Source organism: Rana temporaria, chromosome 4 (assembly GCF_905171775.1).
Source record: "Rana temporaria chromosome 4, aRanTem1.1, whole genome shotgun sequence".
Classification (NCBI taxonomy): domain Eukaryota; kingdom Metazoa; phylum Chordata; class Amphibia; order Anura; family Ranidae; genus Rana; species Rana temporaria.
This window is the reverse complement of record NC_053492.1, coordinates 438,253,995-438,326,083: the sequence shown is the minus strand read 5'-3', so window position 1 is coordinate 438,326,083 and position 72,089 is coordinate 438,253,995. Positions and strand designations below refer to the sequence as shown.

General features: G+C 45.5%; 2 protein-coding genes across 5 annotated transcripts in view; both read left to right on the top strand.

The window, feature by feature from the left end:
• RCOR3 (REST corepressor 3) overlaps nucleotides 1–574 on the top strand; it is a 70,370-nt gene extending 69,796 nt beyond the window's left edge. For all 3 annotated transcript variants that reach the window (XM_040351492.1, XM_040351494.1, XM_040351493.1), the window contains one exon: nucleotides 1–574. This exon is cut by the window's left edge and continues 1,021 nt beyond it. The gene's annotated coding sequence lies outside the window, so the exon portion shown is untranslated.
• Nucleotides 575–12,384: 11,810 nt separating this feature from the next.
• Nucleotides 12,385–69,406, top strand: TRAF5 (TNF receptor associated factor 5). 2 transcript variants are annotated; one of them, XM_040351491.1, is made up of 11 exons: nucleotides 12,385–12,539; nucleotides 42,136–42,357; nucleotides 45,809–45,866; nucleotides 47,797–47,898; nucleotides 49,661–49,825; nucleotides 54,049–54,126; nucleotides 55,971–56,045; nucleotides 60,849–60,941; nucleotides 63,989–64,129; nucleotides 66,263–66,431; nucleotides 68,477–69,406. In XM_040351491.1, the coding sequence occupies exons 2-11, from the start codon at nucleotides 42,143–42,145 to the stop codon at nucleotides 69,055–69,057; spliced, it is 1,677 nt and encodes a 558-aa protein (XP_040207425.1). In that variant the 5' UTR covers nucleotides 12,385–12,539; nucleotides 42,136–42,142; the 3' UTR covers nucleotides 69,058–69,406. The 2 variants fall into 2 exon arrangements, with proteins under 2 accessions (XP_040207425.1, XP_040207424.1); XM_040351490.1 differs by having other exon boundaries at nucleotides 42,131–42,357.
• The last annotated feature ends 2,683 nt before the right edge of the window (nucleotides 69,407–72,089 follow it).

Genomic DNA, 72,089 nt, shown 5'->3' with positions numbered 1-72,089 from the left:
GTCACATTGGCTATTGGAGTCTGCACTGTACCTTGCAGTGGTGAAGACTGCATATAATCATGTAACATGGAGTTACAGTAGTGTGCAGAAACACATGTAAAAAGCATCTGGCTAGGATGAATTACTTAAATCTCAGATTAAAGGAAAACTGAGGACTTTTACAAGTTAAGAATTGTATAAGTAGAAATATATTATGGATTACATTAAAGTTGAACTATGGGCAAAACTTTTTTTCTCATTTTGGATAGAGCCAGGTAGGGTTATAACGCGTCCAGATTTTTAAAAAATTTTTTGCCATCCTGGTCCTATTAGGGAGATTTTCCTTCACTTTCTGTCCCATCGCCAAATAGGAAGTGAGAGGAAATCCCGACAAATGAATGAAATTACTAGGGGACCCCCAGGTCACCAAAACTAGTGTCTCTATTGAAAGATTTCCCCTTTATTACTTTTCTGGGGATTTTTGTTTTACTTTCACCTTCAATGATAATGGAAAACAGGACAAAAAGAGAGGATGAATCTCCCTAATGGAAGCACAGGCTGCAATAAAAACAGACAGGGGTTCTAATCCCTCTCCACTCTATCCCAAAAAAAAAAAAGTTAAAAGTTTTGCCTTTAGTTAAAGCTTAACAGTTCACTAATTATTTTACTTATTGTATTGGATTGCTTTTCAGCCAGTCTCCATGGAGCATGGTCTCTATTCACTAGGAGAGCCAAAGGCACAAGAAAAGTAATGTTGCTTGTTTTTAATAAATTAAAATGCTGAATATTGTGCCCCCCCCCCCCCAGCTTTGTCTATTATGCAAATGTAAAAATTACACTTCAAAAATCAGAAGACAACAAATGCTGCCCTTAAAAACGAATTTCTGTTATTAGAGTGAATTGAATTTACTTTAAAGTTGCTAAGCCACTGACAGAGATATGTTCTTATAGCGTGTAGTGCACAACCAAAGTTGGAACTTAACGTGGAGCTCCAGCCTAAAAAATTAAAACATCAACAGCTACAAATACTGTACTGTAGATGCTGACTTGTAATATAAGGGCACTTACGTGTCCAAGAATCCAGTGCTGTCCTCACTCGAGTCAATTATTCAATTAGCTTGGAGTCCAGCCATTGGCATCTTAACTAAGGGAGACCGGCAGTGAAGCCTTGCGGCCTTCCCACTCAGGCATGCACGTTGTCAATGGTCCTGCAGTCTTCTGGGACCTGTGATGTATCCCAGCAGGCTGTGGGGGAAGGAGGGGAGGTGAAGTTCCGCTCAAATCACCGCGGCGATCCAACCAGAAGTGTGTAGTGGGTACTTGTGAAAACCAGGTGCCCGCTTCCCCGCCCACCACACTCCAAAAGCTGCAGACTTTTAAAGAGGGGGGGATGCAAACAAATGGAACTTCCCCTTTTGGGTAAAGTTCTGCTTTAAGTTGTGATTGGACTTGCCTGCTTCCACCCCCTGCCCTCCATGCTACTAGTCCACACATGTCAAACGCAAGGCCCAAGAGCCGAATTTGGCCCACCAGGCCTTGTCATGTGGCTCTCACACTCTGTTCTGCAGCCAGAACATGGCAGAACTCCATTGTGGTGCCCATTATGCAAAGCGCACAAAACTAAACTCTGCACTCTGTACACAACACACCCCAAAACTCTGCACTCTGTACATAATGCACCCCTGAACTCTGTATGTAGAGCACCCCACATACAACCAGCCCTTTGAGGGTAACCATACTGCTGATACAGCTTGCGGTGAAATTGAATTTGACACCCCTGTACTAGTCATTAACTAAGATTGGCAGCCAATAGTGTGTGAGGTGGGGAGGAACTTAGTATGGGCACAGTGTCTGTTCCTAAAAATGTAATTTGCACATTAGAGCACACAGGCTGTGAACATCATGTTGGCACCTTCATGTGTCTGATCCATACGTCTGCCAGCAGTTTAGTCATTTTAAAGTGAACACGGTTTCATGTTTAGCTGTAGGTTTAGGTGCTATGGGCAACACATCTATTTTCCTTTCCTCTACTGTAATAGTACGCTCTCCTATTCATGCAGGACTTTATACCAGCCAATAGACAATCATCACTCTTAAAAGATGATTGGTTATTTCTAATTGGCTGCTATTAGTTGCTGTATGTTGTTGTTTTTTTGCTTTGCTTTATTATGAGGCTGAAGGCGCCCCACTTCATCCCATCAAATGGCCAATTTGCGCTCTCATAAACTGGTTGGTGTCTGTTGTTCATGGGTCCACTTAATTAAGTTTTGTTATTCTTTATTTGTTCTACTTAATATGTTATTTTTAACATAGCAGTGACGTGTAGTTATCTTATCATGTTTGTGTCCTTGTCAATTTGTGTCATCAGTATTTCACTCTTATCAATAGCTTAAAACTGAAAAAAATGTATATAATTAGTATTATATTTATTATTTCCCTTCCTTCACACATTGTTGAGATTATTCTGTGAGACAACTGTGGTTGCTTCTCGCAACAGCTGACAAATGAATGCCGTGATCGCAGAGTGGAAGGTTCCATCACTTTTTCTACACTGAAAATTCTGTTCTAGATTCGCCACTATGATTTTGATTTTTCATCTATCGCTTGGAAGCACTTCTGATTGCCATCTAGTTGGGATCATTGTATTTGTCCATGTGTTTTTCTATAATTCTTTTGTTTTTTGGCCTGTTTGTATTTTTCATTTACAGTTTTCTGCGTGATATCAGTGCTAGTGATGGTATGACCGTTCTGTCGGTATTGGGTATCTGCAGCAACGTGCAACCAATAACTGTTAAATGTAGGGTACAAAAATGTGTAGAATTGTATTTGATCTGACGGGATTATTGTGTTGTTTTTGGCAGCAGTGTAATTGCAGAAGAATGTCATACCTTATGATCTTAAATGTTCCCATCCCCCTGTGCCTAAGATTGACCTGTTTGGTCCAGTAGCGCGGCCCTTAGCAGTTATGCCACCACAGCTCCATGGTGCCTGCACCCAGAAAGGTCAGTGAGGACTTATTTTAAATCTTATTAATGGCTTGTGAAAGTGATGTGAATATTTGAATAGCAACAGTTCCACTTCAAGGCAACTTTTACTTTATCAAACATTCTGAAATATGCTGATCCTAAGTGAATACTTACCTCTCCACTGTCCAGGCTGCTGTTAAGAATTTTTTTTTTAAGTATCTTCTGAAACTGACACTTCCAGGAGTGTCAACCTGCTGTGTCCCCCGCAGCTCTCGGTGGTTCCCCCACCAACCTAGTGTCAATCTGCTGTGTCCTCCACAGGGCCCAACGGTTCCTCCAACTAATCTAGCGTGTTCTGTAGGGGTCACCTGGGGGGGGGGGTACACAGCGAATCGCAAGTTCGGAGGAGGATTTAACCCCCTTGGCGGTAAACCCGAACGTGACTCGGGGTTGGTTTTTCATGTTAAGATCGGTATCCCCGGTTCACGCTCGGGGTGGACGTGCAGAGTGTGCAGGGGCGCGGCTTACCTTCTCGCTGGATCCACAGGCAAGTTACTTACCTTGTCCATGGATCCAGCGATGCCACCCCGCTGTGTGAGCGAGTGGGACCTCCTCGCTCGATTCACAGTGCCGCCGATCTCCGTTCCCTGCGACGTTACGACGCACGGGAGCTTAGAACGGCGCCAAATTCAAAAAAGTAAACAAACACATTACATACAGTATACTGTAATCTTATAGGTTACAGTACTGTATGTAAAAAATACACACCCCCTTTGTCCCTAGTGGTCTGCCCAGTGCCCTACATGTACTTTTATATAATAAAAAATGTTCTTTCTGCCTAAAAACTGTAGATTGTCCAAAAGTGTCCCTTTATGTCAAAAATGGTTTTAGATCAGCTAGAAAACAGCGATAATTATAATCACTTGCAGAATTGAGCGATAGCGATTTGTGGGGAAATTCGTCATAAAAAATAAAAATAATGACAGCGACAATTCTGCAACTGAGCAAATTTCAGTGATTTTGAGTTGATTACATTATTGAATCATTTTTATTATAATTATATTATTATTTGTTATAATTATTTATTATATTATAATTTATAATTTTGTTTTAAAAAAAAAATCATACCCGGGATGCCTACTAGACTCTTGCTTGGTCAGATTTAAGTGAGTTATTTCTAAAAATTACAGGCCTACAGTATAAAACTCCAAATTTCCTTGCAAAATAATTGTACCGCTTTTGGTACGTAATTCCAGACAGAATCATACCGCCAGGGAGGTTAACCACAAGGGAGATAAATTCAGCAGCAGGAGACGTATACATATTAGTACGTTTGCTTATTCCAGAAGTTTTGGTAAAGTGACAATCGCTTACAATATTCAGTTTAAGGTTTTTTTTTTATATAATTTAATGGGGTTAGTTTATGGGATGTTAAATTAGTTAATGCCAAACCTTTTTTTTACTCAGAACAAACATTTCAATTTTATTTTGCCAAAAAAATGGGTGTGAAGCCTAAAAAAAACCTTTAAGTTAAATTGGCCTTACGGTTCACAGTGGAGTTGCGATAAATGGTGTTTTTGGTAAAGTGCACATCAACTGTCATTTGTAGGATATACCCATGGCCTAGGTAGAAGAAATGATCATGCTAGACTTGTCATGCTATTGTTTATTTATTTGCTGTATCTGTCTTGGTGTAATTATGATGAAAACTGTTTTGTGTCTTATGTACGTGACCGTCCAGTATAAACTGATAAAATTGTCAGCGGTGTTTCTGGTTTACTCAAAGCTATGTGTAAAATTGATGACTTCTGTCTCCCTTTCTGAAAAGGGATTCTGTTTTTTTAAAATAAATTATTTATTGTTTGTTAAATTCTCTGAATCACATTCTCCATAAACTTGTCTTTTTATTTATTTTTGTTAGTAAAGTGTCTGGGGGGTGTCAGTCCAGCTGCCCCGCCTCTCCTGGCCCTGGGACAGCGCTGCCAGCATAGTCTAAAGTTGATAAAAAAAAAAATCGCCTGGCAGCCCCTTCTACTACACTGCTCCTCCTGTGTCAGTGTCATAAAACAAAGCTTGCGGGGAGCTGCGGTGGCTCAACGCGATTGGCACTGCGCTGACAAGCCATTCACCTCTGCAGCTAGAGGTTCGGATCCCGGTCTCAGCTACATGTGAATTGAGTTTGGTCGTCTCAGCCCGGCTCCCGGTGGGTGTGCTATGCGAGGTAAGCTTGCGCTTAGTACGCCCACCCCCCTCCCGCAAAAAACACCACACTTACACGCACTCGAAATTGGGTTAACATGCACGCACTTTGACCACGCGGTCTCTAAAACGAGAGGCGAAGGACTAGCGGGGCTGGTTTAGAGGGCTAGATCCTCTCACTCCCTTATAGGGAGTCCCTCTGCCCCGTTGGGCTTCAAAGCGGAGCAGGTAGGGCGGGCTGTGTGGGAGGACCCCCTCACACACCCACCATTGCCACCCGGGGCATGGAGAAAGGTTGCAGATTGCATCTGGGGGAGGCCTGCCTACTCCCAAATCCTGCAGTCCGGCTCCTCTCTCGAGTACACGCACAAAATACACAAAAAAAAACAAACAAAGCTTGTAAATATGTCAATAGCACTGTTTTTTCTGGCTGCTCTCCTCCTCCTAGATTTAGATTGGAGGAGGAGAGTGGTCACATGACCATCTATGTAACGTCAGAGAGCAGTCATGTGACCAGGTCAGTGGAAAAAACTGAGCTATTGAGGTATATGGAAGCTTTATTTTACAATATGAGTGACACAGGAGGAGCAGTGTGGAAGGGGCTGGCAGTGATTTTTTTCTTAACTGTAGAGAATGCTGAAGCAGTGTGGAAGGGGCTGGCAGCACTGTCCCAGGAGACTGGGGGTCTCCTGGGAGTGCATGGGGAGGGGGCCTGTGTACTGGGGAGGGGGCTGTGAAAAAAAAGTTTCCTCTTAAAATTGGGGTGCGTGGTATACGCCTGTGCGTGTTATACACCGATATATATGGTAATTAAATAGATGTGAATATTTAGTGGATGGCATTTCGTTTTCAATAGGAAAAATATATTTCTTAACCTTTTCCATCCTTTATTAAAGGTGATCTCCTCTAGCTTCTTTGTAGCTGCATCCTGTCTATATACATGTGCTTCAATGGCAGCTGTATATCAGTTCTGATGGTGGGCTATGGTGAACATGCAAGCATAGTAAGTGCTGACAGAGCTACAGTATGTATAGTCTGCACTGGAAGCACATGTGATAGGGTGACAACAAAAGAAACACAGTTGGAAGACCAGGACAGAACATTGTCACCTATAACAAAAAGTACCTAAACATGGACAATCATGTCAGGATCACCAAGTATTACTTTAAAATGATACTAAACACACGGTTTAAAAGAGAAGTTTCAGTTTTTTTTTTATCAAAAGCACACTTGCCTAGGTGGATGCAGCATTGGTCCGATGCTGCATCTGATCCACGCCGGCTGTAATGCCCCGTACAGACGAGCGGACAGTCCGATGAAAACGGTCCGCCGGACCGTTTTCATCGGACATGTCCGTTCGGAGATTTCTGTCTGATGGTTGTACACACCATCAAACAGAAATCCGCGCAGACACGATACGCGGTGACGTGGCCACGACGATGACGCGCCGACGTGCGCGGCCCTGGAAGGTCAATGCTTCCACGCATGCGTCGAATCACTTTGACGCATGCGAGGGCTTTCGGCCGAGCGGACATGTCCAGTGAGTCTGTACAGACGACCGACCATGTCCGACGGACAGGCTTCCAGCGGACATGTTTCTTAGCATGCTAAGAAACATCTGTCCGCTGGAAACCTGTCCGATCCGCCGTAAAATTGTCCGGTCGGCCGTACACACGACCGAACATGTCTGCTGAAACTGGGACAGGTGGTGGTGGTGGGGGGACAGTGGGACAGGTAGTGGTGGTGGGGGGGCAGGTGGTGGTGGTGGGGGCCAGGTGGTTGTGGTGGTGGGGGGGCAGTGTGACAGGTGGTGGTGGGGAGGGCCAGTGTGACAGGTGGTGGGGAGGGCCAGTGTGACAGGTGGTGGGTAGAGAAACCAGCGGTCCTGGCTGTGCCCTAGCCTAGGCTGTGCAGTCTCCTTCTGGGTGGTGAGTCCCCTGGGTAACCCCCCCTGATCGGTGCAGCAAGGAGGGTGGACTTCTTGAGTGTTTTTCACTTAGTCCCTGAGGGCTGTCAGTGGGTGAATATGGAGTCAGTATCTAGCCTTTCTTCCCCTTAATTGCCAGAGGCAGCAAATGGTGCCCCTGCACCTGCGGTTCCCATGGATACGCTGTCGGCAGTCCTGGAATCATTTGTTGCCAGGGTGTAAGGGGGGTAAAAAGCGCACCCCTCCCCCGCCATCTTCTGGGGAATGCTCTGACTCGGATTCTGGCCTGGTTGCGGCTCAGAACCCTGGTTCTGGTTTGTCAGAGGATGCAGACCAGGACCTCCCTAGTGAGGAGGATCCCTAGTCCGGGTCAGTGCAAGACAGGGCACTTGTGGGTGCACTTATTGATGCTCTGAGGGACTCTCTCAAGCTGGAGGATGCAGCTGGGTCTTCCACAGAGGGGTCTGTTTCCTTTGGGTCACACAAATCTAACTGCTCTGTGAAAGTTTTTCCTTATGTTACTTTTTTTGATAAGTTCATAGATAAGGAATGGGAACAGCCACAGAAGTCCTTGGTAGTCCTTCAGCGCATGGCGGTCCGTTATCCTTGTGAGGAGAGCCTTTTGAAAAAATGGGCCTCTCCTCCGGTCGTGGACCCCCGGTCTCTCGGCTAAAAAAGTTAACCACTCTCCCGGTAGAGGGGACCCCTGCCTTTAAGGACCCTACTGATAGGAGGTCCAAAGCTGTGACTTGTTCCATGTTCACCATGCTATTTTGGCTGCTACTGTTTCAGACGCTTACTGAATGGGCAAAGATTTTGCGCTAGACAGTGGAGGAGCATCGGCTCCCCCCTGAGTGTGTGAGGCTGGCCGACCAGTTGGTACATGGCCTTGTGTATGTCTGTGATGCCACTCTGGATGCAGCTCCCTTAATCTCGAGCATCTGTATCGGCGGTGGTATTACGCCGCCTGATTTGGCTGAAATGCTGGTCCCCTGACCAAGCATCCAAAAAAGCTCTAACAGATTTGCCCTTCAAAGGTGGGAGGCTTTTTGGTACCTCGCTGGGCAACATTATTAAGGATGTCATTGGAGGCAAGAGCACTCTTCTCCCTCAGTCCTCTAAGGGGAAGGAGCGCGCTGTAAGACGGGGCCCTCCTATTCTGCGCAGAAGCGGTATTTTCGTCAGTCAGGGTCAGCCGGCAGATCCTCCCAGACTGACAAAGCTCTAGCTGGGGGACAGAAGCGTCCCTGGGTGCGCAAGCCGGCTAACAAGCCTGCTACCGCATTAAGTTTTGCCCCCACCAGACTCAACTGTGGAGGGGGCGGGTTTGAAGCTCGATGGACCGCCCTGCTCTCCGACCAGTGGGTCTGCGAGGTGGTCACTTCGGTACAAGATCGAGTTTCTTTCTTGTCCGCCAAACAGATTCTTTGCCTAAAATCTTCATCTTCTTCCGGCTCATCGGTCTGCTTTAATGGGAGCAGTACAGGACTTGCTCAAGTGTGGGGTAATTTTACCTGTGCCACTGGAGAAAAGGGGCTTCTATTCGAATCTGTTTGTAGTTCCAAAGAAGGACGGTGTACGTCCAATCTTGGACCTCAAGGCCCTCAAAGCCTTTGTGAGGGTGCCAAAGTTCAGGATGGAATCAATTCGTTCGGTGGTTGCTGCACTCCATCCTGGACATCAAGGACGCATACTTGCATGTCCCCATCTGCACCAGACACCAGAGGTTTCTGCGCTTTGCGATCGGCGAAGAACACTATCAATTTGTGGCTCTTCCCTTTGGCCTAGCGTCAGCAGCAAGAGTTTTCACCAAGGTGCTCGCCCCTATTCTGGCTTTGCTCAGACAGCGAGGCATTGCTGTAGTGGGCTACTTAGACGATCTTCTTCTGAGAGCTGCTTCTGGCTCAGAATTAGTGGGGGACGTGTCTATTAGCCAGTCAGACCATCCGAGAATTTGGTTGGGTGCTGAACATGCAGAAGTCTGTCTTGGTACCGATTCAGCGTCTGGAGTACCTAGGGTTGATCCTGGACTCCTTGGAGGCGAAGGTCTTCCTTCCAGTCGGCGGTGAAATTGGTAGCATCCTGCAAATGGTCGTCTCTTTTGCATGCGAGTTCTGGGCCTCATGGTAGCCTCCTTCGAGGCAGTACCGTATGCCCAATTCCACACTCGAGTCTTGCAGAAGGAGATCCTGTCCAAATGGAACAGATCTCCTTGTCTCTGAATCGTCAGGTCCAGGTAAGCCACTTGGTCGGGGCTTCCCTGAGTTAGTGGCTGAGATCCCCGGCTCTTCAGTCCGGGAAGTCATTCCTTCGTTTCCATTGGACTGTGATCACTGGTTAGGAGGGAGTCTGGGGGTTCCAACCGGCCCAGGGTCGCTGGACTCCAGACGAATCCCGCCTTCCGACCAATGACTAGAGCTTTGAGCGATCATGCTGTGCCTCTCCTCGTGGTCGTAGAGGCTCCAAGGACGTCCGATCAGGATCCAGTCAGACAATGCCACGGCGGTGGCTTATGTCAACCATCAGGGGGGAACAAGGAGCTTGGCTGCGGCGTTGGAGGTCGCTCACATCCTAAGGTGGGCTGAAAGAAGCATGCCGGCTCTGTCAGCCATTTACATTCCGGGTGTAGAAAACTGGCAGGCGACTACCTGAGTCGCCAGATGCTGGACCAAGGGGAATGGTCGTTACATCCGGAGGTGTTTCAACTTCTTTGCCGAAGGTGGGGCACACCGGACGTGGATCTCCTGGCCTCTCGACTCAATCGCAAGGTGTTGAGGTTCGTGTCCAGGTCCAAAGATCCCTGGGAAGATGAGTCGGACGCATCGGTGGCCCTGTGGGGTCGGTATCGGTTGATTTATGCCTTTCCCTCACTGAAGTTGCTTCCTCGTCTGCCAGATTCAGATACAATGGCGTATCTTTAGTTGGGCGTAGTGTATCCTATTTACGCTACCCTGCCGCAACTTAGACAGGCAAGTGCAGTATTCACAAAGCACTTGCTCCGTAAGTTGCGGCGGCGTAGCGTAAATGCGGCGGCGTAATTCAAAGTAGGCTGGTAGGGGGCGTGTTGCATGGAAATGAATCGTGACCCCACGTAAATGACGCGCCTAACGAACGGCGCATGCGCCCGCATGCTCAGTATCACGTCAAATTTTCTCCGTAAATTACGCCGGCTCAATGCTTAGTCGACGTGAACGTAACCTACGCCCATCCCCATTCACGTACGACTTACGTAAACGACGTAAAATATGACGCTGTTCCGACGTTTCCAACGTCCATACCTTAACGTGACTTACCCCTGTTTTATGAGGGGTAAAGTTACGCCGGTCGTACGCCTTACGTAAACAGCTTATTTTAATACGCCGGGCGCAAGTACGTTCGGCGTATCTAGCTCATTTGCATTTTCAATGCGGAAATATACGGAAGGGCCCCTAGCGGCCAGCGTAAATATGCACCTAAGATACGACGGCATAAGAGACTTACGTCAGTCGTATCTGAATCTTTGAATCAGGCGCCGAGATACGACGCCTCACATTCGGACTTATACGCCGTCGTAAATCCTTTGTGAATCTGGCCCCTTGTGTTCCTGCTGAGCAGGATCACAGATTTCTGTCTTCACCCAGTCAGACCATCCCCCCACAGTTAGCATGCAACCCCTAGGGATACACTTAACCCTTTAACTGTCCCTGATGTTAACTCCTTACCTGCCATTGTCATTAGTACAGTAATGCCACGTACACACAGTCAGAATTTCCGACAACAAATGTTCGATGTGAGCTTTTTGTCGGAAATGTGTAGGCTCCATCGGACATTTGCTGTCGGAATTTCCGACAACAAAAATTTGAGAACTGGTTCTCAAATTTTCCGACAACAAAATCCGTTCTTGTAAATTCCGATCGTGTGTGGACAATTCCAACGCACAAAATTCCACGCATACTATGAATTAAGTACGAGACGGGAGCGCTCGATCTGGTAAAACTAGCGTTCGGAATGGAGATAGCACATTCGTCACGCTGTAACCGACAGAAAAGCACAGGGATGAAAAGCGCGAATCGTCTCTCACCAAATGTCTACTAACACAACTGGTATTGAGCTTCCCTTTAATAGCGTCGTTGTACGTCTTGTACCTCACAGCGTTCTTGCCGTTCGGAATTTTCGACAACATTTGTGCGACCGTGTGTATGCAAGACAAGTTTGAGCCAACATCCGTCGGAAAAAAAATCCACGGTTTTGTTGTCGGAATTTCCAATCGCCTGTACCCGCCATTAGTGTACTGTCTGCCCTAGTGTTGTAAAGCGCTGCACAAACTGTTGGTGCTTTTTTATAAATCCTGTATAATAATAAAAATTTGTGTGAAAAACAATGATTTAAATTTCTATTGGGTGCTGCAATGCAATCGCCAACTAAAGTAGCGCAGTGCCAAATAGGAAAAAAATGCTCTGGTCATGAAAGGGGGTAAATTCTCCCAGAGTTCAAGTGGGTAAGGGAAGGTTATAACCCGGGTCAGATAATTTTTTTGCCATCTGTTTCAATCACTTCCTGTCCCACAGCCCAAACAGGAAGTGAGAGGAAATCCCTGCTAATGAAGGGATTTCCTTGGGGACCCCCAGCTCACCAGAACTAGTGTCCGCATTGGAAGATTTTCCCTCTATTACTTTTCTGGGGACAACCCAAAACTTGGGATTTTCTTTTACTTTCACTTTCAATGATAATGGTAAAGAGGACAAATAGAGAGGGGGAATCTCCATAACGGGGACACAGACAGCAATAAAAACCTAATAGATGTTCCAATTTCTCTCCACTGTCCAAAACGAAAAAATAAGTTTTGCCTTCAGTTATACTTGAAGCGGAGCAGCGAATCTTTTCTGACACTGATTTGAAACTTGCTGGGATTTTTTTTTTGCCGAGGAAACCGGTCGTGTGTACATTTTTCGACGAGGAAACTGTCGGGGATCCCGTCGAGCCAAAAAGAGAGCATGTCTTATTTTTCCTCGACGGGAATGGAGAAACTTGCCTTGTCGAGTTCCTCGACAGCCCAACAAGGGACTCGACGAGTTCCTCGGTCGTGTGTACGAGGCTTCACTGTCCTTTCTTGCTGCTTTCTTCCACAGGCTGAGATCATCTAACGTGTGTGATCACATAGATCTGTGTCCCCCCTTCGCCTTTTCCCCTGCAACTGGGAGCCGTACAGCAGCTGCAAACCCACAGGATGCAATGACAGCTTCAATCTGCTGTGTAGTATTTCCTACAACCCGACTACCGCCCACAACAATGACGTTCAGACAGAGAACATCCAACCCCGCCTTCCCTCCGCCCTCAAGTGTGAAAACGAAAATAAGAACCCTGTTATGGCTTCACCGTCACTAGAGCAGGAGGACGGGGACCAGCACGGACCACTAGGAATGAGGACCGAAGGACGGTGAAGGGGGAAGCCCATCGGCCGACTGTGCTTCTCTTATCTGGGATTTATGGTAAGAGAGCTACAACTCTATCTGAGAAGTGGAAATCTGGTTGTACAAGCTCCATCCGTTCTAAAGCCATACATTATACAATCTGATTGAACAATCTCTGTACAATCTCCTTTAGATTTACCAGAACATATTAGAGTATAAAAACATAATATAATATAAAACCTAATGTAATATATAGGAACATACCTTAATAATCCATTCCGTTTGTATCAAACAGGCAGACTCTTGCACTACATCATTTATGTTAGCTCTAAAGGAGATTATACAATCAGATTGTAGAGTGTATAAAAAGCTAATAGATGGCTATACACTTTACAATCTGCTTGTGCATTCTCTGTAAAATCTCCTTAAAGCGGGGGTTCACCCTAAAAAAAAATTCTAACATTACATTGAGCCGAGTTGTGAGAATGACATTATGCTGACCTTTTTTATTTACTTGCCGTACATACCGTTTTATCTATATTTTCACCACGGCTTCCGGGTATGTAATCCTGCGGGACTGGGCGTTCCTATTCACATGCTAATTGATTGACATGCTTCCCACCGGCGCATACAGCGCGTCACGAGTTGCAGAAAGAAGCCGAACGTCGATGCGCAGGCGCCGTATAGAGCCGACTCGCAGTCCGGCTTCTTTCGGCAACTCGTGACGCGTTGTATGCGACGGTGGGAAGCATGTCAATCAATTAGCATGTGAATAGGAACGCCCAGTCCCACACAATTACATACCCGGAAGCCGCGGTGAAAATATAGATAAAACGGTATGTACGGCAAGTAGATAAAAAAGGTTAGCATAATTTCATTCTCACAACTCGGCTCAATGTAATGTTCGAATTTTTTTTTTAGGGTGAACCCCCGCTTTAATGTGAGGGCACACCACATGGTTGATAGTAGGTCTAATAGAGATTATACAATCAGATTGTATAGTGTATTGTATAGTGTATGTTAGTGTATTATATAGTTTATGGTAAGTGTATTCTATAGTATATGATAAGTGTATAGTAGTGTTATGTATAGTGAGTGTATGGTGGTGTATTGTATAGTGTATTGTATAGTATATGGTAAGTGTAAGATGATGTATTGTATAGTATATGGTAAGTGTATGGTAGTGTATTGTATAGTGTATGGTAGTGTTATGTATAGTATATGGTAGGTGTATGGTGGTGTATTGTATAGTATAGTGTATTGTATAGTATATGGTAAGTGTAAGATAGTGTATTATATAGTGTATGGTAGTTCATTGTATAGTATATGGTAAGTGTATGGTAGTTTATTGTATAGTGTATGGTAGTTCATTGTATAGTATATGGTAAGTGTATAAGAATTTATTGTATAGTATATGGTAAGTGTAGGGGTGGCCAGGAGGGGCGGCTTCCCTGGGCACACTGCAGTATCATGTGGGGGATTCTTATCGAGAAGGGGAATTTGGGGGGAGGCAGGAGGTAAGAATTGTTCTAGGAGGGCACATTTGGGGAGGTGTGCTAGGAGTAATGATTTGGGGGATTTGTGTTTGGAGGAAGAGGATTTGTACTGGGGGGGGGGGGGGGGTTCTGGGGGGTTTGTGCTATAAAAGTAAAATGGTAGAGGGAAAATATATATATATTTTTTTTGGGGGGGGGGGTTGGGATTTGTACCAGTAGGGATGATTTGTGCTAGGAGGAGAAATTTGGGGGGTTGGGATTTGTGCTAGGTTGGGGGAACTGGGGGAGGGGAATTTGTGCTGGAAAGGGGAGATTTGAGGTGCTAGGAAGGGGTTTTTCTTTTTGGGGCATATGGGGAGAGAGAGGATTTGAGCTGGGGGGAATGGGGGGCAAAGATTTGTGCTGGGAAGGGCGATTTCAGCAGGGGGGTGGATTTTTACTGTAAGGAAATGCAGATTAGTGCTTGTTTTTTATTGGGGGGTTATTTGCTGACACATAATGCTCATACATCTTCTGGATGTGCAATTTGGCATGTTCGCCCTGGGCACTAGATTACCTTGTCCTGGTGTTTTGTCGAGATGGTTCCCCTATCGGATAGGATCCGATCTCAACTGCGATGGCCAGTGGCATCACTAGGGTTGGTGTCACCTGGTGCGGTAAAATATGGTGTCACCCCCCCCCCCCCCCAAAATAACAGTTTCCAAATATTTTTTACCCTACTGTTTGCTCTCTGTTCTCCTTTCTTCCCCTTTTCTCTCTCTCTCTATCCATCTTTCTTGTTCGTTCTATCCCTTCTTCTTTCTCACCATTTTTCTTTGTCCCCTCCCCCCACCTCTCTTTCTCCAGGACCGGAATTCACATCTCAGGAGCCTATAGGCAAGGGGCGTACCTAGAGCATTTGGCATCCGGGGGGGATCCAATATCTGGCACCCCCCCCATGTTAAAATGTAAAAACACCCCACTGTGCCCCCTGCATACCACTGCATCCTTCAATATCTTTTTGTTACTACTGTGTACCCCCTCTCCACAACTGCACCTCTGGACCACTTTACATTGCACAGCACCCTGCATCACTGGACCCCTTTACATTACACAGCACCCTGCATCACTGGACCCCTTTAAAATTACACAGCCCCTGCATCACTGGACCCCTTTAAAATTACACAGTACCCTGCATCACTGGACCCCTTTAAAATTACACAGCACCCTGCATCACTGGACACCTTTACATCTCACAGCCCCCTTCACCTCTGGACCATTTTACATTACACAGCACCCTGCACCTCTGGGCCCCTTTACATAACACAGCACCCTGCACCTCTGGACCTCTTTACATTACACAGCCCCCTGCACCACTGGACCCCTTTACATCACATAGCCCACTGCCCCTTTGGACCCCTTTACATTACACAGCACCCTGCATCACTAGACCCCTTTACATTACACAGCCCCCTGCACCACTGGACCCCTTTACATCACATAGCCCCCTGCCCCTTTGGACCCCTTTACATTACACAGCACCCTGCATCACTGGACCCCTTTACATTACACAGCACCCTGCATCACTGCACCCCTTTACATCTCATAGCACCCTGCATCTCTGGACACTTTTACATTACACAGCACCCTGCATCACTGCACCCCTTTTACATTACACAGCCGCCTGCACCTCTGCACCCGTTTACATCACATAGCCCCCTGCACCTCTGCACCCCTTTACATCACATAGCCCCCTGCACCTCTGGACCCTTTTACACTACACAGCCCTTTGCACCCCTTTACATTACACAGCACCCTGCACCTCTGGACCCCTTTACATTACACAGCACCCTGCACCTCTGGACCCCTTTACATTACACAGCACCCTGCATCACTAGACCCCTTTACATTACACAGCCCCCTGCACCACTGGACCCCTTTACATCACATAGCCCCCTGCACCTCTGGACCCCTTTACATCACATAGCCCCCTGCACCTCTGGACCCTTTTACACTACACAGCCCTTTGCACCCCTTTACATTACACAGCACCCTGCACCTCTGGACCCCTTTACATTACACAGCACCCTGCACCTCTGGACCTCTTTACATTACACAGCCCCCTGCATCACTGGACCCCTTTAAAATTACACAGTACCCTGCATCACTGGACCTCTTTACATTACACAGCACCCTGCATCACTGGCCCCCTTTACATCTCAGCCCCCTGCACCTCTGGACCCTTTTATATTACACAGCACCCTGCATCACTGCACCCATTTTACATTACACAGCCGCCTGCACCTCTGGACCCCTGCATGTTACACAGACCCCCTTCAGTGCAGACACCCCCTCAGTGCAGACACCCCCCCTTAGTGCAGCCCCCCCCCCTCAGTGCAACCCCCCCTCAGTGCAAACCCCCTCGGTGCAACCCCCCAGTGCAAACACCCCCAGTACAAACCCCCCTTAGTACAAACCCCCCCTCAGTGCAAACACCCCCCCTTCAGTGAAATCCCCCCAGGTGCAAACTCCCCCCCTCCCCATTCAGTACCTCAGATCATCGCAGCGCCACATGGACAGAAGGTCCCCTCGGCCCCTCCCCCTCTGTACACACAAACAGAGAGGAGGGGGCTGTGCCTGTGTGCCGACTGCCGAGCACCGCTAACAGCCCGTGGCTGTGAGAGGAGGGGATGGATGGTGCTGCGGTGTCACCCCACAACCCCCCTCCTCTTGTACCGCGGTGCTCGGCGCTCCGATTCCGCGGCGCTCATCGCTGCAGTCACAGGGGGAGGCGACCCCCCCCCCCCACATGCCAGCTAAAAAAAAAAAATACAATTTTTATTTATTTTTTTTAAACGGGATGGTGTCACCCCTCTAGCGGTTGTCACCCGGGTGCGGACCGCACCCCCCGCACCACCCTAGCAACGCCTCTGGCGATGGCCACTGCTTTATGATGGGCAGTGCTTTTCTCAAAGGGGAGGATGTCATATTGAGCAGTGTTTTTTTGGGCCGTGGCTTGATCATAAAGCAGTGGCCATCATGCGGCCTCTTATAAGCATATCCGCCCCTTAGAGAAAAGTATCCGCTCCTTGCTGCCCCTTGCTGTATAGAGCGAGCGGAGGGGGCGTGTATAACCAGCAAGCAGAGGGGGCGTGTATAACCAGCCCCGAGCATTGTGAGTGAGCGCAGTGTTCATTGCGCATGCTTCGTTTACAGCTGACTAACAGCTGTTCGGCCTCGGAGATTTCCGTAGCCTATCCGATACAGGAACCATATTGCTTGAACACCGGCACTAAGTGTATGGTAGTGTATTGTATGGTTGTGTATTTATTGCATAGTGTATATGGTAAGTGTAGTGTATTGTATAGTATAGTGTATGGTAAGCCTAATGCTGGCTATACACTAAACAATTTGGTTGCACAACCTCTATCCAATCTCCTTTAGGCCAAATTTGTCCGGTTCTTGTGACCATCACTGCTCATCAGAAGCAATGGTAGATCTAATGGAGATTGTACAATCAGATTGTATAGTGTATGGTAAGCCTAAAGCTGGCTATACACTTTACTGGTTGCACAACCTATGTACAATCTCCTGTAAGCTGGCCATACACAAGAAGATCTTTGAAGGAACATTTGTACGAAAATTCTTAGTACATTTGATGAATGAAACATTCAAAATTCTTCAAAATGTTGTTTCCTTTTAACATTCGATTTTGGAAGGAATAAACTTTTACAATTAAAAACCATATAGAGTAAAACCTTGGTTTGAGAGTAACTTGGTTTGAGAGCGTTTTGCAAGACAAGCTACATTTTTATACATTTTAATACATTTTGCATTGATAAACAAGCGATGTCTTGATATACAAGTAGTGTCATGTCACAACAGAGTATAAAAGAGAAGAGAGGAGCCTCTAAGTGTAGCAATATGGTTACATTTAATGAAGGTACAACATTTAGCAACTTATTGCTACACTTAGAGGCGCCTCTCTTCTCTTTTAAACTGTAGCTCAGGGGTAGGCAACCTTTTTGAGCACAGTGTGCCGAAAAAATGTTTTTAAACAAAGTGCCGATTTTATAACAAAAAAGTTTCAACTTCACACTCTCAATCACGAAAAGGATTTTTTTTATAAAATAAATTCTGTAAACTACTTTACTAGTGAGAAATTAACATCCTGCACTTTCACGCCTCAGATCAGCCCCAAATCATGCACCTTCACACCTAAGATCACTGTCCCCCCCCAAATCTGTTTAACCACAGTACCCCCCTGCACATCTGTCCCACCTCCGAACCCCTCCTGCTCATTTTCCCCATCGCTTTGCCCTCTTCTCATCTATGATATGTGTGATATGCAGAGTGGTAAAAGGAAGCAGAGATGAGACACATCTACCTGTCCTGGCCACACTCATCCTGCTGATCTACCTCTCGCATCCAGCCCACGTGCTTGTATGTGATGTCTGTGATGTAATTGATGTCACATACAAGCATATGGAATGGATGCTTAGGTCAGGGGCATTTTTTAAAAGCAGTGGGCCTGCATGCCCCAGACGATGTCATTTGTGTGACGAAACGCACGTCGGGTGGAGTGGACGTGCTGACGTCATCACATTCTGATCCAGAGCGAACGGGCGTTCGCTATTGCCGGCCGGCTTTTTGACATACATGCTGATTTTATTCCTTTTTATGCAAGTGTGTTTCTTTTTTACAGTAAATATTGCCTATTTATGCTGCTACAACCTTTTATAAGACATCATTCACTAAGATATCTAGTCATCCAGTCATCCCATACCGAAGAGGTTGCTAAACGGGGACTGCTTGGAAAAGGCCCTGGCTGGGGTTTACAGCCGCAAGCTCCATTTGCTTGCTGTTTGGTAAGCGTGCATTCCCTATGATCTTTTACGCTTGATGGTGGCGGAGTTCATTTTTGATGTCAGAGTTCTCACAAGATTTTTATGACCTATGGATTTCGTATGGTTTTTGCACTTGTTTGGTAATATTATTTGGACAATATTGGTATTAATTTTTGTCATCCTTCATTGGAGACAAGATCTCAACTCACTTTTTTAGTATTTTTTATTTATTCACTTACCGTATTTATCGGCGTATAACGTGCACTTTTTTCCCCTTAAAATCAGGGGAAAATCATGGGTGTGCGTTATACGCCGATCCGCGCTGTCTGAGCGCTGCCGCCGACATATACCGAGCGCAGTACACTCGGCCACGCACGGCTCCGCTCTCGGTCACGCCCTGTCCCGCCTCCTAGCCTTTATGCGAGAGGAGCCGAGTGTACCCAAGTGTACTGCGCTCGGTATATGTCGGCAGCGACGCTCAGAGACAGCGCGGGAGAAGCGGGGAGGACACCACCAAGGCCGCAGACGGACGCCGGACCGGACAAGGCCGCCGATGGACGCCGGGCAAGACACCGACGAGGGGCATTCAAACTGTGAGTATTTCTTTTTTTTCCTTAAAATTCCCTTCTAGGTTTGGGGTGCGCGCTATACGCCGGTGCGCGCTTTACCCCGATAAATACGGTATATTTTGTTTTATTCATTTATACTCACCTAGGTATAGGCATAGTTAACATTGTCACTTATATCGGTTTTTATGAATGTTATAGCATACTGATTCACATAGTGGGTCAGCGCGGCTGCATTCGTTATTTTTATGTATGCAGGATCATAAGTTGGGCCCCCACAGCTGAGAAAAAGAGGTTGGTTGTGGTTTTCATTGCGCTGAATACTGGCTGTGGCTTAACCGCTTCCTTACAGAGTCATTGTAAAATGACGTTGGCAGGAACCCTCCCTCTGGGTGGACATCATATGACGTCCTGGGTTTCCCGGCCGTCTAGGGGGCGTGTGCCCGCCGCATTGCTCGGGACCCGGTGTGCGTGCCCGGGCACCTGCGATTTCCCGCGATCACAGCAGGACCGTGGATCTGTGTGTGTAAACACACAGATCCACGTCCTGTCAGAGGAGAGAAGACCGATGTGTGTTCCCAGTACAGAGGAACACAGATCAGTCTCCTCCCCTTGTGAGTCCCCCCCCTACAGTTTGAATCACTCCCTAGGGCACACATTTAACCCCTTAAACCCCCCCCTAGTTTTAACCCCTTCCCTGCCAGTCACATTTACACAGTAATCAGTGCAGTTTTATAGCACTAATCGCTGTATAAATGTGAATGGTCCCAAAAATGTGTCAAAAGTGTCCGATGTGTCTGCCGCAATGTCACGGTCACCATAAAAATCGCAGATTGCCGCCATTGCTAGTGAAAAAATAGAAAAAAATGCCATAAATCTATCCCCTATTTTGTAGATGCTATAACTTTTGCGCAAACCAATCAATATACATTTATTACGATTTTATTTTTATTTTTTTACCAAAATATGTAGAAGATTACATATCAGCCTAAACTGAGGAAAAAAATTGTTATCAAAAAAATTGTGATATTTATTAATTCAAAAAGTAAGTTTTTTTTTTTTTTCAAAATTGACGGTCTTCTTTTGTTTATAGTGCAAAAAATTAAAACCTGCAGAGGTGATAAAATACCACCAAACGAAAGCTCTATTTGTGGGGAAAAAAACATAAAGATTTATGTACAATTGGTCTGGGCAGGAAGGGGTTCAGTAGTTAGCAACGCTGTTTCTTGGCCTAGGCCAACAAGGCTTTAACTGACAATTGCGCGGTCGTGCAAAGTGTCTCCCAAACAAAATAGTTTCCCACAAATAGAGCTTTCTTTTGGTGGTATTTGATCACCTCTGCGGTTTTTATTTTTTGCGCTATAAACAAAAATAGAGTGAAATTCTAAAAAAAATGCAATATTATTTACTTTTTGCTATAATAAATATCCCCCAAAATTATATATAAAAAAATGTTTTCCTTAGTTTAAGCCGATATGTATTCTTCTACATATTTTTGGTAAAAAAAATCCGCAATAAGCGTTTGATTGGTTTGCGCAAAAGTTATAGCGTCTACAAAATAGTTGATAGTTTATGGCATTTTTATTTTTACTAAAAAATTTTCTAGTAATAATCAGTGATTTTCATGACTACAACATTATGGTGGACACATCAGACACTTTTGACACATTTTTGGGACCATTGTAATTTTCACAGCGAAAAGTGCTATAAAAATGCACTGTTTACTGTGAAAATGACAGTGAAGGGGTTAACCACTAGGGGGCGCTAAAGGGGTTAAGTGTGTCCTGTTCTGTGTTTCTTACTGTGGGGGGGGCGTGGCTGGATGTGTGACTTTACTGATCGTCGTTCCCTGTGACATGGAACAGACGATCAGTGACAAGCCACAGAGAAGAACAGGGAAGGTTTGTTTACAAACACCTCTCCCCATTCTTTAGCTTCTGTGACCCGATCGCTGGACACCGGTGGCGATCGGGTCCCGCGGGCACGGTCACAAGCTCAGGACTAGGTCACGAGCGCGCCGGCAGCACGCGCGACCCACGGCTGGGCTCTTAAAGGCAACGTACCTGTACGTGCTTGTGCCCAGCCGTGCCATTCTGCTGACTTATATCGGCGTAAAGGGGTCCTCAAGTGGTTAAGGAATCTTAATTTTATTTCTGTTGATTGCTGATGAGAAAAATAAAGATGGATTTACTTGTTCCTGCCCCCAATCCTTCCTTTGCTCACTGCCTGGGCCACATAATTTAATCACCGTGCTACGTGTTTTCTGCTGCACCACTGGCCTGGTTATATCTTCTTGGTCCACCAAAAGTAGAACTATAGGCAACACTTTTTTTCCCATTTTGGATAGAGTAAGGGAGGGTTAGAGCCCCTGTATTTTTTATGCCATCCGTTCATTTCTCTTAATCATTTTTTTATGTAAAACGCCCCTGTTCAAACCCCACATGAGATATCGCCGCGTGCGTTAGAGTGTGTGCAACAATTCTAGCACTAGACCCCCTCTGAAACTCGAAAATTGTAACCTGTAAAAAAAAATTAAGCGTCGCCTTTTTAAGTATTTTTAGGTTTGGCGCCATTCCATGAGTCTGCGCAATATTAATGCGTGACGTGTTAGGTATCTATTTACTCAGCATAACATCATCTTTCCCATTATACAAAAAAACTGGGCTAACTTTACTGTTTTTGTTATTTTTTAATTCATGAAAACGTTTTTTTCCCCCCAAAAAAAAGGCGTTTGAAAAATTATTGCGCAAATATCGTGCGAGATAGAAAGTTGCAATGACCACCATTTTATTCCCTAGGGTGTCTGCAAAAAAATATAATGTTTGGGGGTTCTGACTAATTTTCGAGCAAAAAAATTATGATTTTTACGTGAAGGAGAGAAGTACCAGAATAGGCCCGGTGCTGAAGTGATTGAAGACTGAAGGACAGAAAACTGGCCCTTTGTTTGAACATTTTAGAGACCCCTTTCCTAGATGATCAATAGAATGGATAAGTCCCAAAACTACGTAGGTACCCGCTAGCAATTGAGTTGTATTTTTACCACCCCCCCCCCAACCACTCCTTTTTAGCTGCAGAGGCAGCTGCCAGGGGTGGACATATGCTGCGACTGCAGGAATTATACCCCCAAGTGAATGAGGCTGCTCTGCAAGCGCACTGCAAAGCTGTGGCGAGCTAGTGCAGGGTTGAAGGGGTGAAGGAGGCGATACAACTCCTCACCACCTGTCAAATACTCTCATAGGAGCAACCCAAAGGTGGATCGCTCTTCAGAAATCAAAGCAAGCGTGAACGAGCCCTTTAGTCAATCTATTTTTAATAAGATTGCAATGTATAGATTTGGAAGCTGACCACACATTGTAGTCATCATCCGCTTTGCTCATTGTTTTCCATCCTAGTAGTTTGATGATGTCCTCTGATACCGACTGACTGTGTCCCTATACTATCAGAGACACCAAAAATAACCGTATATATGTGTGAGCGTTCGATCGGGTAGAACGAGGAAATTTCCACTTCTGTTTAATGTGCTTGGAAATTTCTGTGTCATTCAAAAACACACCACAGTAGGTTTCTGAGAATATTTTGCGAAAGCATCATTTTTTAGGACAATTTGATGCCTTGGCTACCAAGCGATTTCAATGGGCTTCCTTAAAGTGGTTGTAAACCTCAGACATGAATTATGAACAAAGCATATCCCTCTATAGTGTGTACTTTTATCAAGCCAGAGCACTAAGGCGGACCGCGGACCGTTTTCATCGGACATGTCTGCTGGGAGATTTTGGTCTGATGTGTGTACACACCATCAGACCAAATTCCCTGCGGACAGAAAACGCGGAGACATGGCGGCAACGATGACGCAGCGACGTGCGCGAACCAGGAAGTTCAATGCTTCCACGCATGCGTCAAATCACTTTGACGCATGCGCGGGATTTCGGGCCAGTGGACATGTCCGATGAGTCGTACTAACCATCGGACATGTCCGACGGACAGGCTTCCAGCGGACAAGTTTCTTAGCATGCCAAGAAACTTTTGTCCGCTGGAAACCTGTCCGCTAGGCCAGAAAACTGTCCGGTAGGCCCTACACACGGTCGGACATGTCCGCGGAAACTGGTCCGACGGACCAGTTTCAGCGGACATGTTCAGTCGTGTGTACAAGGCCTAAGTGTCATTTCTGTCTGCTGCTTTGTTCCTCCTGTTATCAGCATAACTCACTTCTGGCAAGTTTTCCTGACACTAATGCCTTGTACACACGATCGGAAATTCCGATGGAAAAAGTTCTCTTTTTTTCCGACGGAAAAAAATTCTATCGGAAATTCCGTTCATCTGTAGGGAACTCCTACGGAGAAAAAAAACACGCATGCTCAGAATCAAGTCGACGCATGCACGGAAGCATTGAACTTCATTTTTCTCGGCTCGTTGTAGTGTCGTACGTCACCGCATTCTTGACGGTTGAAATTTGGTGTGACAGTGTGTATGCAAACCAGCTTGAACGGATTTCCGTCAGAAAAATCCGTTGGAGTTTATCCCGATGGAAAATCTGATCATGTGTACAAGCCATTAGAGAAAAAAGGTGACAGGGAAGGAGCTCCAGCACACAGCCTGTGATTGACAGCCTCAGCTCTGTTCCTGCGTGCTGTTAATTAGCTGGAGCTCCCCCCCTGTCACCATTTTTCTCGGTGTCAGGAAAACTTGTCAGAAGTGACTCATGCAGATAGCAGAGAAATGGGGCAGCAGACAGAAATGACACTTAGTGCTCTGGATTGAGACAAGGACACACTATAGGAGGATATTTTTTTTTACAACAACTTTAAGATGTGATCACAACCTATTTATCTATTACAGGTTTGCGTAGATAGCGCCGTTTACACATACATATATTGTACAATCACATTAGTCCCTGCTCTTAAAGGGGTTGTGAGGGTTAAAAATAAATAAATAACAAACATACCATACTTGCCTCCACTGTGCAGTTCATTTTGCAGAGTGGCCCCGATCCTGGTCTTCTGGGGTCCATTGGCGGCTGTCTCGGCCCCTCCTCGCAAGAGCTAACCCCCTTTTAGGAAGCGCTCTCCCAAGGGGGTTAGCTTGCGGGCGCGCTCCCGTGTGATACAGTGGCGGCCATTGCTGCCAAGTGTATCACTCGGCCCCGCCCCCTGGCGCACAGCGTCATTGACTTGATAGACAGCAGCGGGAGCCAATGGCTGCACTTTTATCAATCTCCAATGAAGAGCCGCCTCAAGCTGGGGGAAAGCATTGCGGGATTGCGCCCACAGTGTTTCGTGGCTCAGGTAAGTAAAACGGGGGGCTGGGGGCCTGAGAGTGCAAGGTGTTTTTTCACCTTAATGCATAGGATGATCCTAGATTGTAAGCTCTAATAAGCACGGCCCTTTGATCCCTCTTGTACCAAATTGTAATGTAACTGCCTTCATTTTGTAAAGCGCTGTGCAAACTGTTGGCGCTATATAAATCCTGTATAATAATAATAATGTGACCGCCATGGGAGCCAATCACAGCTGCCATGTGATACAGAAGCCATGTTGCCTCCCACATAAAGGGCCGCAGGGAGGTGGCATTGGTGGCATTAATGAGTTAAATAATAATTTTTTGCATATTAATCCTTGTGATCGGCATTACTGGAGGCTTGGCGGGGGCGCGCTCTCTTGCCTACATACCTACTACGCGCTATAATGCCTTCCTCTTTCCCAGGTTAGGAGTATGATGTATTGGCTCAATAACAAAGTATTCCTAGAAATGACTTTAAACATTTGGCAGCTCTGCTTTCCTTAGTTATTTTATCAATAAGTCCCGATCTCCCCTCCCAGACACACAGATGAAAAGTCTTATACACAGAGTCCGGGAAAGAACTTCTCCTTCTTCCTTATTTCCTGCACGTCGGCAGATTATAAAACACTTCCTGCCATGAGACTTGTTAAAGAAGTTTTCAGGGAAAGTACCCAGAAGTGCTCAGAGGTTCCAGCGGACCCCGGGGAACCAGATGGTGCCTGCCCAGCGTGCCCGCATCCACCATACATTGCTGCTAATGTCTGAAAAACACAATTCGCTTTTTTGTATCCAATATTTGTTTTAACCACTTCAGTACTGTGCACTTTCATCCCCTTCCTGCCCAGGCCAATTTTCAGCTTTCAGGGATATCACGCTTTAAATGACAATTGCGCGGTCATGCAACACTGTACCTATGTACATATGAAGGGCCAGATCCTCGTAGATCGGCGTAATTTTTACGGCAGCGTATCGTAGTTACGCTACGCTGCCGCTACTTTGAGAGGCAAGTGCTGTATTCACAAAGCACTTGCGTCTAAAGTTACGGCGGCGTAGCGTAAATGTGTCGGCGTAAGGGCGCGGAATTCAAATGACAAAGATGTGCCCGTGATTTATGTTAATTCAACTTGACCCCACGTTTTTTTTTTTTTTACGGCGCATGTGCCTTCCGTGGTGGTATCCCAGTGCGTATGCTCGAAATCACGTCGCAAATAGTCAATGCTTTCTACGTGAACGTAATTTACACAAAGCCCTATTCGCAAACGACGTACACGACGGAAAATTAGACGCTGGCGCGACGTCCATACTTAACATTGCGTACGCCTCATAGACCCAGGAGTAACGTTACGCTGAAAGCCTTAAGTAAACGACGTAAAAAAATGCGCCGGCCGGACGTACGTTCTGAGAATCTGCGTATCTAGCTAATTTGCATACTCTACGCGGAAATCAACAGAAGAGCCAGCTAGCGGCCAGCGTAAATATGCACCTAAGATCCGACGGCGTATTAAGACTAAGTGGATACAAAACAAAGATACGCCGGAGCATCCTAGAAGTTACGCGGCGTATCAATAGATACGCCGACGTAACTTCTTTGTGGATCTGGCTCGAAATCTTTTTTTTTTTTTTCACACAAATAGAGCTTTCTTTCAGTGTTATTTAATCACCACATGGGTTGCAGGAAAGAGATCACTTGATTCCCCCATCATCGCAGTCAGTGTTGATAGGGGAATCCCTTCTGCGGAGCCATTGTATTCTGGCAGAGAACACAGTGGGGTTAATTTACTAAAGCTGGAAGGTGCAAAATCAGCCTCACTTCTTCATAAAAAACAATCAGCTTCCAGGTTTTATTGCCAAAGCTTAATTGAACAAGCTGAGGTTCAAATCGCTACGACGCAAGTCGCAGCGGAGTTGAAAAAGGTTCTTGCACTACTTTTTTGCCATTTCATTGCGACTTGCATTAATTTCTGCTAAATGAAGTTGCAAGCCACCATGAAATGGCACATCAAAATCGCGCACTGAAATAGCGTGATTTCAAAGCCACACTGGTGAGAGCCAGGACTAAGTATTGCAGCGAAAGCCCTTTTTTTTATTCACAACTGTGCTAGGAAACCTAACTAAAAAAAAATAAAAATAGTGTTTGGAAAACCGTGTGACATAAAAAATTGCAACGGTCGCCATTTTATTCTCTAGGTTCGCTGCTTAAAAAAAAAATTGTATGTGTGTATATGTATGTATGTGTGTGTGTAATATATATATATATATATATATATACCGTATTTATCGGGGTATAGCACGCTCCCGCGTATAGCGCGCACCCCTAAAGTTGCCCCGAATTCCTGTGGAAAAAAGTTTCTTTGTACTTACAGTTTTGGTGTCTTGCGCGGCGTCCATCGGCGGCCTTGTCGGGTCCGGCGTCCGTCTGCGGCTTCGGGTGTCCTCTTCGTCGGGTCCGGCGTCCTTCTGCGGCGTCCTCCCCGCTCGTTTCCCGCGCCGAGTTTGAATACTGCGCCGACATATACAGAGCGCAGTACACTCGTGTATTGTCGGCAATGCTCAGCTACTCTCGCGCTGACGTCCTGTACGTCCAGGACGTCAGCGCGGGAGGAGCCGAGACTGCCCGACAATACACGAGTGTACTGCGCTTAACCTTTCTTTTGGTTAATTCTCCTTTAAGGGGATGTGGCAGAAGGCGTGTCCTATGCCTACATACATTTGCTAGTAGGTGTCCCTCATTCCCATCTCAAAATGTTGAGCGGCATGCTCACGCATGCGCAGTAGGAAACTAGCTGTGAAGCCACAAGGATTCCCATACTATAGATGCCGGCATCTGCACCAGAAGCAGATTGGCGAATCGGCTCGGGGTGCCAACATCACGGGATCACTGGACAGGTAAGTGCCCTTATATTAAAACTATAATATTTGTAGCTGCTGACTTTTATTTTTATTTTTTACAGGCTGGAACTCCTCTTTAAGTGGTTAAAATATCAAAAAACAATAATGTTTCTTCTCTCAGGCTGTATAAACAATACGAAAGCCATTAGCCACATAGAAGTATGGCTGATGACCATCCTATAAATTTGCTGTTCAGCATCGGGAAGTGCCAGCAATTCCTGGAATCTGGCTGCTGAATATGAAAGTGTGGGGCGACTTTCAGATCTGTGCCTTTGCTGAATTTCTTTTAACTTTACAGGAAAACGTTTAGGCCTTGTTCACACCTATGCATGTGTAGCGCCTGGCTACTTTCATAGCAGGTGCTATTGTAAATTTAGAAGGGGGTCAGAGAGTTAATTGGCTTTGATGTTAATTTAGCCAAATTTTATAGGCTTCTGTTCCAGCCCTGGCTGTGCTGTGTGCCTGTCCTTTTGTCTGGGGACTTCCGGCAGGGGGCAGCAGTAGAATCAGGGTGGTGTTTATACTTTTCCTCGGCAGCCAATCAGGAGGGTTGATCGCCTCGCTGTGCATGCTGGGGAGGGGTATTTAAGGGGCAGACACCATTGGTTTCGAGGTCGTCTTTATTACAGCTCTCATCCAGTACCCTAGACGCAGAGAAGACAAGAGGTAAGGCTTCTTTCACACTATGGATTGTATGTCCGTTTTATAATATCCGTATTACACCTATTAACGGACGTTTATTAACGGATTTAATAACGGATACATACGGATAAATATTTTACCATTCTTCCTTTATTGAAAACGGATAATGTTTATCCGTATATATCCGTATACATCCGTTATATCATTCCTTTCTAACGTCCGTTAATAAAAACTATTTCACCCTTTCTTGAAGTCCAGCTCCAGAAGTCGTATGGATATTCAGGGGAACCCCGCCGTCAATTTAAAACAAAAATGACGTGCGGTTCCCGGTAAATATCCATAACCAGACCCTTCAGGTCTGGTATGGATATTCAGGGGAACCCCGCCGTCAATTTAAAACAAAAATGACGTGCGGTTCCCCCTAAATATCCATTACCAGACCCATTATCCGAGCACGTTGACCTGGCCGGCCGCAGAAAAGAGGGGGGGACAGAGTGCGGCCCCCCCTCTCTCCTGAACCGCACCAGGCCACATGCCCTCAACATGGGGAGGATGTCCCCATGTTGATGGGGACAAGGGTCTCATCCCCACAACCCTTGCCCGGTGGTTGTGGGGGTATGCGGGCGGGAGGTTTATCAGAATCTGGAAGACCCCTTTAACAAAGGGGACCCCCAGATCCTGACCCCCCCCCTGTGTGAAATGGTAATGGGGTACACTGTACCTCTACCATTTCACGAAGGAAGTAAAAAGTATTGTAAAAAAAACACACTGACACAAAAGAATAAAGTCCTTTATTAAAAAAAAAAAAAAAAAAAAACATACTCCAGCGCTGAAAAATCCACTCGTTCCCGGCTTCCTGCGTTGTCCTGATCCAGCGACGTGTGCGGGTGATCTCCCGCGATGAGAAGATCCTGCGTCGGGTGATCTCCGCTCCGGCGATGTGAAGATCCATCCATCCGGCGCAGCAGCATCCCGGACCTCCTCTCACCGCTGGGCACAGCCCAGCGAATGAGCGGCTGCAGCTGTGACATTTCTTATATGGAGGAGGCAGAGCCACCCGTCACGTGACCCCGCCCCCTCTGACGTACCTCTGCTACGTCACTGGGGAAGACCAAGAAGAGGAAAGACCTTGGGCTTCCCCAGTGACGTAGCAGAGGGTACGTCAGAGGGGGCGGGGTCACGTGACGGGTGACTCTGCCTCCTCTATATAAGAAATGTCACAGCTGCAGCCGCTCATTCGCTGGGCTGTGCCCAGCGGTGAGAGGAGGTCCGGGATGCTGCTGCGCCGGATGGATGGATCTTCACATCGCCGGAGCGGAGATCACCCGACGCAGGATCTTCTCATCGCGGGAGATCACCCGCACCCGTCGCTGGATCAGGACAACGCAGGAAGCCGGGAACGAGTGGATTTTTCAGCGCTGGAGTATGTTTTTTTTTTTTTTTTTTTTAATAAAGGACTTTATTCTTTTGTGTCAGTGTGTTTTTTTTACAATACTTTTTACTTCCTTCGTGAAATGGTAGAGGTACAGTGTACCCCATTACCATTTCACACAGGGGGGGGGTCAGGATCTGGGGGTCCCCTTTGTTAAAGGGGTCTTCCAGATTCTGATAAACCTCCCGCCCGCAGACCCCCACAACCACCGGGCAAGGGTTGTGGGGATGAGACCCTTGTCCCCATCAACATGGGGACATCCTCCCCATGTTGAGGGCATGTGGCCTGGTGCGGTTCAGGAGAGAGGGGGGGCCGCACTCTGTCCCCCCCTCTTTTCTGCGGCCGGCCAGGTCAACGTGCTCGGATAATGGGTCTGGTAATGGATATTTAGGGGGAACCGCACGTCATTTTTGTTTTAAATTGACGGCGGGGTTCCCCTGAATATCCATACCAGACCTGAAGGGTCTGGTTATGGATATTTACCGGGAACCGCACGTCACTTTTGTTTTAAATTGACGGCGGGGTTCCCCTGAATATCCATGCTCAGTAAAATTAACGTCTGTTAACATAACGGACATTTACGGAGACATTTAACTAACGTCCGTGTGCCATAGACTTCAATGTTAAAATATAAAGGACGTTAATATATCCGTTACATGCAACGGACAAAAAATTGACAAAAAATAGTGCAAGACCCGTCACATATTCCGTTATAACTAACGTCCGTATGTTATAACGGACTATTACGGATCTTTACGGAACATAAAAAAATCCCATAGACTTTAATGATATTTTATAAAGGACGTATAACTTCCGCTTTTTAACATTATCTGACGGATTTTAAAACGGATTATTAAAACGTATTTATTTTGTAGTGTGAAAAGGACCTAACATGCCACCCAAATCAAACCAGCAGCTCCTTCGGGGGTAGTGCTACACATTTACTGCATTTTCAGTTTTGCAGAAACACACTGCAGTCCATTTAACATGGTTTCATTTGGGTCACGTTCACATCTCTGCATTTTATGGAAAGGGCCCAGGACTTTTTTCTGGTCTTTGGTTCCATAGACTTCAATGGATGAAAAGCATGTATTGAAAAATGCAAAATGCACCTGGAATAAGCAAACTGCAACGTGCATAGGTGTAAACCAGGCCTAAGGGCACATTGGCATTTGTGTACTGCAGCAACACACACAGCAAAATGTAGTTGAGTCACTTAGGCCCCGTACGATGTGCCAAACACATCGAGTTCCTCGTCGAGTTCAGTGTGGAAGCCGCCGAGGAGCTCGGCGGGCCGACTTTCCTCATTGAACAACGAGGAAATAGAGAACATGTTCTCTATTCGGCCCAACGAGTTCCTCGTCGGCTTCCTCGCTGAAAAGTGTACACACGACCGAGTTTCTCGGCAGAATCCAGCTCCGACCGAGTTTCTGTCTGAATTCTGCCGAGAAACTCGGTCGTGTGTATGGGGCCTAAGCCTTGTTTCCATATCAGAGGTATGGCTTTTTGGCTGCAATCCTTCCATGAAGACTCCTTCTGTACAGACCTCTCTGGACAGTAGATGGGTGTACCTGGGCCCCACTGGTTTCCCCCAGGCACTGCTGGACATCTCTTGATGTGGAAGGGAAGTAAGCACGATGTGTCATTCATCTGCTACATTAAAGAGGAGCTCCAGTCCCCCCCCCCCCTCCAAAAAATAAGTCAGCAGCTAAAAATACTGTAGTTGCTGACTTTTAATATAAAGACACTTACCTGTCCAGAGATCCAGCAATATCGGCACCCGAACCGATTCTTCAGTCAGCTTCGGGTGCAGGCACCGCCATCTTCACTAAGGGAAACGGGCAGTGAAGCCTTCTGATTTCACAGCCGGTTTCCTACTGCGCATGTGAGAGTCACGCTAAGCTTTGTGAATGATCCCACAGTCTTATGGGACCTGTGTGTCCCAGAATGCTGCTGGTGTGAGGAAGGGGGAGGGGCCGGACAGCGTTGTAGATCGCTGCAGCGATCTTACCTGGAAGTGGGAGCAGGTACCTGCCAAAGCCATAAATACCCGTTCCCCCCCCCCACACCAAAAAATATGGCAGTGGAGGGGAAGGGGGTGCAAACAACCAGAGCTTACCCTTTTGGGTGGCGTTCTGCTTTAACCACTTGCTTACTGGGCACATATACCCCCTTCCTGCCCAGGCGAAATTTCAACTTTCAGCACTGCGTCGCTTTAAATTAAAATTGCGCGGTCGTGCAACGTGCCTCCCAAACAAAATTGACGTCCTTTTTTTCCCACAAATAGAGCTTTCTTTTGGTGGTATTTGATCACCTCTGCGGTTTTTATTTTTTGTGCTATAAACAAAAAAAGAGCGACAATTTTGAAAAAAAAACACAATTTTTTACTTTTTGCTATAATAAATATCCCATTTTTTTTTAAAAAAAAATATTTTTTTCTCAGTTTGAGCCGATATGTATTCTACATATTTTTGGTAAAAAAAAAAATCGCAATAAGCGTATAGTGATTGGTTTGCGCAAAAGTTATAGTGGCTACAAAATAGGGGATAGAATTCAGAATTTTTATTTATTTATTTTTTTACTAGTAATACGGCGATCTGCAAATTTTGTCAGGACTGTGATATTGCGGCGGACACATCGGACACTTTTGACACATTTTTGGGACCATTCACATTAATACAGCGAACAGCGCTATAAAAACGCACTGATTACTGTATAAATGTGACTGGCAGGGAAGGGGTTAACACTAGCGGGCATGGAAGGGGTTAAATGTGTATCCTGGGAGTGATTCTTACTGTGGGGGGAGGGGACTGACTGGGGAGGTGACCGATGCTGTGTCCCTCCACGTTCCTTGACAGGAACGTGGAGCTCTGTGTTTACACACAGAGCTCCACGTCCCCGCTGTGTCATTGCCGATCGCGGGTACCTGGCGGACATCGCGGCCGCCAGGCACACGCATCGGCATCTTGGGGACGCGCCGGGTGTGCGCGCGCCCCCCAGTGGCCGAAGGACACAAGGACGTCAAAAGACATCGTCCTGGATTTATAGAGCCACCTTGCGGCCGTCATTTTACTATGGCCCGGGGCTCAAGTAGTTAAGTTTCCTTGGATGACCACTGAGTCTACGGTACTTAACATTGCCTAATCAACAGTGTCCTCAATGCTGAAAAATACAGGCAGATACTTATCCATCATGCCATACAATCAGGGAGGTGTGTGATTGGCCCCCAAATGTATTCTGCAGCAAAACAACGACCCCAAGCATACAGCCAATGTCATTAAGATTTATCTTCAGTGTAAAGCAGAACAAGGAGTCCTGGAAGTAATGGTTTGGCCCCTACAGAGCCCTGATCTCAACATCGTGGCGTCTGTCTGGGTTTACATGAAGGATCTGAGGCAGCCTACATCCACAGAATATCTGTGGTTAGTTCTCTAAGGCCGCGTACACACGACCGGTCCATCTGATGAGAATGGTCTGACGGACCGTTTTCATCGGTTCACCGCTGAAGCGGCCTGATGGTCTGATGTGCGTACACACCATCAGTTCAAAATCCGATCGGGTCAGAACGCGGTGATGTAAAACACAACGACGTGCTGAAAAAAACTACGTTCAATGCTTCCAAGCATGCGCCGACTTGATTCTGAGCATGCACGGGTTTTGAACCAATGCTTTTGTGTACTAACCATTGGTTTGGACCTATCTGTCAGCGGTCCATCCAGATATACTGTACAGCTGGGTTCAGATAGGAATCTCACCCCATTCCTTTATGCGATTTTTTGCAGTGCGATTTGAGCCCATCCTTTTGCAAGGCTCAATTTGCACTGCATCGCATGAAAAAGGTGCTGTCATCCTTTTTTTTATTTATTTTGTTTGCATCGGAATTGGATCACATGGGTGTTTACATCCATGCAATACGATTCTTGCAATCGCACTGTGTTTTGCAACCTGTTTTGGGGTGTCATTAATTTAACTTTGACACTGGTCGGTGGCAGGTCACATGAACGGAGTGCGAATTCAATGTGGTGAAGGAAATGCTCAGGGTTCGATGTGTTTCCCGCACCGCATATATGTAAACGGGGGATAAGGGCGGGCCATGTAAATGCCGATAAACTGCCTATTTTTACAACTAACCCATCTACCCAACCCCAAGTGTAAACTTAGGCCTTGTTTACACTTACTGTGCTCTCTGAAGAGTGATCCACATATGCATCGTTTATCAGAGAGCATTGGACAGGTGGTGAGGTGGCGTTGTATCACCTCCTGCTTTAACCCCCTAAATGCTGGACTACTGCGCCACGTGCATTGCATGCAGCTGTGGGGTTGTTGCAGTGTGACTACATTTTGAATGGGTCGCATTCAGCCGGTGGTAGTGCCAGAGCATGTGTAAACCCCTGGCAGCTGCCTTTCCAGTCGAAGGGGGGGTGGTTGAGGAGCGGTAAAAATGCAGCTCAACTTTGGGGTTTTACCGCTCCCAGCCACAGCCATTAAGCCCTGTACACACGATCAGTCCATCCGATGAGAACGGTCCTTCGGACCGTTCTCATCGGTTAACCGATGAAGCTGACTGATGGTCTGATGTGCCTACACACCATCGGTTAAATAACCGATCGGGTCAGAACACGGTGACGTAAAACACAACGACGTGCTGAAAAAAACGAAGTTCAATGCTTCCAAGCATGCGTCGACTTGATTTTGATCATGCAAGGATTTATAACCAATGCTTTTGCATACTATTCGTTGGTTTTGACCTATCGGTCAGGCGTCCATCGGTTTAATTTTAAGCAAGTTCTACATTTTTGGACCGAAGGATAACTGACCGATGGGGCCCACACGCGGTCGGTGTGGTCCAATGAAAAGGTCCTTCCGTCCGTTTTCATCGGTTTTGACCGATCGTGTGTACGCGCCCTTAGCATTTGCATACACTTTAAAAAAGTATATTCTGCAATTCCTCTGCTGAGAACGTTTTGGTTACACAAAGGAGTGAAAAAAAAAATCCTTGTAACTTCTATGAGTAGAGAGCACAATAAAAATAAATGATTAAAAGTGTTCTGCCCTAGATACAGAAAAACCCCAAAGTGTTGTGAGTGAGCTCCTCTATAAAAACCGGTCCACAGAGTGAGATCTGCCTGTGTACGGCTGTGCCGGGGCAGACCAATGACTCATTATATTCTATAACTGTATATAAATACTAACTATTTCCTGTACAACAAGCAAACAAGGTAACACTCTGACTCTGATTTACCGAAAACCTGAATAAAATGATTACGGCCTCAGGAAGGGACACCACCTAGGTAATGATAGCTAGAATCGTGATCACATTCATTTATATGGCTGGGATGTCAGATAGCAATTCTGGGCAATATGTAAAGTGGATCGACTATTAAAGTAAATGTACGCCCTATTTGGATGAGACATCTATTTTTTTTTTTTTCTACGAGCCCATGCGAGGTGTGGTGCGAAAAAACGAAACACCAAAAGTGAACAAAAAAAAAATGCATGTAAATACACACAAAAAAGTTTGGTTAGAGTGTGTCTATTAGTCATCCCTTAAAGAAGGACCCTTCCCTGACCCCCCCGGGTGCAACACTGCTGACAGGTGTAGCGCACCCAATGCCGGTGAATAGGGATGACCCCCCACCCACCCTGCATTGACAGGCACACCAAATTTCCACAGGCACACTTGTGTCAGTGAACAGTCCAGTACTTTGTTTTTCTATTTTTATTTAAGGGGATACAACTTGGATAGGGAATAGGGATATTATGGTATGCCCACTTGACTTCAACAACAACTCTTCATGGACAACTTTCTTATGCACAGTCTATATACACGCCACTGCTTCCTCCAGCACACTGGCTTGCAGAAATCCTAGCTGGCACACCGATAGTTAATCTGCCAAAAAGGCAACAGTTTGATTTTGGAGCAAAAGCCCTTTACAGGCAGGGATAAATAATAATAAAAGTGCAGCGCAAATAAAGTCCTTGACTGAAGAATTAAGATGACACCCAGTGAGATAGCAAAAATCTTAGGCAAATGTGATGATATCCTCCACAAGTATAAGAAGTGCCTCCTTACCAGATGAGTTGGACCATATGTTTTCACAAGTGGTCAAAGACAGCTTGTTCTCACCATAGGGCAGTGGAGTCCAATGCAGCAGTGAATAGTAGGTTCAATGCGAAATAAAAAATAAAAACACGTTCTAAGTGTAGACTGTATTTATTCCAGGGAAAGGTAAAAAACAGCACTTCACCATACTACAGTCAGTCTGGTATGTCTGCCGACAATCTGCCAGAAAACAACTGGCCAGTAGGCGATAGGCAATGTGAAATAAAATAAAAACTCGGAGCAACAGCCACGAGCAGTCGCAGAAAGGACACAGGTGACGTCACAGGAAAAACTCCTCCCCTGTATGCACGTTACAAATCCGGATTGGACTTCGTCAGCGGCTTTACAGGCAGGGACCTTGGGCCAAAAAGGCAACAGTTTGATCTTGGAGCGAATGCCCTTTACAGGCAGGGACCTTGGGCCCCTTGGGTTGTGTAGTAAATACAGTGTCCAGCTTCCATCCCTGTGGCTACTAAACCCAGCACCACCTCTTTAGGTACTGTCAGCCCTCCTGGCTGTAGTCGTCCCTTTCACTAGCCCACCTGGCTAGTTCTCCACAGTCCTCCCAGACTGACACCGCAGTCCCCCAAGACAGTGACACTCACCAGACACCCGGCTGACTTCTCCCTAGAGAACTCCCGGACGTGCTGACTCTCTCCTGCTGTACTCACAACTGCTCCTGTGCATCAAAGACAGGACTCCTCTGTGTGTTTTAAGAGGATCCCTCCAGCACCTGAGCTCCAGCCCCAAGGTCACTCCCACCCCCAGACTAGGGGACACCCTCAATGGCCACGACAGCCTCCTCAGATTTTCATCTACAGCCTCTGCCAGCCCAATTGCTGGGTATTGTCTGGTTCCTCCTCTATACCCCAGGCAGCTTCTCCTTACCTCCCTCCCATTCTTCTGGAAGCTTCTCCAAGTTTCCAGCAAGTAGGGGGAGATACCAGAGGTGCTGTCTGATGAGTCATCCAGCTTCCCTGAGTCACTCACCCTGACTCAGATTCAACCCCGCCTGGCTCTGTCAGGCTAAAATTTACTTACACTAAACACTAACTAGAGGGTGTTACATGGGGATAGGGAACACTCAGGTCCACCAAGCCAAAAGGCCCAGTGGACCCCATTCCTCACGGTCAATGAGTTCTAGGTGAGGGGCTTTCCTGAAGAGACACACACCCCACCAAGGCAGAAGCGGAAGGAACCTGATGGCTGCACATCCTCCCACTAGACTTCTAGGTAGAAGACTTGCACCCTTCATCCTGAGTGAAAGGAAAAAATAAATGGGAGAAGGGTAACACATATTGGGAGCAAAATTAAAAAAATATGCAAAAATAAAGATGTGCATTGACTAGACCTTGTGCCCTTATAACAAAAAATTGTACCAGTCTTGGCCAAAAGTCCCAGCCCATGAGGCGTAGTGCAGAAGAAAAGCAAGAGGTGTTGTGGCCTAGTGCAGTTTTACACAGTGGGTTCCCAAACACATAGTGCTCACCGGACACCATTCTCCGGGAACGCTTGACACCATGGGCTCTCTTCCTTCCAAGTCCCTTACCAGACAAGGTAGCACAGTCAAATCAGGAGACACTGGGCCCCTTGGGTTCCTCCATTAGGGAATTACTTTCATACCCTATCTCACCCAGTGGGCGCCTGGTTTCTGTTTTCCACGTGAAGATCTTTGGAGACCTCAATCATACCAGAATGGGTACTATACAGCCAGCCATAAAGCCCGAATTATGACAGAGAACCCCTACTGGACACTGATCAATACAGATACTACACTTTATCTTAGACAAAAGGCTAAGAGGCGACACATCATTTGATTGACCTGTGCAAGGGGTGGATGCCTACAGGAGAGGCCGTATTGTATCATGATGGGTAGAGCTGATACGATGGGGGTGGATTTCTCAAAGGGGCGGATGTATTATTGATTGACGCGTGCGAGGGGCAGATGCCTACCGAAGAGGCCGTATTTTAGAATGATGGGCAGAGCTGATAAGTTGGGGGTGGATTTCTCAATAAACTACACGTGTATACGGCCTCTTCTGTAGGCATCCACCCCTTGCACAGTTCAATCAATAATATACCTGCCCCTTTAAGAGTTGCACGAGCATCGGGAGCGTGTGGCACAATATCGTCTTCTTTGCGCAGGCGCCGTGTACAGCTGTTCATGTTCAGAGACTTTTGGCGGCTCCATAGTGCTCTGTACTGCGCAAGCGATGCGCCTGCGCAGTACAGGGCGGGTATTATTCGACGGGGGTCATTTCTCGTCACAACACCGGCAACCATGCAAAAATGGTACGATTTGTTTTGGATGGTCATTATTTTAATGCTGGAAACATTCTGCCCTCACCCCTTCTATACACAAAGGTGTAACGACTGTACATTTCTTTTATACAGAGGAAGAGCTTCCTGTACAGTACAGAAGTCGTACTTCACCAGCTCTGCGTTCGTCTTTCCACAGCTCATCTCTGATCTCTTCTGTACTTTAACCACAAAGCACATTGGTCAGATAGCCTCTCATGTCAACAGGAAACTATTAGTAAGTTCAGAATTGTTCCTATATTATGGGCTGGATAGCTAACAGTGGAGGGGGAAATAAAATTCTCTATTTACCTCCATAGCAGAGACACGTGGGTGTAAACGAACTTATGGTGGAACCAACCGCAGTCAAATATATGAAACGTGCCCTTTAGCTAAGTTATGTATTTAAGAAAAAGGAAACTTGTCATGGAAATGTGGAAGCTGCCATTGCTCACATCACATATCATGTGAAAATTGCAAGCAGGTATACAATGCAAGCACCAAGGAGCCAGCACATACCTGCCCCAGTGCCAGGTCATTCTGGAGCTCCTTCTGGTGCAGTTCATTGTATTCATCTCTCACCTACCAAACATTCCTATTGGCCCCTTATGTCAGTATTTTGTTGAACCACCTTTTGCAATAATTACAGCCAGTGTCGGCTGGTGCTTACATTTTTTTTTTGGGCGGGGGGTGCAAACAAACTAAAAAAAAGATTGAAAAAAACATCAATTGCAGCCACTGTGCCCATCAAATGATGCGACTGTGCACATCAAATGCTGCGACTGTGCCCATCAAATGCTGCCACTGTGCCATCAAATGCTGCCACTGTGCCATCAATTGCAGCCACTGTGCCATCAAACGCTGCCACTGTGCTATCAAACGCTCCCACAGTGGCAGCATTTTTTGGCACTGTGACATCAAATGCTGTGACTGTGCCCATCAAATGCTGCCACTGTGCCATGAATTGCAGCCACTGTGCCATCAAACGCTGCCACAGTGGCAGCATTTGATTGCACTGTGACATTAAAATGCTGTGACTGTGCTCATCAAACGCTGCGACTGTGCTCATCAAACGCTGTGACTGTGCCATTAAACAGTGCCACTGTGCCATAAAAAGCTGACACTGTGCCATCAAATGCTGCGACTGTTCCCATCAATAGCAGCCACTGTGCCATCAATTGCAGCCACTGTGCCATCACATGCTGCGACTGTGCCCATCAAACGCTGCTACTGTGCCAAATGCTGCCAGTGTGAGTGTGTCCCCCACCCCTTTGCCGTCTGCCCGCCACTTACCCTGTCTTGTGGGGCAGCGGGTGACGATGATGAGTGGGGTCCTTTATGTCTCCTGAGTCCTGCACTTCTCATGTCCCATCAGGCATCCAATAGCGGCACCTGTTGTTTCAGCCAATCAGGTGCCAGGTAACCAGATGCACCGCCCTTTATGGATGCACCGCCACTGATTACAGCCTTTAGTCTGTTGGTGTATGTCGCTACTAACTTTACACATCTAGACTTTGCAATATTTGCCCACTCTTCTTTGCCATAACTGCATTTTGGCAAAGCTCAATCATGACAGCATGTGGCCTTTCTTGAGGAGTGGATTTTTCTTGCAACCCTCCCATACAAGCCACATTTGTGGAGATCTTGTGATATTATTGTCACATGCACACAATGATCACTCTGTCATAAATTCCTGCAACTGCTTCAGAGTTGCTGTAGGCCTCTTGGTAGCCTCTCTGACCAGTTTCCTCCTGGCTCTTTTATCCAGTTTGGAGTGACGTCCTGATCCAGGGAGGGTCTGTGTTGTACCAAATACCTTCCACTTCTTAATGATAGACTTCACTGTGCTTCTAGGCATTGATAAAGCCTTTGAATGTTTGTTTGTTTGTATCCATCTCCTGACTTGTGCCTGTCCACAAATTTATCCAGGAGATCTTTATCAGTGCCTTGCCACCCAGTTGATTGTTTGCTTTAGCTGCACTGCCAGGGGCTGAAATGCTCCAGGAAAGCTCTTTTAATGTTAAGATAATCAAAATGACCACAGCTGATCCAAGTTGAAAGTCAAATGGCTTAAAACCACTTGCTTTCCAGCCCATTGTCAAAATACGTCCTGTTTTTAAAGATGGATATCTCAGTAACGGCAGCAGCTGCTGTCACAACTGAGGTATCCATCTTTAGTGCCGACGGTCCTGTACACGATAACGGCGGTCTCCGCGGCGGATTCGCCGCGAGATCGCCGTTATCGGTGGCGGGAGAGGGGCCCCTCCCGCCGCTGTCCCGCGCCCTCCGCCGCTTACCGGAGCCGTCGGTAGCGGCGGAGGGGATCGCGACCATCCGGCAGCTGAGCGGGGACGAGACTGAAGGAAAAATCTCCTTCGCCCGTCCCCCATAGCTCTGCTGGGCGGAAGTGACGTCAAAACGTCAGTCCCGCCCAGCCTCTTAAAGAGACATTTTTTTTTTTGTCATTTGAAAAAATGACATTTCCAAATTTTTTTTTTTTTTTTGCATTTAAGCCCAAATATGAGATCTGAGGTCTTTTTGACCCCAGATCTCATATTTAAGAGGACCTGTCATGCTTTTTTCTATTACAAGGGATGTTTACATTCCTTGTAATAGGAATAAAAGTGATAATTTTTTTTTTTTTTTTATTTCAGTGTTAAAAATTGTAAAATAACTAAAAATAAATGCGAAAAGCAAAAAAAATTTTTTTTAAAGCGCCCCGTCCCGACGAGCTCGCGCGTAGAAGCGAACGTATACGCGAGTAGCGCCGACATATGAAAACGGTATTCAAACCACACAAGTGAGGTATCGCCGCGATCGTTAGAGCGAGAGCAATAATTTTAGCCTTAGGCCTACTCTGTAACTCAAAAAATGCAACCTGTAGATTTTTTTAAACGTCGCCTATCAAGATTTTTAAGGGTAAAAGTTTGACGCCATGCCACGAGCGGGCGCAATTTTTAAGCATGACATGTTGGGTATCATTTTACTCGGCATAACATTATCTTTCACAATATATAAAAAAATTGGGCCAAATTTATTGTTGTGTTCTTTTTTAATTTAAAAAAGTGAATTTTTTCCAAAAAAAGTGCGCTTGTAAGACCGCTGCGCAAATACGGTGTGACAAAAAGTATTGCAATGACTGCCATTTTATTCTCTAGGGTGTTAGAAAAAAATATATATATAATGTTTGGGGGTTTTAAGTAATATTCTAGCAAAAAAAAATGTTTTAGTCTCGTAAACATCAAATCTGAAAAACAGGCTCAGTAACGAAGTGGTTAAGCCTAGGATTGCCAACTGTCTGGGATTCTGTCTGAAACCCGGACACATTATTCAGACCGGACTATGGCTTCCCAGCAGGGTTGCTGGCTGCAGTTGTCTAAGCTGAGAGTGTCTGTTACTCTCTCTCTTTCACCCTGCCCAAAGCCAGCACGATCAATCCCTGCTCCCCCCCCCCCCCCCCCGCACACACATGGGAGAGGAGAGAGGGCTCGATCTGCTCCTCTTTCTCCCCTACCCCTCTGTGTCTGCCCACACTCCAATCCCCGGCGCTGTGCCTCAGAAAAGGAAAGTGCGGGCTGGAAATTTGAAGTCCAGCAGGCTCATATACATCTGGATGAGAGGTGCTGACTGCCAAGGGGTGAGTGAGCTCACCATCCATCCCTGTCTGTGACTGAAGTCTCCCCTCTTCTCTCTCCTGCCTCTGAGTAAGTACACTAAGGCAAATCAGGGTTCTCAGAGCACCCCTTACATCAGAGTTACCCTTTACACCAGAGGCCACAGTGTTTCCCCTTACATCAGAGTCTTCTCCGTACATCAGAGTTCTCAGTGTTCCCCCTTACATCAGGGTCTTGCAGTTTTTTTTTTTTTTGTTTTTCACGTTTTTCTACCACTCTAATCTTTGCAATGGTGCAGCCCCACTGCAAGGGAGGGTTTTTATTAAAAAAAATACAAGAGCTGGGCTTACTAATGTGATAGTCCTATCAACATTGATGACATATATATCTAATAAATGATTTGTTTCTTTATTGGTCTTAGGTTATTGTATGTTACTGGTCTTGGAATGTACAGTACACATTGCTTGACATTTGATGACTTTCAGATTAGTATTGTCACACTTGTGTCACTTTCTTACTCTGTCAGGACAGCTGCGGCATGGCTTGTGAAGATAAGACCGTACACCCCCAGAAGCTGGCCCGTCAGAACTCCAACACTGGGATGTCTCTAGACTTCGAGCCCCAGCAGGATTACACGTTCGTGGACAAGTTACAAGATCGATACAAGTGTGCGAACTGCCACCAGGTTCTGCACAATCCTCACCAAACAGGATGTGGTCACCGATTCTGTGAGAGTTGTGTACTGAGGAACAAGTGAGTTTTATCTACAATCTTCTCCCGTTTTCTGTCCGGTTACAGTTAGAATACTTATGAGTTAGTGTGAAACACAATCTATTTTTATATTTGGAGAGCTGTGACAGTACGTCTCTACGCTACCCCAAAGGCCAGACCAGTAGATGATCCTCATGTGTATGGACTTCATTAGATATTCCTAGCTGATTGTTCTGGAGAAATAGTCATATATTAAAGCAGAGTTCCACCCAAAAGTGGAACTTCCGCTTAATCCACTCCTCGCCCCCTTATATGCCACATTTGGCATGTCATTTTTTTTCTGGGGGGTGAGTGGGGGCTTCAGGAGGAGTGGGACTTCCTGTCCCACTTCCTCCTTCCGCTGAGGGGCTGCTAAGGCGAATAGTCTAATTGCCTTTTGGCAGCCCCTCCCTGTAGGCAATCGCCTGGGACACGTGACAGGTCCCAGGCGATCGCCTGTCCAATCGGATGGCGCGGCGCCCTTCGCTCATGCGCAGTGGGTGCCCGGCCATGAAGCCAAAAGCTGTCACGGCCGGGTGCCCACACTTAGAATGAAGACGCCGGCCGGAGAGGGGGGGAGAGGAGCGGAGCTCCGGCCGGCGCGTCGCTGGAACGTGGAGCAGGTGAGTGTATGTTTATTAAAAGCCAGCAGCTACACTTTTTGTAGCTGCTGACTTTTAATAAATATTAAAAATGACTGGAACACCCCTTTAAATATTTTTTGGGGGTGGGGGTGTCCATTATTGTTTCCTCAGAATGAGGATGTCCACTTGGCCCTCCAGGCCATTTTTTTTGAGATATGGCACTGCGTTCCTTTAACCGACAATAGCGCGGTCATGCGACACTGTACCAAAATAAAATGTATGTCCCTCCCACAAATAGATCTTTCTTTTGGTGGTATTTGATTACCTCTGCAGTTTTTATTTTTTGCGTAATAAACAAAAAAAAAAACAGTAAATTTTGAAAAAAAAAGTTGTTTTACTTTCTGCTATAAGGGTGCTTTCACACGAGGCGGACTCTGTCGCTACGGAGTTCAACTGCTCCCGCCAGATCAGCGGGAGATCTGTCCGCAGATCTCCGCTGAGCCGATGGATGACAAGCTCCTCTCTGCTCACTGAGCGGGGAGGGGCTTGTTGGGCGCGGTTGTCTCCTATGGAGCGATCTGATGAAAACGGACAGCATGTCCGTTTTCATCTGATCTTACCCGATCCGCCATGGACAGATGGGGACGGATGTCAGAGATGCACGGAGCGGCCGTTCAGGTCCGCCGTCAAAACTGACAGGCGCACCTGAACGGTCCGTTCGTGTGAAAGGGGCCCTAAACATATCCAATAAAAAAATATGTAAAAAATCGAATTTCCTCATAAATTTAGGCCAATATATAATCTTCTACATATTTTTGGTAAACAAAGGGGGTTATCCACAAAAGGGATACGCCGGCGTATCTACTGATACGCCATCGTATCCCTGTTTCTATCTATGGAACTGATCCACAGAAACAGTTTACCATAGATAGGCAGAAGATCCGACATGTGTAATTGAATTACACTGTCGGATCTTAAAGCGGTTCTCCACCCTAAAGTGGAGTCCCGCTGATCGGAACCCTCCCCCCCTCCGGTGTCACATTTGACACCTTTCAGGGGGAGGGGGGTGCAGATACCTGTCCAAAGACAGGTATTTGCACCCACTTCCGGCCCGGCATTCACGGGCAAAAGACGGGCATTCCGTCACATCCCGTCGCCCCCCCCGTTGTGTGCTGGGAACACTCGGCTCCCAGCACACAGCGGGAGCCAATCTGCGGGCGCGGCTCGCGCATGCGCCGTAGGGAACCGGGCAGTGAAGCCACAGCGCTTCACTTCCTGGTTCCCTCAGTGTGGATGGCAGGGGGAGCAGCAGAGAGACGAGCGATCGCTCGTCCTCTGCTGCGATCGGCGCTGGACTCCAGGACAGGTAAGTGTCCTAATATTAAAAGTCAGCAGCTGCAGTATTTGTAGCTGCTGGCTTTTAATATTTTTTTCCCATGGCACATCCGCTTTAAGGATGCAATTCTAGGCCGGCCGCTAGGTGGCGAGGCCATTGCGGCCGGCCTAGAATATGCAAATGAACACTTACGGCGATCCACGAACGGTCCGACGGGCCCGTCGCGCTAAATCTACATCGTTTACGTCGAGTTATGCCGCGTAAAAATAGGGCTGAGTCCTATTTGACTAAGCCCTATTAAGTATGGCCGACGTTCCCGCGTCGAAATTTTCAACTAACTTGGGAGATTTGCGGCAGTGTAACTTAACTCTGAAAAGTTAAGTTGCCCTCGGCGGCTGTGGATCTGGCCCAAAAATCCCAATAAACGCATATTGATTGGTTTGTGCAAAAGTTATAGGGTCTTCAAACTATGGGATTTTTTTTTTTACTGGTAATGTTGGCGATCAGCGACTTAGCGGGACTGCGATATTGCGGCGGACAAATCGAACACCTAACTGACACTTTTTGGGGACCAGTGACATTATTACAGTGATCAGTGCTAAAAATATGCACTTTCACAAGGGGTTAACATCAGGGATGATCAAAGGGTTAAATGTAAGCCTAGGGAGTGTTTTCTAACTGTGGGGGAGGGGATTTCACTGCATGAAGACATGGATTGGTGTTTCTGCTTCACAGGGACACACGATCCATGTTTTCTGTACTCACAGACTGTCATTCTGCCTGAACGAACGATTCGGCGGGTCCCGGTGGACATCGAGTCTACCGGGACTGTGTGTTAAACCGTAAATCTGTTAAATATCTTTACATTTTCTGACCATTTTAATTTTTAGCAGCAGAGTCACTTTAAAATGTATGGCAGTGGAGTCGCTATGGGGGTGCAGACCACACCAGGGTGACACTATCAGGTAGGAAGTGATATCCGGCCATGATGGTGTCACCCCCAGAAGTGACAGCGCAGAAATCGGTGCGCTGGCACCAACCGCATCATTTACATGGGCTGGTTTAGGGTGCGCACCTGTGACCCTGCACTGCTGGCGTGAAACTAGCCTGCCCAGCACCCTGCAAGGCTCTGTGGCAGGCTAGACAGGAGAGATCCCGATGCCCTAGCCTGCCCAGTGTCTACTCCGCAGTGACAGAACAAAGCACTGTGGTTAGTATGGGAGAGCCATGCCTATGCTCTAGCCTGCTCATTGCCCTACTGCCTGTTCTGCTGTGACTCTGCTGCGGCAGGACAGAGCAGATGTTCAAATTTGCTGTTTGCTTATTAGTTGTTAACGCACTACTATTGGCAATATATGCAGTATTATATGGGTTACACCATGTTTTACCGGATCAGGTAACACCAACCCTAGTGACGCCACCGGACTAAATTCCATATTATTATTGTTATTATTATAATCATTATTATCTAATTGGTCATAATTAATTAATGCAAAATATAATGGTAACATCCTTTCTTGTTTTTCTGCTGCAGTGAATGCTTTATCTTATCACAGTGTCCTATCGACAAAGAAGACATTAAACCCCAAGAGGTATGGTTGTCTGTAAGATTACTTTGACTGCAAGCCCCGTTTTTGCGTAAGAGAAACATACGCCAATCTTCAAGCTGGTTTCAGGGCAGTGATGTCACTTAAAGCTATATGCTCAGCTTCACTGCAGTGGCACCAAGACTGCAACGGAAATTCCGACCGTGTGCTTGCTCCATTGGACTTTTGCTGTCGGAATTTCCACCAGGAAAAGATTGAGAGCTGGTTCTCAAATTTTCAGACGGAAAAAATTCCTATTGGAAAATCCGATCGTCTGTAGCAATTCCGATGCGCAAAACTCCGATGCATGCTCGGAAACAGTTTGACGCATGCTCGGAAGCATTAAACTTAATTTTCGGCTCGTCGTAGTGTTGTACGTCACCACGTTCTTGACGGTCGAAAATTCCAAAAACGTTTGTGTGACTGTGTGTATGCAAGACAAGCTTGAGCGGAAATTTGATCGGGTGTACAGGACATTAGAGTCCCCAGAGTTCTCCCTTACATCAGAGTAAGGGAACTCTGTGGACTCTAATGTAAAGGGAGACTCTTGTGATTAACTTAATTTGATTAGAAATTGTATTTAATAGCAAAATATATGTATAGTTCATACGATGGAAAAAGATTGCTGTCCTCCGCTAAAGTGTTCGGGTTTGACTTGAAGAAAAGGTGGCAACCCTAGACACATCGCTCCTACACTGCCCCTGCCCATTGGAATGAATGGGCAATGCTTCCGAAGTGCCACAACACGGGTGCTCTTAACTCCTTTTTGGGGGTTAAAAGCGCCCGCTAGTGGTGAAAACAGTGGTAAAGCACTGCTAAAACTAGCGGCGCTTTTACACTGGGTCGGCGGGTCCGTTAACAGTAAAGCAGCCTTACTGCGTGCATCATCTCAAGTGTGCAAGGCAGTCAGGTTACTTTCATACTGGGGCCGCAGCCGTGTTGGCACTAAAGCGCCGCTCATTTTAAGGGGGGTTAAATGCGCCCGTGTTGTGGCGCTTCCGAATCACTTTTCAGGTGCTTCGGAAGAGCTGCCCATGCATTGCAATGGGCAGGGGCGGTATAGGAGTGATGTATACAGTGCTCCTACACTACCCCAAAAATGCTGCTTGCAGGACTTTTTTTCCCCATCCTGTAAAAAAAATATTAAAAGTCAGCAGCTACAAATACTGCAGCTGCTGACTTTTAATATTGGGACACTTACCTGTCCTGGAGTCCAGCGCCGTCCGCAGCAGAGGACGAGCGATCGCTCGTCACTCTGCTGCCCCCCACCCCCCGCCATCCTCGGTGAGGGAACCAGGAAGTGAAGCGCTCCGGCTTCGCTGCCCGGTTCCCTACGGCGCATGCACGAGTTGCGCTGCGCCTGCTGATTGGCTCCCGCTGTTCTCTGGGAGCCGAGTGTTCCCAAAGCACAACGGGGGGGAGGACGGTAGGTGACGTCCTGCCCGCAGACTGTGGCCGGAAGTGGGTGCAAATACCTGTCTTTAGACAGGTATCTGCACCCCGCTCCCACCTGAAAGGTGTCAAATGTGACACCGGAGGGGGGGAGGGGGTTCAGCGGGAGTTACACTTTAGGGTGGAGCTCCGCTTTAACAGATGCTATTTCTAGCGCTAAAACGTCTGAAAACTGCTTCAGTGTGAAAGGGGTCTTACAGATTGCATTTTTTTTTTTTTTTTTTTTTTTTTTCACTTTTTGCATTTACTGTATTTTTTTTTTTTAATATAGCTTTACCTTCAAAAGGGGCCTGCCTACATTGATTTAGCAGGACTTAATTTTCTGAATAAAGTTTCACTTTAAGTAAACTAAATGTCATTCAGTTAGGATTTTACATCTATTCTGAGTAAATCAGTATATGAAGGGAATTTGAGCCGTGCAAATACACCCTGTTGTAGAACAATAAAAGCACTAATGATGTTCCTGTTTTTTTTCCCTTTGCAGATATTTAAAGACAATTGCTGTAAAAGAGAAGTCCTGAACTTACTGGTTTTCTGCAGAAATTCCCCTGAATGTGACGCAAAAGTGATGCTAGGGAGGTTCCAGGTAGAGAATAGTTTTTTATCCTTTTTTTTTTTTTTTATACACACAGTGCCTTGAAAAGTATTCATACCCCTTGAAATTTTCCACATTTTGTCATGTTACAACTAAAATACTAAAAAAAGTGGAAGGAAAATTATAAATGGTTTCCTTTTTTTTTTTTTTACAATTAAATATCTGAAAATGTGGCTCACATTTGTATTCTGCCCCCTTTACTCTGATACCTCTAACTAAAATCTGGTGGAACCAACTGCCTCCAGAAGTCACCTAATTCGTAAATAGAGTCCACCTGTGTGTAATTTAATCTCAGTATAAATACAGCTGTTCTGTGAAGCCCTCAGAGATTTGTTAGATAACCTTAGTGAACAAACAGCATCATGAAGGCCAAGGAACCCACCAGACAGGTCAGGGATAAAGTTGTGGAGAAGTATAAAGCAGGGTTAGGTTATAAAAAAAATCCCAAGCTTGGAACATCTCACAGAGCTCTGTTCAATCCATCATCCGAAAATAGAAAGCGTACGGCACAACTGCAAACCTACCGAGAAATGACCGTCCACCTAAACTGACAGGTCAGGCAAGGAGAGCATTAATCAGAGAAGCAGCCAACAGGCCCATGGTAACTCTGGAGGAGCTGCAGAGATCCACAGCTTAGGTGGGAGAATCTGTCCACAGAACAACTATTAGTTGTGCGCTCCACAAATCTGGTCTTTATTGAAGAATGGCAAGAAGAAATACTTTGTTGAAAGAAAGCCATAAGAAGTCCAGGTTGTAGTTTGCGAGAAGCCATGTGGGGGACACAGCAAACATATGGAAGAAGGTGCTCTGGTCAGATGAGACCAAAATTGAACTTTATGGCCTAAAAGAAAAACGCTATGTTTATCCACCCACTGAAGTACCCCAGTAACTGACTTCAATCTGTTATTCTCCTATAGGATCATCTCACCCAGTGCTCCTATGAGGAATTGAACTAAGGACTAGTGAGTTGGGCTTTGAAGGCACACGATACAAAAATTATAGAAAACTAGAAAAATGTATTATAGGTACAGAAATATCATAGAAACCGTTATGAATAAAAAATCACAAAGTGAAGTTCAATTGACAACTGGTTTACCACACACGGTTCACATTCATTGTATAGTTCTAACATAAAAAGCTTAAGATAAGAAGCATAATTATAAAAACGTTATATCACAAGTGACCAGATGGTTGTCCAGAGGACTAGGAGGATTTGCTCGACATGTTGCGCGCTTTATGGAATTAGCGCTTCCTCAGGAGCATAGATATTTCATTAAGGGGTATCCCACGTTGGTGGTAATCAACGAGCGGTCTCTTATTGGCCTATCACTGATTGTAATTCACAAGGAAATTTGTCTCAACCAGATAGGAGAGTGTAATCATAAGAATGCAGAACTAAATTGCATGCAGTGGTAGGGCAGTTGATTGCTGGTAAGCAACGAACAATGAATCTAATCCAGGTATATGTTCACACACTCAGCTAGTGCATACAGTGTATTAAACCGGACATGAAAGAACAGATGGGTAAATCTGTCTGAATAATCGCCTACCTAACTGACCTTAGTCCATGGATATGGAAAGGATAATAGGTGGAGGCGTTAAAGTCCTTAATATTGCAGTACAGTGTATAGCTGAGTGTGTCCCTGGTATCAGAGTAGCGCCAGTACTCTTTATGGCCTAAAAGAAAAACGCTATGTTTATCCACCCACTGAAGTACCCCAGTAACTGACTTCAATCTGTTATTCTCCTACAGGATCATCTCACCCAGTGCTCCTATGAAGTGGTTCTGTGCAGTAACAAAGGATGTCACGAAAAAGTCTGCAGAAAAGACCTGGAACACCATTTATTAACACAGTGCAAGCTAAGAGACGAGGCGTGCCAATACTGCAGCAAAAGCATGACATCGATTGACCTACAGGTAGTATGAGGACTTCCTCTATATTACCACATGCAGAGAAACCCAATAAGATTAAAGTGAACGTAAACCCTCACATATATCCAGTGAAGTGAACAGCCTCAGATGATACACAGGGATAAAACAAATCTCCCTACATAAGTTTTACATGTATATCTGCTGTCTTCATCTTTATATATTCTTTAGAAAGTGAACATTGTGTTAGAATTTGTTCTTCCTGTTTCAGCTGTGGGAGTGGAGTCCTGGCATACACTGTGTGACAGCTGATTGGAGGAAAGGAACACCCCCCCCCTCCTTCACATAGGCAGAGGAACTAAGATATCTGCAGAGCTGTGCTGTGAATAGACAAGCTCTCTGCTAATCTATTTATAGCACCCTTTCTGACACAACTTTTCAGTTGCTTTTATCTCATGTGTCAGAGAACGTGTTAGAAGTTATCATGCTGATAACAGAAGAACGGAGCAGCAGAAAATCACAGGACTTAGTGCTTTGGAGAGAGATAAGTAAACACTGCACATATATATATGTGCCCAGGTCATGAATCCGGTTTATATCCATTTTAATAAAGTGGTTCTAAAAACAAATGAAACCACCACATCTAAGGACTGTAAGTTGCAAAACATTGCATTTTTGTTTTTGGGTTTAGTTACCCTTTAAACCCTCTGTGTGATGCATACCTGACTTTTTTCCCCCACTTCCTGACCTGGTACCATATTGAGTGTCAGGAAGTGACAGAATTTCCCACAGTGGGGTCACTACAGCTTTTAGCGATGAAATAGGATCTATGAATGGAGGGGTGGACTTTTAATTTATCTGCCTATCCTCCATTTATGATCCTGTTTCATTAATAAAAAGTGTGTGTGTGGGGGGGGGGGGGGGGGTGACAGTGGAGAGTTCAATGAATGCAGAAGCCAACAACACACTGTAGATCTATAATACAGGGTCAACAAAGCGCTGTGGGGTTTCTAAAAAGATGGCAGGAGCCATTTGCCTGTACATTGTCTCTTTGACTGGAATGTCTTGACATATTGAAAGGCAGCTAGGGTTGTAAATTTCAGCTTGAGTTATTGAGCTCTGCAAAGTAAATAAACAAGGAGTAGCCCATCTCCACCTGCTGGCTGAATGTGAATTTACTAAATAAATACAGTATATACTGTATATGTATAAATACATATTTAGCTGGCTTTAAACATAAGAGGAAACATTGGCCCAGATTCAGGTAGGGGCGCGCACTGGTATGGCGGTGCAGCGTACCGTTTTTACGCTATGCCTCCGTAAATTACTGGAGCTACACGTCATTCACGAAGCATTTGCTCCGTAATTTGCTCCGTAATCTGCTCCGTTTCGTAAAAGGGGCCGACGTAAGTAATTTAAATGATCCCGTAGGGGGCGTGGATCATTTAAATTAGGCGCGTTCCCACGCCGAACGTACTGCGCATGCTCCGTCGGGAAAATACCCCGACGTGCATTGCGGTAAATGACGTCGCAAGGACGTCATTGGCTTCGACGTGAACGTAAATGGCGTCCAGCGCCATTCACGAACGAGTTACGCAAATGACGCAAATTTTGAAAATCGCGACGCGGGAACGACGTCCATACTTACCATTGGTTGCCCCTCCTAATAGCAGGAGCAGCCTTACGGCGAAAACGACGTACGCAAACGACGTAAAAAACGAGTGCCGGCCGTGCGTACGTTTGTGAATCGGCGTTAGTATGCAATTTGCATACTGTACACTGACAACTACGGGTGCGCCACCTAGCGGCCAGCGTCAGAATGCACCCTAAGATACGACCGCATAAGAGACTTATGCCAGTTGTATCTTAGGCTACAGTCGGCGTATCTAGCTTTCTGAATACAGAAAGTATATACGCCGGCGCTACTTAGCAATTACGCTGCGTATCTATGGATACGCAGGTGTAATTGCTTGCTGAATCTACCCCATTGTCTTTTTTTAAAATAATTTTTATCTTAATTTCTATAACCTTATAGTAGAATCTTTTGGAAGGAGTTAATTTCAGGCTTTTAAGGTGCGCGAAATAAACAGTAATTGACCATATTAAATTATTATTATTTTTTTGAAATACAAACACTAAAATATTCCATATTAAAAAACAGATAGGCTATTAGCATGGTCCTGTTGTCTTTATTTTCACAGCCGTACAAAGGTAAACACTTTCAACATGTTTCACCCAGTGGGGCTTCTTCGGGGTGAAATAACCGCTGATGCTTTAGAAACCTGTGTAAATGGGCCTGAAAGCTGGACATAGTCTGGAGAAAGGCAATCTACATGGCTCTTAGCTGGAGCCACGTGGGTCAGACTATGTCCAGCTTTTAGGCACATTTAAAGATTGCTACTAACTTTCTTAGTGAATGAGCACCCCTGTGTGGCACTACCCCCGAAAGAGCTGCTGGTTTGTTTTGGGAGGCATGTTACCTCTATTTCCTCGCCGTCTAGGGTATCAGATGAGAGTTGAGAAAAAGTTCAATGTCCACACTTCAGACTTCTTTTTCTTTGCCTTATTTGCCCAACTTGGTAAAAGAATAAAAGTAGTAGTTGAAGAGGTGGAAGGATAATAGGTAACAGGTTCAGGTGTACAACTTTTGTTTGGGAACACTCCTGCTTCCAGCAACGCAGCTTTCGTCGCCACTATAGCCAGAGTGGGTATTGTGCACCTGGATAGGCCTCTCTCACTAGCCTAGAAGCCAGGATGTCACACGGAATCTTGGTAAAGTCTCTGCCACAGACCTTCCCACAGATGGAGGTACATTCGGTCTAAAATCCTCTCATCACAGGATTAAGCACCCGGATTACTCCTGATCAACTTCTTGTGAACTGACAGGCGACCATCATTCAGCCTTTCAGTAATGGTGCGTTTTTCGATGAAGTTCAAGGCCTCTCCTGAGATACCAGCCTCTTGCTCGGTGCCCTCCAAAACAGGTTCTTCATCGAGTGGCTTCCTCCCTCAGGACGGACAGCTCAGGACCACTATGCAAACGTAGACCCAGTCTGACTACCGGGCCTACTTAGCAGATCACAGCTCCGGACCAACGTGGTCCAGGAGCCAGGAACCCTTGTACACGCACCCCTGGCCAGAAAGGCCACACACGGAGGGGGGGGGGGGGTTGGTACGACAGACCCAGGATCAGCGACGACCCCGGACTAGTGACGTCTGTCCCTTAAAGCGGAGTTCCGGCCACAATTTCACTTTTTAAATATAAATACCCCTGTAATACACAAGCTTAATGTAGTCTAGTAAAAAAGGTCCGTTTTGTTAGGTTGTTACAGCATTTAGACACTTTATAACATAGAAATTGACTGGGGCCATCTTAAGTGTGGGCATCATGAAGCCAGACTGTATGACTTCCTGGATTTCAGCCTTGCAGATCTCGCACATGGTCAGTGCTGCACAAGCAGTGTAATGGACAGTACAGCTGCTGAAACCTGATCTGAAACCTAAGTCACATGATTCTTCGAGACTGGGGAGTGCACAGACTCCTGGAAAGTTACACCCACTACATTCCCAGGAGTCTGTGCGGTGTAGGTTAGGAAGCTTAAGCACCTAGGTGCAGGAAGAGGGAAGATTAACTATTCTGCCTAGCAACAACACTTTGAAGACATCTAAAAATGTATTTATTTTTCTTAAAGGACTAATGACATTTTTTTAAAACTACCGATGTAATGTTATATTTATGGGTGGAACTCCACTTTAAGTACTCCTCCCCAGCGTGCACAGTCGGACGATCAACTCCCTCTGATTGGCTGCTGAAAGTGAACACCCAAAACACCTTGACCTGACTGCTGCCACCCTCGGCCTGGGGCGGTAACAGCACCCCAGACAACAATAGTGGTCACTCACAGTACAGCCATGTCTGGAACAGAGGCCCAAATTAACTAACTCTCAGACTACCCTCTAAATTGAAAGCAGCGCCGGCTAGAAAGTAGCAGGCTGCTACACCTGTGTCCTCTTGTACCTCCTGTGGTCACACTAGAGTCGTTTACTTGACACAAATTTGAGACTGTATTACCCTTCTAACTGATTGATGATAAACCACAGGTTCTTAGATTATCAGTGGTTATTTTGCCCTAAAGAAGCCCCACTGGGCCAAACATGTTGGGAGTGTTACCTTCTTATTTGTTGCTGATAATGTTATTGTACACCCACCCTACCAATTGAGTTATAGTAGATTCTGTGGCTGTGTTTATCAGTTTTATTTTCTATTTTAGGTTCACCTTAAAAAGTATTGTCCGTTGTATCCGGTTTCATGTCCCAACAACTGCAGTAATACTTGTTCAAGAGAAGAAGTAAGTATATTGGCTTTTCTGCAGACTCTCTTAAAGTGTATGTATTGTCAAAAAAAAATTATGGATAAAGATCGGACATCTTAAGGCCCCCTACACATGGGGCGGCCTCGGCCAGGAGTCTGCTTGCTCAGCAGGGGGGTTGTCTTCTAATCTAGGACGGACACAGACACAGCCCATTCTTTTCTATGGACGGTCAGACTGCCATCTGATCTGATCCACCCAGACGGAGGGGAAGGGATCCCCATCAGTGTTGCCAACCGTCAGTATTTTTACTGGCAGACAGTAAAAAAACTGGCAATTTTCTCCTGCCAGTAAATGTCAGTAAAAGTAAAAGGTTGCCAGTAAAAAATATGGCTGTGACGCTCAGCTTGGTCCGGAGGTGAGACCATCTGAGTGCCTACTACCGTGTGATCGGATGGCTCTGGCGGAGGCAGTGCCTGAGCATGTCGCATGATGTCATGGTGCAATGGAGCCAAGCAGAGCGGCCAGTGCCTCGTGTGCAGGTCTGCGGTATAGGAGCAAGGCAGGCTGGGACCGGGACTGTCAGTGCTGTTTAGACTTGAGTGGACTGGAGGGATCACTAGGCTTGGAGAGAGACTATCACTGTGACTCAGCATGGGATATGTTGTGTCGGTGAGGTCTCATCATCATCTGTGCTACTGCACACTGCTGTCAGTGTTACTGTGAGAGTCAATTTTATGTGTGTGTCACTCATTTTAATTTCTTGCCCTCCAGCCTGTCCCTGAGCTACTTACTATATCGAAAATAAAATAGAATATACGTTTTTTGCCTTATTATCAACCTTAAATCATATTGCATAATACTCGAATTTGCACTTAAAACTGTAATTTTATAACTTTTGGAAATGCCAGTAAAAACTTGGCTGTGCCAGTAAATTTTGGGTGTTTTATCAGTAAATTTCAATCTGGTAGGTTGGCAACGCTGATCCCTATCCGTCTGTTTTAATGGGATTGGATCGGATTGGATGTAAGCTCCATAGAGAAGAATGGAGAGTCTGCTAGTGTAAAAGGGGCCTTACATTTACATGCCGCGTTTAGCGGTGTTTAGCCGCGTTTGCGTTTAGAAGCGTTTCAATAAAAAAAAAAAAATGTTGGTGTCTGAAACGTGGACATTTTCTGCGTCTGAACCCATTTTTTTTGCTTTCAAAGAAACCCTGTTAAACGCAACTGCCTAGAAACGGCAATAAACAAAACTGTGTAGGATAACATTGAATGTGCTCAGGGACAGTTGAAAAAAGCGCCCAACTGCCTCTAAACGTACGTATAGCAGCGTCCCGTGTACATGGGGCCTTAAGGTAAACGCTGCTATAATATTTTTCCGTCTGAATATTTTGTTTGTTGGCTCAAACTTGTGTTGCATACACACGGTCGCACAAAATTCCGACCGTCAAGAACACAGTGACATACAACACTACCGAGAAGGAGCCGAGAAAAATGAAGTTCAATGACTCTGAGCATGCGTCAAAATGATTCAGAGCATGCACGTTTTTTTGCGCGTCGGAATTGCATAGAGATGATCGGAATTTCCAACAAGAACTTTTCTTGTCGGAAAAATTGAGAACCAGCTCTCAAATTTTTGCTGTTGGAAATTCCGACAGAAAAAGTCCGATGGAGCCTACACATGGTTGGAATTTCCAACCAAAAGCTCACATCAAACTTTTCTTGACGGAGATTTCGACCGCGTGTATGCAGCATAAGAATTTCTATTTAAAGTTTATCTTAAAAGTGAAGCCCAGCTGCTCTCAGGTATCTATTCCATACAAGATTCTTTTTTTTTACATATCCCTGTGATTTTGATTAGAGATGAATGTATTTGTTTTGCAGATGGATGAACATCTCATCGTCTGTCCTGAAGCTGAGGTAGATTGTCCTTTCTCCAATTATGGCTGCTATGTGAAGGTAAGTACTAGGTAGCGAAAACAATAGTTTCTTGTGTTCCAGAAGTGGTTTGGGGTTGATTTAAACAATATTGAGAAAAATAAAGTGTCAGTGTCACCACTGGCAGCAAGATTACATTTTTCTTACAGCTCAAGAACCCACATGCACTATAGCCAAAAGAATGAGGGCAATCCAAACTATGGTGTTTCCATTGAAGGGTTAATACTACAGCATACAAAATGTTTCAGACAATTGTGCCCTTCCAACTTTGTGACCACAGTTTGGAGAAGCATGAGATATGGTACCAGCACCTCAGGGAACTACGTAAGAGGGTCCAATGCTTTATTTTATGATGACATCACAGCAGAAGATAGTGAAGTTTTGGAGCCACACAGGACCCCTTGATCAACGTTGCTATCTTCATACAATATAGCATTGGACCCAATTATGGTTTTCCGTGGTGTGCTGGTGACATATCTCTTCTTTGAAGTCTTTCCGGTCTTCATCCGGTGGTCGCTATAGCACTCGCTCACTCTTCAGTCATATTCAGGAGCGCATGCATGGGGAATATTGCTCTGGGTACAGTTTGGAGAAGGTAATTTTTTGAGCACAAAGTCAGCTTCATAAAGACATGGATGAATAGTTTGATATGGAGGAACTTTCACAGAGCCCTGACCTCAACCCTACTGAACATCTTTGGGATGCCAACTGCGAGTGAGATGTTCTCATCCAACATCAGTACTCAATCTCAGAAATGCTCCTTTGGCTAAAATTGCTCACATTTCCTCAGATACACTCGAAAAGAAAGTCTTCCCAGAGGAATGGAAGCCATTATAGCCACAAACTGGTAGAAGCCAACTACATATTAATGGCCATGGTTTTGGAATGGTCATATTGGTGTTATGCTTTCTGCTGAATATACTCCCCTTTGCTCTACTGCTGCGCTATACACTCACTGTGAATACATGGTACTTCAAAGTATGACTTTCAGGCCTGGTGACAGTGGTCAGCAGGAAAAATTGGGGAGAGTGGATCTTCCTAATGGTGACACAGAAAGCTATAAAAACCTCAAAGTATTCAACCCGTCCTGCACACCTCATATGCCTTTTATGAAAAGTGGGTGTATGGCCAATGGCAGGGGTCTCCAAACTTTCCAAGCAAAAGGCCAGTTTACTGTTCTTTAGATTTTTAGAGGGCCAGACTGTTGCTAGTGGGAGTAGAATATGCCCCAGTGTGAGTAAACAATGTCTGTGGTTAATGACAAAGGGGGGGGTGTAATGGCGCTTGCAACAGGATCTAATTAAAACTAAATATCAATAACGATTTCCATAATGTGAATAAGTTGTCAGGAAAATGTGCTCCACTGGTTCCTGTGTAAAATGTGTTCCACTCTGAATAAAATCATATACCCACCCAACATTAACTGAGTAATGTGGAGAGTAGTAAGAGTGGATAAATGATGAAAAAAAGACAAATGTGCCAGTGACCCGCACAATATTAATAGCGAGTGATCTGGAATCGTTCAGATAAAATTAACAAGCAGTAGCTATCTTCATAAACATATAACATATAATAGTGCAAATATGCAAATGAGCTCAAACCAATCCAAAGTGCATAGTGCAATAAATGAATAATATCCATAAAAGTGAAAGAAACATCAAAAAGTGGAAGAAATATAAATAAAATTCCAATCCATGCATAAAAGTGAAAAACAATTCAATCCATAAATGACTGCAGTAAAAAATGTCCCATATAATTCACCAAGGAATTAAAAAAAAAAAAAAAATATCAAGAAATGTCAATATAAAAAAATATATATATATATATATATAAGAAACGTGTCCAGTGCAATAATAACGTGAAGATGAAAAACAATCCAATCCAATAGTCAAGAATGCAATATCAAGCAAAGAATGAATGAATATAAAGTGCATCTGTGCTTCACTTCTATTAAGATTCCATGATGAGTGCTTCAGTGCAAAGTAAAAAACATGCTTCCAAAATGACAGACTCCAAACCTTTCCACAGTGCAGTAGTGAAGATGGAAATAGTTAATACAAGCCCCTTACCTTGAAGCAGCTTGTATGTAAGCCTTATAACATGTAAATGAAGGATGTCCCACAGCCAGCCTGCCGTTCTTACACTGCATAAGACCATTCACAATTTAAAACTAAAAACAGTTAAAATACTTACAGACAGAGCTGTATAAACAGAATGTCTGTGGTTAGTAGGAGAAGCATTAGTGTCCCTTTGTTGGTGTCAGTGCGAGGAATATCTCCTCTATCTTTACTGTCAGTGGCAGGATTAGTGCCCCATTGTTGTTGGTATCAGTCCCATTGTTGGAGTCAGTGGTAGTAATAGTGCTCCGTTGTTGGTGTCAGTGGGAGGAATAGTGCCAACCATCCTTGGTGTCATTGGGAGGAATAGTGCCCCATTTGTGGTGTCAGTGGAAGGAATGATGCCTGTGACGGGAGGGCCTGTGGAATCCAGAATCCTTTGGAAAGGTTGGGAAACCCTTGTTACAGCTCCTCATGCACCTCTTTTGTCTAAGTCACCCTGTGCCATCCTGGCACAGGGCGACTGAGAAAATATAGCTTGGATTGCTTAAAATGGGACAGTAATATTTATCCACAATATCTCCCAGGATATATGTAAAGACTATTCTTGGGTTGTTTGATTCTGGACTAAACATGTTAGTTAGAGAGCTGATCACATTGGCCTCTATACAATGTAGGAGACAGGCTGACTCCTGCTGGAGCTCCTGCCCTGACGGGCACCGAGTCACATCCGCTGCTTTAACCACTTAAGCCCCGGACCATATTGCTGCCTAAAGACCCAAGGGGTTTTTACAGTTCGGGACAGCGTCGATTTAACAGACAATTGCGCGGTTGTGCGACGTGGCTCCCAAACAAAATTGGCGTCCTTTTTTCCCCACAAATAGAGCTTTCTTTTGGTGGTATTTGATCACCTGTGCGGTTTTTATTTTTTGCGCTATAAACAAAAATAGAGCGACAATTTTGAAAAAAAATCAATATTTTTTACTTTTTGCTGTAATAAATATCCCCCAAAAACATATATAATTATTTTTTTCCTCAGTTTAGGCCGATACGTATTCTTCTACCTATTTTTGGTAAAAAAAAAATCGCAATAATCGTTTATCGGTTGGTTTGCGCCAAATTTATAGCGTTTACAAAATAGGGGATAGTTTTTTTTTTTTTTTACTACTAATGGCGGCGATCAGCGATTTTTTTCGTGACTGCGACATTATGGCGGACACTTCGGACAATTTTGACACATTTTTGGGACCATTGTCATTTTCACAGCAAAAAATGCATTTAAATTGCATTCTTTATTGTGAAAATGACAATTGCAGTTTGGGAGTTAAACACAGGGGGCGCTGTAACATTTAGTGTTCACTTTGTGTGTGTTTACTAGTGTAGGGGGGTGTGGCTGTAGGAATGACATCATCGATCGGGTCTTCCCTATAAAGGGAATCACACGATCGATGCGCCGCCACAGGGAAGCACGGGGAAGCCGTGTTTACACACGGCTCTCCCCGTTCTTCAGCTCCGGGGAGCGATCGCGACGGAGCGGCTAAAAACAAATAGCCGCGCCGTCGTCCCGGATCGCTCCCCGAGCGGACCCGACCTCCGCATGTACCGGGGGGGGTCCCGATCGGACCCCCCACCCACGTCTAGCAGAGGACGTACAGGTACGTACATGTGCCTGTCCGTGCCATTCTGCTGACGTATATCTACATGAGGAGGTCGGGAAGTGGTTAAGGGATTAGTTAATTAGCTCATGTTAATTTATGTTTCTGGTTACAAGTGTATTGTTAGAGTAATATGAGAAGGGTGGCGGAACCTCCTCTTTAACTGTATATAAGACTTGTATTCGGGTTCTAATAAACCGTCCATGTTCAGCAACTAAACAAGTATCATCTTGTTTTGTGCTTGTGAGCGGTTGGAATATCAGATATCTAGATTCAGACTGGGAGGAAGTGGTATATGACGAAAGCACTCAAGCGGCGTATGGGACGTTTCGGTACAATGCCTTATCGGTGTTGTTCGTGAGTGCCCTCATATCATTGGGAAGAATAATGCCCCAAGGGTTGTGCCCCAAGGCAAGCTAAGGTCCACATCTGGCCCACGGACTGCACTTTGGTGACCACTGGCAACTGTTAATGTAAAGTTTTCTAAAGATGTGAGTTAGCCAGCAGTGTCATTTTCCGATGTTTCTGGAGCACGAGGGTCCCTTTCATCTAAATCTGTCACCTTGAAAAGGGGGACCCTTGTGCTCCTGACATGTTGATGGTTAACATACCTCTCTAACTCATTTGGAGTGCTGGTCATATTTTGTATTTTAGCAATAAAAACACAACAGGGGTTCTAATTGCTCACACAATCTCTTTAGATGCATGTTAACACATGCCCACTCCCATTTAGCACTGGAACTAAGCCAGAACCCTGAAAATTAAAGCTCCCCTGGTAATTTTTTTTATAGTTTGAGGTATACAGTGAAGACAGGTTAGAACCTCTGTCCAATTTTTTAATGCTGCCTGTGTTTCTTTTGCCCAGGAAATGAGAGACAGGCTGCCAAGTTGGGTCACAGACAGGAATAAAAGCTTTTTTAGGAGGATGGAAAGGGTTAAAATCTCTGTCAGTATTTTATTGTCTATTTCCCCCGGAGAGATGTCCACTCATTTCCACAAGGAGACAATAAAACCCCAAAATTGATTCTAACCACTCAATCCAAAACCAAAATAAAAAAAATGTGGCTAGAGTTCTGCCTAAACTTTACAATGCTTTTCCCTTGTCTTTGCAGGTGAAAAAGGGAAAACTGAGAATGCATGAAGAGGCTTTTCTCAAAGACCACATGCTCTATGTACTGAACAGAAACACCAAGCTTGAGAAGCAGGTAAACACGGAGTGGAACTTCAGTATTTTTTTCATCTTTCCCGCTATTAAATCTTCTGCCCTTGTTGTTTTAACTTTGGATATTAAAATATATATTTTTTCTGACAGTAAATACCTTATACAGCCCACTTCCTGTCTCTTGTCTGGTAAAAAGCCTAGAATTATGAAATCATGCACAGCTCTCTCTCACACTCGTGTGAGAGTTTACCAAGAAGGGAGGGGATGAGTCATAAGAGAGCCAAGAGAGCTGCAGAGCTGGAGGTGTGTCTGTGTAAATCCAGGAAGTGAACAGGCAGCAGAATCAGCTGCCCACAGTTAAAATGGATGCAGCCAGACTCAGTGCAGGGAGATTTCTGCAGCATATTTTGCAAGTACAGAATCCCAGTATATATAAAATTCAAAGTGGTTGGAGGGAAGCTTCAGAATGGCAAAGATGTTTTTAGTACAAATTATGTGAGCAGACTGCAGCTCCCCTTTAAGATGATTGTAAACCCATTTTTTTTAAAACACCAACCTTTTTATATTTATCTGCTCTCAGGTACCCCACCGGTGCTCCTATCTCCACCCCCCCCCCCTCCTGTCAAGTGCCCACCACATAGCAAGCTGCTTGCTATGAGGATGCTTGTGCAGGCTCGCTTCCGAGTCGGCTCTATGTGTCCATTGACCCACAAAACACGGCTTGACCTGGGTTTGCCCCCCGCTCCCTCCTCACTGGCTGTGATTGACAGCAGTAGGAGCCAATGGCTCCTGCCGCTATCTCTGAACCAATGAGTAGGGAGAGACCTGATGCTCTTGGGCACAGCACTGTATCAAGATCAGCAGGTAAGTATGAAGGGGAGCTGTGCTCAAAAGGTTTTTAACCACTTTAGCTACGGATGGTTTACCCTCCTCCAATGAGCAGGCTGTTTTTTGCGATATGGCACTGTGTTACTTTAACTGACAATTGCACGGTCATGCGACACTGTTCCCAAATAAATAAATATAATATTTTTCCCCACATAAAATGGATCTTTCTATTGGTGTATTTGATCACCTCTGCGGTTTGTATATTTTGCTCTGTAAACAAAAAAAGAGTGGCAATTTAAAAAAATAAAACAATATTTTTTACTTTCTACTATAAAACATACCCAATAAAAAAAATGTAAAAAATCTAATTCCTTCATCAATTTATTCTACTACATATTTTTGGTAAAAAAAATCACAATAAGCATATATTGATTGGTTTGCATAAAAGTTATAGCGTCTACAAACTATGGGATATTTTTATGGAATTTTTATTGATTTTTTACTTGTAATGGCCGCGGCCGATCAGCGACTTATAGCGGGACTGTGATATTGAAGCGGACAAATCGGACACCTAACCGACACTTTTGACACTTTATTGAGAACCAGTGACACTAATACAGTACAGTGCAAAAAATATGCACTGTCACTGTACTAATGACACTGGCAGGGAAGGGGATAACATCTAGGGTAATCAAGGTGTTAAATGTGTGGCCAACACGTGTTACTGTGTGTGCTGCTTTTACTAAGAAATGTGCTGTTTTTAACTCCCTGCTTGGCAGGAAAAAAAATGGCACATTGCTGCTGTCAAAAGAGAGCCTTGTGTTTGTTTACCTACACAAGGCTCTCTTCATTAATGTCCGGAGCCGATCATGGGGTGCCGGAAATCCGACTGCTGATTGATTGGTGCTGCAGCCAACAGCTGCTGATTGGTTGGTGCTGCAGCCACTCTCAGCACAGCTGGGGCGGCAGGGGGTGCGCGGGTGTGTGCTCTACCACAGCACGCGGATCATGTACTGGGTAGCAGAGTGGCCGCCCTGCCGCAGTATATCTTTGGTGGGTGGACTGCAAGCGGCTAACCTTAGCGCAGAGAATGCATTAGGGTAAAAAAAAAACTTCAACCCGGAATCCGGGTAGGGTACTGCAGCGTAGCCTAGTACCGGGACACATTCCGGTACTTGGCTCCACTAATTAATTCTGTCCGGTGCGGGTGGAGCAATCTCCTGTCTGCCCCGCCCCCTCTGCGTGTGTCGGCTTTTCTTCCATAGGCAGTGTGATGAGAGGCTTCTGGGTTGGCCGGAGCTGCTGCCAATCACCCCGTGCACTCCCAGAAATGCTCTCCGAGTGCCACCCTCCTAGTGACCAAAGATGCCACGTATGCCCCGCCCCCTGTAATGTGCGTCTGCTCCCAGCGCACCCGAGCTACAGGGATCTATTGAACAAGTAGTGATCTATGGGGACACCTGATGTGGGGGGCTCTGATGGGGACACCTGCTGTGGGGTCTCTGATGGGGGACACCTGCTGTAAGGGGGCTCTGATGGGGGACACCTGCTGTGGGGGGCTCTGAAGGGGGACATCTGCTGGGGGGGGGCTCTGATGGGGGACACCTGCTGGGGGGAGACTCTGATGGGGGACACTAATGAAGACTTCTTAGGGGAGCATCTCTGTGTTTGAGTCACAGCCATAGAAACATGTGTAAAGGGGAGGAGTTAGTAAGATGACCACGCCCACATGGGGGGCGCCGGCAATTTTTCTGCACCCATGCGTCTGTGACCCTAGGATCGGCCCTGGTGCTTTGTGTATTTCTTCCAGATCTGTGCTGTAATGCAGTGTGAGACTTCCCCTCTGTGTAGGAGATTCCTGTAATAAAGGCCGGTCACTGCTGCTCTCTTTCCTTGTGCAAAGTGACTGATACTGTCTCTCCCCCTCCTGTATTTTTCTGCAGGCAGTTTAAAGTGGGTGGAGTCTGAGTTTTGTTATTTCAGATTTGTTTAAATTCGTTACTATTGTAATTCAGATCCAATCCGAATTTCCGAATAAAGAAAAACTCTTCTGAATTTCGATCCCGAATGAAACAAACCACACATGCCTGAACAAGAGATACGTTTATTTGTCTTTTACATGTATGGCCAAAATTGGTAAAGATTGGGCCACCTTATGCTAAAGCATATACTCAAGACAATTTTTTACATACAGTACCTCATGTTTTTTGTACAAGTTTTTTTGTATCATCACTGATTTTAGTGTATTGTATTCTTCACAAGATGCTGGATTTGAAGGACAGTCTGGAACTCAAAGAGAGCACGATTCAAGAGCTGTCAAACACTGTCAAATGGTGTGAGAAGGAATGTCGTCAATTTGTGCAGCTTGGGGTCACCAATGGAAATCACGTTTCCAGCTCACAGGTGAGAAGCAGACCCATCACTGGAAACCTTTTATTCTGATGAAGGCAGATTGTAGTCGAAACACAGCAAACACAGAGAACATACATACATCTCCCAGATATCAACCAGTTCACCTATCTCTTCATTTTATTGGGAATACCTAAGGCACATATGTAGAGCACAAGGCCCACAGGCCAAATTTGTCTCTCCATGCCTTGCCATGTGGCCCTCACACTCAGTTTTGCAGCCAAAACATGGCGGAACTACATTCCACCATCTCCGGCTCTCACACTCCGTAACCCTTCCCTTCGGCGGCTCTTTACCCATGTTATCAGCTGTGTCCAATCACAGCATAACACATGTAAACAAGGACAGCGTGTGAGAAGAGGAGAGCCGGTCAGCAGCATTTCCTCACAGTGTAGATCTGCACACATAATCAGGGCACTGATCATCAGTGCCTTGATTATCAGTGTTGCCCCAACAGTGCCCAGCAGTGATACCAGTCAGTGCATAGCATTAATGCCAGTCAGTGTCCAGCAGCCAATCAGTGCTGCCTTTCAGTGCCCAATAAAGCGGAGGTCCACACAAAATTGCAACCTCCGCTTTTTCGGAATCCTCCCCCCCTCCGGTGTCACATTTGGCACCTTTCAGGGGGAGGGGGTACAGGTATTTGCACCCACTTCCAGGCATAGAATCCCAAAGCTTAACTTCCTGATTCCCTCACCGAGAATGGCGGCGGGGGCAGCCGAGAGCCGAGCGATTGGTCGGCTTCGGCTCACGACATCGCGGGCACCCTGGACAGGTAAGTGTCCATTTATTAAAAGTCAGCAGCTGCAGTATTTGTAGCTGCTGGCTTTTAATTTTTTTTTTTTTAGGCGGACCTCCGCTTTAATGCCTGCCCATCAGTACTGCCTATCCATGTCCATAAGTGTCGCCTATCAGTGACCATCAGTACCACCTATCGGTGTTCATCAGTACCGCTTATTAGTGCAGCATATCAGTGCCCATCAGTGTGGCATGTTAGTGCCTCCTCATCAGTGCCCATCATTGCTGCCTCATCAGCACACATCAGGGAAGAACAAAAATTACTTATTTACAAAATTTTATAACAAAAAATAAGAAAAACTTTTTATTTTTTTCAAAATTGTCAGTATATTGGTTCTGTTTTTTGAGGAAAGTAAAAAAAAAACAGTGGTGATTAAATAATACCAAAAGAAAAAGCTTTCTGTCAAAAAATGCAAAAACATTTTGTTTGGGTAATGCCCCAGCCCCTGTAGTCTAGCGATCTTGTGTGGTAGACTGTTCCTGACTTCATCACACCCTTATGCCTCGTACACACAATGTTTTTTCTCGGCAGGAAAAAAAAACAATGTTTTTCCCGACGGCATTCCTCTCAAGCCTGCCTTGCATACTCACGTTCAGGCCAAATACCGCCCGTCCAAAGCGCAGTGACGTACACCACGTACAACAGGACTATAAAGGGGAAGTTCCATTCAAACGGCGCCATCCTTTGGGCTGATCCTCGTGTTAGTAAAAGTTTGGTGAGAGATGATTCGCGCTTTTCAGCCTTGTGCTTTTCAGTCCGTTACAGCGTGACGAATGTTCTATCTCCATTACGAATGCTAGTGTTATCAGAACGAGCGCTCCCCTCTCATACTTGATTCTGAGCATGCACATTTTTTTCCCCCTTGGAAAAGCGTGCACATGACTGGTTTTCCCAAAGGGAAAAAGTCCACCGGGGAATCCCGATGGGAAAAAAGCTGGTTCTTTTTTTTTTTTCGACAGTTTGATTGTCGGGAAAACTGCGATGGAGCATACACATGGACGGTTTTCCCGGCCAAAAGCTCTCATGGCAGTTTTCCAGACAGGAAAAACGGTCATGTGTACGAGGCAATAGATCTGCTCTGGATGTGAAAACGTCAGGAACAGTCCACCGCTGGATCATGGGAGAGTGCCATTTGCCATTGGAGTTGAGGATCGGGTGAGTATAATGCTTTCTGGTTGCCCCTTGACAAAATGACCAGCTGACCCAATAAGTGCGGGCACAGCCTCACTGCATGGGAAACAAATTGCCCTGGGTTCATCTTTAAGATGAAAAATCAGACCATGTGTAAGTACTTTTATAACAACTGTCAGTTGCTTTTTCTTTTCTAGATTCTGACCAGTTACATGGAGAAGGCTTCCCGGCTGGAAGAACAAGTGATGCAGTTAGTACAGTTAATAAGTGAAGAGCAGAGCCGCAATGACTTGAAGCCGCTAATTGAGGCCATTGAGTGTATCAAGCAGAAGGTGACCGCCATTGAAAACTACAAGGAACGCATAGGTATGTATCCACTCTCAGCGTCCTGGAGAAACTTATTAAGAATGGTCTGCAGATGAGGAACAGTTTGCAGTCTTGTCTCTATTGGCTTACAGCTTCATTTGCTGCATAGAACATTTTCTTATCACACCACCTAAAACACAGGTGTCCCTCCAGGCCATTTCATGTGGCCCTCGCACCTCTCACGTCACGAGGGCTAAATCGCCTATACCTTTTATATTCTCTGTACTTGGCTTCCTAGGTTTGCACACCTGCCAATTCTCCTAATAAAATTGTTTCTTATCATAACAGGAGGAGTGAGATAACCGCTACTGTAGCAACAGTCCAATTCCAAAGCTAGCCATAGACATTGGAGAACGGTGACCTGAAAATGCATGGTCCTATCAGATCATGATGCCTGTTTCTTCCATAAAGAAGAATGCTTTAGTCACATAGGCATTCCTATTTAAAGCATAAAGAGCTGCGCAAGGAGATTCCTTTTTCCACTTTTTAGGGGTTTTGTTAGCTGGTCTGTAAACAATGGCTCATTATTTATTCGATCATAAAAAAGTGGATTGGCAAACTATCAACTAATGTTTATGGCTATCTCAAGGTAGACAGGGATAATTGAGATATCACTTATTAGTGGACTGTGTAGTGCTTCTTTGTTAATCATGCTTTTCAGTAAGGCTTCATGCACACTAGAAAGCTAAAAACTGCTAAAAAACACTGGATATAAAAAGCTAATAATTTAGCGTTTTTTTCCCAGCATTTAGCATTGTTCAGCACAGAGTGTAAGCTACATTTGGTAGCGTTAGCTTTAAGGAGCAGGCCAGCGTCCTTCACAACCAGTGAATAGCTGGTTGTTAAGGTGTGGGCCGGCAAGCCGTCCACCGCATCCTTAACAACCAGTGTGTGCGTTTTTATTTACTGTTTGACCCTTTTTTTAATGTACCCCTACTCATTCACATGGCAGGGCAGGATCTGGGGATCCCCTTATTAAAGGAGGCTTTCAGATTCCGATAAGCCCCCCTGCCCGCAGACCCCCACAACCACCAGCCAGGGTTGTGGGGAAGAGGCCCTTGTTCACATCAACATGGGGACAAGGTGCTTTGGGGGGCAGAGCCCCCCTCCCCAAAGCACCCCCCATGTTGAGGGCATGTGGCCTGGTATAGTTTAGAAGGGGGGGCTGCTTGCTTGTCCCCTCCTTTCCTGACCTGCCAAACTTCATGCTTGGATAAGGGTCTAGTATGGATCATGGGGGAGACCCCATGCCATTTTTTTACATGTTGACCCGATGTTCCTAGTATGATATTCCATTTTTTGACAATTTTTTTTATTTATTTTTTGCCGGCACTGCTTGTTTTTACATTCAGCTGTCAGCAGAAAGCCCGCTGATAGCTGATGATTCATCTGTTGTTAAGGACGTGGTGACCGGCTTTCCAGCCAGCTCCCTAACAACCAGCTATTCACTGGATGGTAAGGATGCCGGTGGCCTCTGCTTACAAAGAAAAAAAAAGAAAAAACAACCTTTCACTAAGAATTACATAGACTGCGCTCTTCAGGACACCTGCCACGATGTTCCCTTAAACACGCTGACACTAGCATAAGAGAGATGGCACCAGCACATAGCCTCTAGGATCTCTCACACGAGTCTATACTCACTAATGTCCTTGGATGATTGTCTGCCTCCTAATATCTTCCAGACACTTTCTCACAGTGGTACCAGACTAGATCCTCAAATGACAGCCCCTTAGGCAACGTCAGCAAACTCTCAGTAGAATATGCCTCCAGCTAGCCCATCTAAGGCCTCAGTGAACCACAACCACATGGCAGCATGGCCTAGGGGCACACAGAAAAACCCATCAGAGTTTATTTTCCGACGGAAAAACCTGTTGTGTGTACGCAGGATTAGTGTGCCCTTTCTTCATAGCTTACTACCTGCTTGCACTAACGAATCCTGGTGAGAACTGTAAGTTCTCCTTAGTGCTCTAACCATTACAGAGCTTTGACTTTGCAGCTAGTTTTAGAGTTCGACAATCCTTACTCTTCTTTAATTTCTTGATCAGACAACCTGGAGAACCAGTTCAACAAGCAAAATGAGCAGATTAACCTCCACAAAACTCAGCTCAGCAGCAACGAGGAGCGATTCAGACTTTTAGAAAGCACCTGCTACAATGGCAAGCTGATCTGGAAAGTCACAGACTACGAGAGGAAGAAGAGGGAGGCGGTAGAAGGTCGTGTGGTCTCCATCTATAGTCAACACTTTTACACCAGCCGGTGTGGTTACCGCCTGTGTGCTCGGGCCTACCTCAATGGGGATGGTTCAGGCAAAGGAAACTATTTATCACTTTACTTTGTAGTCATGAAAGGAGAGTTTGACTCACTTCTCTCCTGGCCTTTCAAGCAGAAGGTCACATTGATGATTCTTGACCAGAGTGGGAAAAAGAACAATATCGTGGATGTTTTCAAATCTGACCCCCATAGCAGCAGTTTTAAAAGGCCGGAAGGGGAAATGAACATTGCCTCCGGATGTCCACGCTTTGTGTCTCACAACCAGCTAGAGATTCCAAAGAATGGCTGCTATATTAAAGACGATACCTTGTTCATTAAAGTTGTTGTGGATCTCACTGATCTGGAAGAGTTATAAGGACATCAGTAAAAACCTGAAAGACTTGGATTTGGAAGAGGAAGGATTACTTTCTGAATTTAGCATTCTAAAAAAGTATCATGAAAGTAAAGCTGTAAATTTCACCTATTGAAGGCAAAGTGAAAAGTTTTCTTGCTAGCCCTCTCTCCCACGGATACTTACTTTCCTAGTGCCCCAACACCAACTCGTTCACCTGCGAGAGTCAGGTGTGAAACAACCCTGTGTAAGCTCATGTTCATTCATGTTCGGATGTCCAACACGGCATCATGGGTTAAAGTAGAACTTTTTCCCCCCCTTTTGGATAGAGTAAGGGAGGGTTATAACCCCCAATAAGGTTTTTTTTTTTTGCCATCTGTGCCTCATTGGGGAGATTTACCGTCACTTCCTGTCCTATAGCCAAACAGGAAGTGAGGGGAAATCCCTACAAATTTTGGGAATCCCTTGGGGACCCCCAGGTCACCAGAACTAGTGTCCCCATTGGAAGATTTCCCCTCTATTACTTTTTTGAGGACAACCCAAAATTTGGGATTTTCTTTAAGGCCCCGTACACACGAGGAGACATGTCTGATGAAAACGGTCCGCGGACACACCATCAGACCAAAATCCCTGCGGACAGAGAACACGGTGACGTAGAAGACACCGACGTTCTAAAACATGCAATGCTTCCACGCATGTGTCGAATCAATTCGACGCATGCGCGGGATTTCGGGACGCTGGTTACACGTCATAACCAGCGGACATGTCCGATTAGGTGTACTAACCATCGGACATGTCCGACGGACATGTTTTCAGCGGCAAAGTTTCTTAGCTTAGCTTAGAAACTTTTGTCCGCTGGAAACCTGTCCGCTAGGCCGTACACACGGTTTGACCGTGTGTACGCGGCCTTACTTTCAATGATAATGGTAAACAGGACAAATAGAAAAGGTGAATCTCCCTAACAGGAGCACAGACAGCAATAAAAACTGTCAGATGTTTTATACCATCTCCCCTCTATCCAAAACGAAAAAAAAAAGTTTTACCTTTTAGTTAAACTTTAAACCGGACCATAGACAAATGGCATCCTCGGTCGGAAGTGGAATATGGCTATAGCAATATGCCATAACCCCGGTACTGTTTTTTTTTTCAGCTGGTGATTCGCCACTGGATCACATATAGAAGCGGCTGGAGGGGTCGCTTCCCGGTGGTTCTCTGGCTTACCTGGATGATCGGTAGCCCCAAGAACTCATCCAATGGTTGTGGTGGCTGGAAACAGAGATGATCGGAGGAAAGATGGCCTATGAGGACCAGATCGATTTCATTATGTCACTTTTGGTTCCGGCCCAATGTAAACAAGGTCATTTTTTTTAAAGCATTAGATTAAAAAAAACATTAATCTAATGCTTTTACATTATAGAGCAGAGATGTGGGGTCTTATTGACCTCACATCTCTCCATGAAGAGGACCTGTCACTGCTTATTTACAACACAAGGGGTGTTTACATTCCTTGCGATAGGAATACAAATTATAAAAGAAATGCACAGCGTAAAAAAAATCAAAAAAAAATTCTATGAATAAATTAAACTGCCCCTGTAGCACTGTGCTCATGCTCAGTGGTGAATGCATACGTAGGTCACGCCCACACATTTGAGGTATCGCCACGAACATCAGAGTGAGAGCAATAATTCTAGCACTATATCTCCTCTGTAACTCTAAACTGGTAATGTAGACATTTTTAAATCGTCTCCTATGGAGATTTTTAAGTGACATTGTTTTCTGCCATTACCTGGGCATGCACAATGTTAAAGCATGACATGTTGGGTATCTATTTACTCTGCATAATATCATCTTCTATATTTTACAAAGAATTGGGTTATATATTATGTTTTTTTTTTTTTATTAAATAAAGTGTATCTTTTCCAAAAAAAATGCATTTGAAAAACAACTGCGCAAATACCGTGTGACATAAAAAAATTGCAATAATCGCCATTTTATTTTCTAGGGTGTCTGCTGAAGAAAAAATATATTATCTTCGGGGGTTCTAAGTAATTTTCTAGCAAAAAAAGCCCCTTAATTTTTACATTATATGAGAGAAGTGTCAGAATTGGCCCGGTAGGCAAGTGTTTAAGAGAAGGTCACATGCTCCCCCATACCCTGAAGTACCAGATCCTTCCAAGGGCTCTACCAGATGAACGGAACAGCTGGAAAACGCAGTATTCCTCTTTCACGCAGGTGCCTCCACTAACCAGAACCCGCTTACTCAACAAGGTATCTCTCCGCTCATCCCTGCTGAGCAGCTATGCAGATCGGACACGGACACAAGATTTTTTTTTTTCGACATCTGTGACCCATTGCAGAGATTTCCCATCACTTCCTGTCCCATAACCAAACAGGAAGTGAGAGGAAATCCCTGCATATTAAAATAATTCATTGGGGACCCCCAGGTCTCTAGAACTAGTGTCCCCGTTGGAAGATTTACCCTCTATTACTTTTCTGGGGACAACCCAAAAGTTGGGATTTTCTTTTACTTTCACTCATAATAATAAAATAAGAACAAATAGCGTGGGGTACACTCTATAAGAAAATCGGGCGAACAATCAAATTTTCCTTGTAGTTTCATGGAAAGTCGGAACCGAGGAAGGAAATATACGACAAAGGGCTTTTTTTTGGTGGTTGATTGTTTCTGATCACGTGCAGTCTTTCGAAAACGGTAGACATTAAACGAAAATCGTTTGTCCCTTCGGAAATTTTCGTTCAGAAGGTCGGAATCGGTTGTCAAAAGTTGTGTACACACTCTCAGAAAATCGTACGATCGTTCCTCGGATGAAAATGTTTGCCCCGATTTTCTTATAGTGTCTACGAGCCATAACAGGGGCACAGACAGCAATAAAAACCTGACAAGACTTTAACTGCTTGCCGACCAGCCGCCGCAGTTATATGGCGGCTGGTCGGCTCCCCTGCTCGAGACCCCGTAGCTATACGTCAGGTCTCGCGCAGGCCACTAGGGGCACGTGCTCTCGCCCCTGTCTCCTGTGCGCGTGCCCGGCAGGCGCGAT

Coding starts and splice junctions, on each gene's coding strand:
- TRAF5 (XM_040351490.1), top strand. Junction 54,127..55,970: donor ATACTTGTTCAAGAGAAGAA/GTAAGTATATTG, acceptor TTTGTTTTGCAG/ATGGATGAACATCTCATCGT. Junction 64,130..66,262: donor ATCACGTTTCCAGCTCACAG/GTGAGAAGCAGA, acceptor TTTCTTTTCTAG/ATTCTGACCAGTTACATGGA.